Source organism: Tenrec ecaudatus, chromosome 18, assembly GCF_050624435.1.
Source record: "Tenrec ecaudatus isolate mTenEca1 chromosome 18, mTenEca1.hap1, whole genome shotgun sequence".
NCBI lineage: Eukaryota > Metazoa > Chordata > Mammalia > Afrosoricida > Tenrecidae > Tenrec > Tenrec ecaudatus.
Genome location: NC_134547.1, coordinates 49,002,430 through 49,073,877, shown reverse-complemented (window position 1 = coordinate 49,073,877; position 71,448 = coordinate 49,002,430). Strand labels below are relative to the sequence as shown.

The window sequence follows — 71,448 nt, the reverse complement described above, 5'->3', positions numbered from 1 at the left end:
AGGACACGACGAGGAGGGTGCGCCCCCCTCGCGTAGGTGACAAGTGGCCCGCGAGAAGGGGCCTGGAGAGCCAGTCTGGGGGGCGAGCGCGGAGGCTGGTCCGGGCAGGGGGTGCGCGCCGCAGCCGCGTAGGCAGAGGTGCGGGGCCGGGGGCTGCGGGGGGCCAGGGCCGCCACTCACCGAGGGGGATCTGAGCCAGACAGACGCGCGGGAGGGCAGCGAGCCGGGGCGCCGCCGCCGCCAAGGCGCGGGTGCAGGTTCTGTTGCCCCTTGGTCCCCGCCGCGGTCTCAGGTGGGGGGGCGGCGCGCCGCTGGGGGCAGGCCTGTGGGTGGGGGGCGCTGGCCAGAGACTGGGCCTAGCCTGGCCGCGGGACCAAGAAGGCAGCCCAGGCTCTGTCTCCCGATGGAGCGCCCTCAGGTTAAGCGGACAGGCGACCCTGAGGCCGGCCGTAGACCCCCTGACGAATCCTCTCCCACGCCCGCTCGCTAGCTCCTCACCTTTGTGAACCAGGGCAGGAAGGGTCCCTGCCACGCGACCTTCAGTGGGTGTGGTGTGCGTCCTGCCCGCCCCTGTAGTCCCCTGGTAGCTTGGAGGCTTCAGGTCTCGGGGGAGGGGGCCGCCTCCGCCCTTGTCTTTGTTTAGACTCCAGAGTGGAACCCCAGGCAGAAGGATACACCCCTCCTCCCTGTGTCCCTTGGGCGCCTTGGACCAGCGAAAAGAAAGCCCTGGGGGGTGGGGAAGAACTAGACGTTCAGGGATCCTGGGTGAAGGGTTTCCTTGGAAACTTGAAGTGAGCTGCTCCTGGTGAAGATTCTGGACCCTCAAGGCCTACCCAAAGTGTGGCTAGTTGCCTGCTCCTCCAAATTACCCTCCATTATTGAAGGGGGTAAAGGTGCCGGGAGGTTGCCAACTTCCTGATGCCCCCCCCACACACACACACAATCCTGGCTCTGTGCTGCTCCCATCTGCCATCCCCATCCTCACCAGGGAGCGAGAGGAAGGCTGGAAATACAATGGCCCGGGCGGGAGGGACAGAGCCCTCTCTGGAGGTCCCAGTTCTACTTTGGCTGTTAGTGGCCTGGGCTGGACCACCTCCTGAGTGTCAGCCTTTGTGGCAGAGTGAATGTGCCCTGCTGGAAGAGTGTGGGTGACACTACAAACACCCCTCCCTTCACTGCCCCCTCTAGCCAGGCTGCTAGGTTCCCAGCTACTGTGGAACGGGCTGGGGCAGTGGATCAACCCACTGACCAGCGCTGAGGCAGCTGTGCCCAGACAGGGCATGCTGTGTATAAGCTACAGGTGGCATCAAGCTTGATCTCCTTAGAGCTCAGTGGCTTACCTTGGGGAAATCCCTGCCTCTGTGTGTTTGCTCTTTTGTCAAGGCTGGGGGACAGTGATGAAGGGGTGAACCCCAAGTCCAGGAAGCTGCGGATGTGTGTGTGAATCTCCAATCGTGCGGAGCTGAGGCTGGTTCCACTGGTCTTGGCTTCGTGATGTGAGTCTGGCAAGCTACCCTTTCTCATCCTCGGGGTCAGCCTCTGTGAACTTGGAAGGACCCAGACTCAGTGGGGTTCTGTGAGCCCTAGGAAAGAAACCACGTGTTGCTGCCATTGTTGTTGGCATTGCATTGCAGATGTGCAGACTTCACTGAAAGCCAGCTTTTAAAACCATTTCCAACCTCATCATTGAGCACAACTCTTGATGTTGATAGTCTAGTTACCTCTTTCTCAAGGACTAGCCTGTTTCGAGTTCCCTGGAGGAATGCAGACCAACTAACTAACTAAAACACCAAACCCAATGGCAACGAATTGATTTTGACTCATAGCGACCCTATAGGACAGACTAGAACTGCCCCTGTGGGTTTCCCACTCTTTACGGGAGTAAAAAGCCTCATCTGTCTCCCACAGAATAGTTGGTAGTTTCGAACTGCTGACCCTGAAGTTAGCAGCCCAATTCATAGCCTAATACACCACCAGAACTCCTATGCAGGCCTTTAGAGGGTGTAAAAGTCATCCTCTAAGAGTCTGACAACATCATAGCGCCATCTGTGTGCAGAAGGCACCGGGATGGCCTTGACATCAGGGCGCCACTCTGCCAAGTTCAGACAATTCACACACCCAGAGTAGACGTCAAGGAGCCCTGGTGGCATAGCGATTACCCAAAGGGTTGCTTTGCTAACTGCCAGGTCAGCCGTTCAAAACCACTAGCCACTCCTCTGGAGAAAGACGAGGCTTTCTGCTCCTGTCCAGAGTTAGAGTCTTAGAACCCCACAGAGGCGGATCTACCCTGTCCTGTAGGGTCATTAGGAGTGGAAATGGACTTGAGTTTGGCAGTGAGTTTGGTTTTTGTTGTGAGTAGCCTTGGAGAGTGACATCGTTATGAATTTACACTATGGATCTTGGCAGGTCCCTGAAAGTGGAGACAATGGATGATGAATGCAATTCTAAGATCGCCCCCCCCCCCAATGAGCTACTGCCTCAAGCCAAAGCCCTTACAGGATAGGCAGGTACAAGGACGTACTAGCCCACTCTGGAGAACTGAGTCACGTTGGGTGGGCGAGAGACCCTACTGCTGCCCAGTTCTCTTCACCCCAGAACTCAGAGGAGGAAGCCTGATGTTTGTGGACAGACCAGATGACAGGGCTGTTTTGTTCAAATAATTACTTTTATTATTGTTGTTGAAAATCTTCACAGCAGAACACACCAATTCAGGAACATTGATTATATATTCTCCCAAGTTGGGCAGCTATTCTTAACCCTCCCCTGAATTTTCCTCCAATATTAACATACACTCACTGCTCCTAAGTATCTGACTTCAACTTCCCACCTGCTGCTATCACTGTGATCCTTTATGGGCGGTTCCTTAAAAAAGCACAGCGACTGAAGCAGGTACTCTTTTCTAATGAAGCTAAATGATTGTTTGGTTAGGGAGCCCTGGTGGTGTAGTGATTATGAATTGGGCTGCTAACTGTATGGTCAGCAGTTCGAAACCACCAGTCGCTCCTCGAGAGCCAGGCAGGGCTTTCTACTCCCATGAAGAGTCTTAGAAACTGACTAGGCACTTCTACCCTCTCCTGTAGCGGCACTGGGAGTTGGCGTCAACTCAATGGCAATGAGTTTGATTTTTGGTTTTTCTTGTTTGGTCTAAAAGAACGCTTTCTCATTTAAGGTTTAAAGATTTCCTCAAGGCAATCATTGTGGGGGTTCAGCAGCTGCAGAAAGTTTGGATTCCATGAAAATTTGAAATTGTTTCAATTTCCCCCTTCTATAAAAAGCTTTTATTAAAAATCATTTTATTAGGGGCTCTTATAACTCTTATCACAATCCATACATACATCAATTGTGTAAAGCACATTTGTACATTCATTACCCTCATCATTCTCAAACCATTTGCTCTCCTCTTAAGCCCCTGGCATCAGGTCCTCATTTTCCCCCTCCCTCCTCCCTCCCCCATGAACCCTTGATAATTTATAAATTATTATTTTGTTATGTCATGCCCTGGTTGATGTCTCCCTCAACCCACTTTTCTGTTTTCCGTCCCCCAGGGAGGAGGTCACATGTAGATCCTTGTAATCGGTTCCCCTTTCCAACCCACTCACCCTCTATGCTCCCAGTATCGCCACTCTCACCACTGGTCCTGAAGGAATCATCCGTCCTGGATTCCCTGTGTTTCCAGTTCCTATCTGTACCAGTGTACATCCTCTAGTCTAGCCAGACTTGCAAGGGAGAATGCGGATCATGATAGTGGGGGGGCTATAAAAAGCTTTTATAGAACAACAGATTTTATGACGAACAATAGCTTGGATGAACATCAGAAAAGTGGGTGAAGGGAGACAGTGTACAATGTAAGATATGAAAATAATAATTTGTAAATGATCAAGGGTTCATGAGGGAGGGAGGGAAAAATGAGGAGCTGATACCAAGGGCTCAAGTAGAAAGAAAATGCTTTGAAAAGGATGATGACAACATATGTACAAAAGTGTTTGACACAATGGATGGATGGATTCTGACAAGAGCTGTAAGAGACCCCAATAAAATGATTGAAGAAAGGGAAAACTTTGCTCAAAGGGTTCAGTAATGGTGGTGGGGCACCCTCCAGTGCTTCAGGTCTCAGGTCTCCGGCAAAGGAGGCGGCTGTTCGTGGAAGCAATCAGTCACACACTGCATTTCCTCTTCCTGCTCTGGATCTTTGGAGGGAGGGAAAGCAGCACCCTGCAGAGGGCCAACTTACTGGCTGGGACAGGGGCCCTCTAAGATGTTTGCCCTCAGTTTCCCCTCCGTCTTGTTCCTGATTACTTAATTGCCTAAAAGATGCCAGGTCAGTCACTGACTTCTCTGTCCCCATTTGTGAAGCTGGCAGAACTAAACATTAAACTCAAGACCCCCCCCCCCCTTGAGCCTTCATTTCCCCTTCTGTAAATGGGACTAATCTACTTGTCTGGAGTCCCTGGGCAGCACAAAGAGTTAAGCGATCGACTACCAACTGACAGGTTAGAGGTTCACACCCACCCATAAGTGCCTTGGAAGCATAATTCCACCATGTTTTGTAGGTTCATCCTGAGTTGGAATTGCCTCCCCAGAAACTGGTTGGATCAGTCATGGCTTTTGGTTGTAAGAAATAGGGGCCCTTGTAGCTGTGTCAAAGTCAGTGCCTGCCCCACCCATGGCAGGCCCTGGCCCAAAAGGCTGCCATAGAGACACTGTAACTCATGGGTCCTGTTCCTCTCTGCTGAGCCTCAGGGATAAATTTTGCTACAGACATTAAAAAGAAAAAGAAAAGAAATAGAGGCCCAATCATGCTTAGTAAAGTAGTGGGGCAGTGGAAAAGAGGAAGACGTTGGACAAGATGGATGGACAAGATGGATTGACATGGTGGCTGCATTGAAGAGCTCAGACACAGGAACAATGGTGAAGCTGGAGCAGGATTGGATCGTGTTTAGTTTTATGCCCATTGGGTTACTTGAAAGCACCTAACAACAACTCATTTAAGCAGAAGGGGCTTTGCTCAAGGGACGTTGGGCTCCCAGGATCTCAGGAGACCAGTTTTACTCTGGTGTCAAAGCTGCCATGAAAACAGATAGTCCTGATGGTTGCCCATGAAGGTCATTCATGCCCCTGCGTGGTCCATGGGAAAATGTGGAAAAGGCAAAGGCATTGTTAAATGTATTTTTACCACAAATACTAATAAAATCCCCACCTCCATACCCCGCCCCCCACCCCAGGCTCAGATACCGGTGCTGCAGTCAGGGCTGCCCGCATCTTCAGTAGTGGAGCCTGTGTGGTCTCAGCCTCCTCCAGCCACAGTCGGAATGTCTGACTGGAGGAGCCCAGGTGATGTCAAAGCTGCAAGGGAGGCTGGAAAAAGGTATTTCCAGTGGGAGGAGCCAGGGCGTCACTAGTGGTTTGTGATCAGCTGCTCCCCTAGGAGTTGGCAGTTCGCACCCACCCAAGGAAATACCTAATGGTCGGCATCTGTAAAGATTACAAACAAGAAAAACCCATGGATGGGAGGCTGGGGGAAATGAGCTAGCAACAATAATGGATACGATGAAGAGTAACATGTTCTAAAATTGATCTTTCGTACATTTAGACCACTGAGTTGTATGGTGTGTGAATTGCACATCAATCAAACGGTTAGAGAGAAACCCCTATGGAGCGGTTCTACTCTAAAACACAGGGGTGCGGGGGTGGGGGTGTGTGAGGTACAACAGCCACAGTGAGAGGTGGGTTCTGCCTCAAATGGAGGGTGTGTTTACCCCCTCAGATAGCCATGGGCTTGTGATGCACACGGAGCTCCTGACCCTGTCCAATACACTCGCTGCCAGGCTGCTCCTGCGTACCTTCCTCTTTGATTTTCCAGCAGGTGAAAGACAAAAGGACCTTGAAGACCATGTGGCTTGTTGCCCTTCCAGATGCAGCTCCGGTCCGTTGCCAGGAGGACAGGTGTCTGGGCTTTTCCATTGTGGTGATGAATTGAGCTGAGTCACCATCCCTCTCAGGTCCCCTTGTGACCATGACTGGAAGGAACAAGCACTAGCTGCTGAGGCCAAGGGTGCACAGGAGCCTGGGGCCACGGGAACTTGCTCTTGGGCGTGGGGTAGAGGCAGCAGAGCCCCCCATTCTCAGTCACCAGAAATAATGAGCCACATATCCTGAGAGAGGGGAGGGCTGCTCCTTTCTTTTCCTTTATAGTATCTATCTACAGCGGGTCCTCAAGTGTCCTTGCACTGACGGTGGCAATCAGCTCCAAGTCCCACAATCTGGGTATCAGGAAGATTCTGCCAGGATGTGTAACTTAGGTCACCCTAAAGTGCAATGGGGGCCTGGAGGGTTAGCAAATGGAGACAGGCAAGGAGAGATCTGAGGAGAGCATCAGTCATTCATCCACATGTCATCCATCCATCCATCCATCCTCCCGGCTATCTACCCACCCTCCCATCACCATCCATTTATCTATCCAGCTCCCCACAATCCACTCATCACCCACCCACCATCTATTCACCTACTCATTCACCCATTATCCATCCATCTACCCACCATTCATTCATCCTTCCACCAACCTACTCACCCTCCCATCACCTACTCAGCATCCATCTATCCTCCCATCTACCTACCCACCATCCATCCATCCACCCATCATTCATTTACCCATCAATCATCCATCCACCCCTGACCCATCCATCTACCTAGCCATCCACTCATTATCCATCTACCCATCTTCCATCCACTCATCATTAACCAATCCACTCACCCACCAGTCATCCACTCACCTGCTCATCTACCTATCATCCATCCATCTGTGGGATACAAAAAAAGGCGTTTTTCCCCAGGTTGTCTCTCCCAAATATATGCCAAACCCAAGAAGATGCTTGCAAGTACATGGTGGGAGGTCAGATGCTTAGAGATATTCTCCCTGAAGGCCTTCAACCATTTAGAGCAATCAGACACTATTGTTTATCCCACCCAAGTGGGGCTCACACCCTACTCATATGGATAGTGATTGTTTCCATGGAGAGCCCAGAGAATAAGTCAAACCAGCTCAAGGACAATCGAGGTTAGGCTACCATCTTGAATCTAGGATCCGCCCATCTTGTCACATGTGTACTACTAATCCCTCCTCTTCCTAGTGTGTGTACACCCCTAAATCTCCTCCCTCCCATTGCTATATTGCCTATGGTACAACCCCTTCCTATGATGTATGTGGTCACCTGTAACTGGGGGCCTTGCACGCTCCCAAGTGTATATAAGCCTTGGTTAGAAAGTGTATATAAGCCTTGGTTAGAAATAAATTGCCCTACCTCCTCGCTCCCTCTTCTCCGGCTCTCACAGCACGGATCTGGCTGTTGAGATCATGGCCTTCCAGGAGGTGAGCATGCTACCATAAAATGTGTCTGACTCCTTTATTTTATCTTCTCTCCTACCTCTCCTATATTCTATGACTTTACTATAATCTTTAAATATTATCTCCATTCAATTGTGCCTACAGAACACTGATATTGTCAGAGGCTGGCTTACCCTGATATATCCCTCCCTCCCTCCATCCATCTATCCATCAACCCATCAATCATCCATCTACTCTCCTCCCATCCATCTAGCCACCCTCCTATCACCACCCACTCACCCACACACACATCATCCCACCATCCACTCATCCATCCACAAATCATCTCTCCATCCACCCGCCCACCCACCATCCATCCATCCATGTATACCTTGCATGAAACAGACCAGTAATAAATCCCCAGAGGCACAGTCTGTTGGAGCCCCAGCCCCCAATAACAGTGTGTGGAATGAGGTGGAGAATGCAGAGTTTGTATGAGCAGATGGTGAGAGAGCTGGAGAGAGGAGGTGGGCAAGGGAGAGTGCCAGGCCTCAAGTCTGGCTGTGGAATTTCAGTCGATAGCTTATCTGCTGCCTGCCCCTGGGCCAATCTAAGCCGCTCCCTGGCCATGGCTCCTCTCTGCCCCTTCTCTCCCAGGGCCAGCCCTGTGTGCTCCAGGTAACTCTGAACACCCCTTCCACCTTCGCCCCCACCCCAGAGGATAACAGACGCCCTCAGTTCCCTTTGAAAAGGGCCCTCCTCCTCTCTCTGGAAGCATAGTCATTGGTACAGAGGAAACACTAAAAAATAACCCATAATGCCACTGTCTAAAAATAGCCAGTATTAGATTTTGTGTGTGTGTGTGGTATACCTCTCTCTCTCTCTCTCTCTCTCTCTGTACATGCACACAGCCTCAGAAACTCTAATGAGGTGGATGTGAGTGAGAATCTACTCAATAGCAGTGGGTATACACGTGAAAACCAGAGCCCATATCAGGTGGGCCTCTGTCAAGGAAGTCTTGTCCACTAAAATGTGTGATGGAACATTGGAAACTGCACCTGCCAGGGGCTGAGAGCTTCTGGGAGCTGGAAACACCAGGCCTCTGTGGTTCCGGCTCCCCCAGGTCTCACTGTGTGTGTGTCTAGCTTTCCCCGGTCCCTATGTCCCCAAGTCCATCAGTCCAACATTAGCCCATATGTCCAGTACCAATCTATAAAGTCCTCTTCAGACTCACACAACACATGCAATGATGCCGAATGCAGGAAGATCACAGGCCAGCGGGTGAGAAGCCTTGTGGATCCAGTGGCTCCTCCAACTCTAGGGCTCTAGTATAGCTTCATGTGTCTTGCCATCAGGAATACCCAACAGAGAGTCTCAATGTCCCACCTCCAAATTAGGTCCTCAAGCAGTGACCTGGTTGACAGGCTAAATTCCACCCGTTCACTCTTAATAGTCTCAAGTTGGTACCAGCTTATGTAGCTACCTCCTCTTCCTCCTTCTTCTTTCTGTTTAATGTCCCAAGACAAATCTACGTTTACTTTAAAAATACTTATGGAAACAATGTGCAGCTAGTAAGAAGCACTTGATCTTCCAGGCCAAGCCTCAGGGAGTCTGGTTTGCATTAACTTGTCCATGCTGTTCACAGTTTGAACAGATCCCTCGGCGCACGAGGGCAGAAAACAAGACCCTCAACCCACAATTCTGTTCACAATCTTTGTCTTAAAGAAAATACATGGGACCGAACACGAGTTGTTACAAGGTTAGCTTTGTTGTCTGTGCGGTGGTGTGAAGCTCTGGAGTGGGTCCCTGAGTGGGGTCCTCACCTGCTCTCACCACAGCCCCACATAGACTCTCTGTGGGAGGAAGGGACAGAGAGCAGTTCCACCTGTGCTGTGATACCCGAGGAGGGGCAGGGCCTCTGGAGAACCTCCTCGGAGTTGTCAACCAGCCCCATTGAGGTGGCCCACCATCGCCTCTGCTGCCCGCTAAAGAGAGGGGCAGAGGAACTGGTCCCATGGCTCAGCAGAGAATTCTCACAGCCCTTCCTCAGGGGACTGCCCCATGCCCTCATTTTACCAATAACAATATATTAAATTCACCAGACTTCAACCCAGTGCTCCAAGATGTGAATGCAACATACTGGCATGGAGTAGGAAACCAGTGGAGAGGTCTGAGGGGCAGGCCCCAATCCCAACTACGTGGACATCTGCCTCTCCCCCCAGAAGAATTTATTTCAGAGGACAGCACTGAAGCTACAGCTCAGGGAGAGGGACATGTGTGATCAGAGCACATGGGAGCAAATGAAGGGGGGGGGGAAGAGACAGTGGAGCACATCCTGGCCCACCAAGCCAATCCACAGAGAGGACCATATGACCGGCCTCACTATGAGACACAACATCCCTCACTGACCCATAGCCCTACAGGGGACAACACTGGAGACACAGTGTGGGAATTGTGCCCGATCTGACCCCACCACACCGAGACAAAACACTAAGGGCTTGCAACACAACAGCAAGGGGAACAGAGCAACAAAGTCCCCAGGGAACACCAAAAATGGACTTTGGGGCCACGGCATGGCACCCCATCAGACTTGACTGGAAAACACCCCTAAAGACCAACAAACAATCCTTGAATTATGTACAGGCTTCCCCCCTATTTTTGGGGGGGGTGTCATTGGTTTTTTTGTTGTTGTTTTGCTCTGTCTTGTTTTTGTGCATGTTATGATCCCCACAGGTCTGTCTAAATACAATAGACTGGATGAACAATCTGGAGGAGAAAACAAGACCAATGGTTCTGGGAGAAATGGAAGAGGGGGAGGTGGGGGGAAAGGAAGTGGTGTTAACAAACCCAAGGACAAGTGATCCAAATCGGTGGTGAGGAGGGTATAGGAGGCCTGGTAGGGTGTGACGAAGGGTAATGTAACCGAGAGGAATTACTGAAACTCAAATGAAGGCTAAACATGATAGTGGGACAAGAGGAAAGTAAAAGGAAACAGAGGAAAGAACTAGGAGGCAAAGGGCATTTATAGAGGTCTAAATAAAGACATGTACATATGTAAATATATTTATATACGAGGATGGGGAAATAGAGCTATGTGCATATATTTATAGGTTTAGTATTAGGTAGCAGATAGACATTGGGCCTCCACTCAAGTACTCCCTCAGTGCAAGAATACTTTGTTCTATTAAACTGGCATTCCATGATGCTTACCTACCCGACATGATCACTGAAGACAAATCAGGTGCATAAGCAAATGTGGTGAAGAAAGCTGATGGTGCCCAGCTATCAAAAGATATAGCATCTAATGTCTTAAAAGCTTGAAGGTAAACAAGCAGCCATCTAGTTCAGAAGCAACAAAACCCACATGGAAGAAGTACACCAGCCTGTGTGATCACGAGGTGTCGAAGGGATCAGGTATCAGGCATCAAGGAACAAAAAAATCAAATCATTGTGAATGAGGGGGAGTACAGATTGGGGATCCAAGACCCATCTGTAGGCAACTGGACATCCCTTACAGAAGGGTCATGGGGAGATGAGCCAGTCAGGGTGCAGTGTAGCAATGATGAAACATGCAACTTTCCTCTAGTTCCTAAATGCTTCCTCCCCTCTCCTTACCACTATCATGATCCCAATTCTACTTTACAAATCTGGCTAGACCAGAGGATGCACACAGGTACACATAGGAACTGGAAACACAGGGAATAAAGGGAGGATGATCCCTTCAGGACCAGTGGTGCGAGTGGCGAGACTGGGAGGGTGGGTTGGAAAGGGGGAACAGATTGCAAGGATTTGTATGTAACCTCCTCCCTGGGGATGGACAACAGAAAAGTGGGTGAAGGGAGACATCGGACGATGTAGGATATGACAAAATAATAATAATTTATAAATTATCAATGGTTCATGAGGGTGGGGGGAGCAGGGAGGGAGGGGGAAAATACTGGGACTGAGTGATTGTGGTTTGTTGTCATCGCACTGGTTCCAACTTCCGCCTCCTGGTGCCGCATGCACGACAGAATGGAACGCTGCCTGCTCCCGTACAGTTTGCTCCAGTTCGTGGGCACAGCCATGGCGCCAGTCCCTCCCATCGAGGGCGTCACAATCTTACTAAGGGCATAAGATGGAAAGAGAAGACAATCAGAATGCCACCCCCCCCCCCCGAACTGAGGAGGGAAAGGCTTGGACTTTCTGCCTCGGGAAACATTATCAGGGCCAGCTGCACAGCAGCTGTTACCCAAAGTGGGCAATACCGTGCCCTGGGGGGCGCTGGAATGGTCCAGAAACCAAACCAAACTCACTGCCCTCCAGTCAATTCTGACTCATGGTGGCCCTGCAGGGCAGGGTAGAATGGCCAGAATGGACCCTGTGGGTGACTGAGACATTACTCATTATGGGAGTAGAAAGCCTCGTCGTTCTCCTGAGGAGTGGCTGGTTTTGAACTGCTGCCCTAGGATTAGCAGCTCACTGTGGCACCAGGGCTCGTGGAACAATCCGAGGAGGCTGCCAGAGCAGAGACCTATGCTTTATTTTGGATGACAGGCTAGAGTACAGACGTTTTTCATTGCTAGGGTGGCACTGACTGATGTTTTTTGTTGTTTGAAGGGGGAGTGACTGGCTAATAAGTTTAGGATCTTAAAGGTTAGAGCTTTCCCAAACTTCCTATCCTGAACGGGACAGGAAAGAGCCCAGGAGTGCCAACCCTGAGAGCTTGCTAGACCACATGCTGGGCCCATGGAGGTGCAGGCTATTCAGGGGCACCCCTTTCTGCTGACTCTCCAGGCATCCCACTGCACCCAGCCACCATGCGAGGGGTTGGCCTTTCTGGCACATATCAGTGACGAGTCCCTGCCATAAATCCTGCCCCTGCTCTGAGTGGAGCTCTTTTGGGAAGCTTGCTGGTAAGTCATTTCGAAAGAGCTAAGAGCCCTTGCGGATCCACAGGCTTTTCTATTATGTATGATGCTGCCGCTGTCAGCTTCCTTTATCTCTAACGAACACTTAAGAGCCCACATCTGCCTGCTTCTCCATTCCCTGAAAGCCCACAGGGCAAATGCATCAAAGGCCCTGTGGGCGCTCCATGCTGGGGATGCTCATCTCCCGCTATTCAGCGAGACAGAGTGAACTTTAAGAAGGATGAGAGCAGGGTCCCGCCTCAAGGTCAGACACATCAGCAGCAGCCATGCGACTGAAGGAGACAGGTGTCCAGGTGACTCCAAGCTTTACTAACGAAGCTTTGGGTGAGGTGACCAGATGCACTGATAAAATCGAACAAGACCCTTATTCTGCAGTGGTCAAGAGGGGCTGCGGGGACAGGTCATTCTGGCCGCCCAGAAGGACACAGCGCGGTAAGCATCTGAAGAGTACTGACCCAGATGCGAGTTATGTGTCCATGAGAGACATCCGATGAATTGGGGGTGGGGGGGGTGAGCTCTTAGAAGCAGCGATTCTCGGGCGAGGTCTCATGCTGTGTGAGCTTCCTATTGTTGCTTTAACATATTACCACAAACTCGGTTGCTGAAAACCAACCAGTTTTTAAAAAATAGCATCTTACTGCGTTTCTGGCAAAAGTTTACACAGAAAACTAGGCGCCCCTTGTACGGCTTTTAGACTCCTTGTTCTGTGTCATTTGGTCCCAGTTTCCATAAAGTGTCAGCACTCTTGCTCTTTCCATTATTTGTTCCATTTCCATTGATCTAACATCCCTCCCCCTCCAGCCCTTCTCTTCTTTGCTTTTGGGTAAACCCTGGCCAGTTGGTCTCACCTACTTGGTCTCACCATGTTTCTTTTATAAGCCAATCTGCTAGTTGCTGGAGCATGACCGGCAGAAAGAGCTTCACCTCCAAGTTCAGGGGCTATCTTTGGGCAATGGTCCCAAGGGCTCATGTTGTCTCTATGGGTGCAGTAGGTCTGGCCTTTCTTCCATTCTATCCTAGACCTTACACACACACACACACACACACACACACATCTATCTATCTATCTATCTATCTATCTATCTATCTATCTATCTATCTATCTCTGGTCAAAACAGTTGTAGTACTAGCTAGGCACCTTCTAATTCCTCTGATCTCAGGTTAGAAGAGGCTGTGGCTTACTGGGCTATGCATTGGGCTGCTTACCATAAGGTCAGCAGTTTGAAACCACCAGCCGCTCTGTGAGAGCAAGACAGAACTTTCTACTCCCATAAAGAGTTACCATCAAAAAAAAAAAAAAAGTTACCATCTCGGAGATGCACATGGCAGTTGTTCTAGTCTGTCCTACAGGGTCGCCGTGAGTCAGAATTGACTCGATGGCCGTGAGTTTACTTTGATTTGGGTGGTTTGTGTGGGCTATGAGTTCTTTGGACTATCGTATTCTTTGAACCTTTGATTTCCTTCTTTCTCTTTGCTCCATGAGTAGAGAACACTTGTTGTGTCTTAGATGGTTTGCCCAAGGATTCTGTCTTGCTTAGATCCACAATGCTCATGGCAGCAGCAGTCAAGAAATCAATAACATATTATATTGGGTCGCTCTGCTGCACAAGACCTCCTGAAAGTGTCGAAGAGCAAGGATGTCACTTTGACGACCAAGGTGTGCTTGACCCAAGCGTGGTATTTTCAACCACCATATGCGTATAAACTTGGTCATCGAGTAAGGAAGACCAAAGAAGAATCAATGTAATTGAAGTGAGCTGCTGGCAAAGAACTCTGAGAGTACTCAAACTCCTAACTCACTGCCATCGAGTGGATGCCGACTTGTAAGGACTCTACAGGACAGGGTAGCAGTGCCTTTGTGAATCTCAGAGATAGCAACGCTTTATGGGAATAGAAAGCCTGTCTTTCGCCCTCAGAGTGGCTAGTGGCTTCAAACTGATATCAGCAGCCTGACACATAACCACTAAGCCACCAGGGTTCTTACTGAAAGTCCCATGGACTGCCAAAAGAACACATAGCTCTGTCTTGGAAAAGGTACAGCCAGAATGCTCCTTAGCGGCAAGGGTGGTGAGACTTCATCTCATGTACTTTGGACATGCTGTCAAGAGAGACCAATCCCTGGAGAAGGACACCATGCCTGGTAAAGTAGAAGGCCGTGAACAAGAAGAAGACACTTCATGAGATGTACTGACACAGTGGTTGCAGTAAGGGACTCTCTGTACGAAGTGTGAGGATGGCTCAGGACCTAGCCGTGTTTTGTTCTGTTGTCCACAGGGTCACTCTGAGTCAGAAGGGACTTGATGGCACCTTACAACACCTGCTGCTCCAGGTCAGACACGCATGTGTCTATTCCAAACAAAACATGTTTAAACAGGGCTCTGCCATCAGTGGGGGCTCTCGATCAGTTCTCTCTGTAGTGCACTTGTTGAAGTCTCGTTAGGGTAGGGTGCCTTCGAGAAGGAAAGTCCAATCCAACCCATGGCTTTCTTCTGAAGGGAACTGCGGGGCCAGTTAAGTCCGAAGCAGAGAGGTCAGCTCAGAAGGTTATGGGACTATTTTATTTGGATTCTTCAGAGCATTGAGTCAATCCCAGCTTGTGGTGACCAGAGCAGGTTACCAAGGTGAGCAGACTCATAATTATGATTTGTTTTTCATAAAAGAATTTACATACATACTTGCACACATGGTCAAAGGATGCAAGAAATGGACTGTGCTCAGATGTTAACTGTGCTCATAGGGTTTCTGACATAAATGTCCCTTTGTCGCCAGCTTCTGGCGTGCTTGGGTCTGGAGTAACCCTGTGCATCCCACAGTGCTTGCAAGAGCAGCTCTGAACCCGCTCGAGACCTTGCTCTACAATATCTACACAGCAAGGTCATCGAAATTTCACACATTTAGGGGAAAATTCCCTTTTGGTCTTGTTTGTATTCCTTTTATTAAAAAGTGGGGGTTTTTTTGTAAATTACATGGAGGTTTACATTTCAGATCGTCCTGTATTCAGCAGCAGTCTAACTTTCTAATCAAAGCTCCAATAGTTTACCCTTCACTTCTCCTTGATGGTCTACTATCTTCCATTCTTCTGGCCAGTACCCTCCCCACTTTGCCATCTCCAAAATCTGTTTGGTCTGAAAGGATTTTTCTTGTTTGTTTTTCCTTTCCTTTATATCAGCAGTCTCATATAACGTAATATTTTCCCTTTTGTGATTGGCTAATTTCACTCGGCATAATGTTCTCCGGGCCCATCCATGTCACGAATGGGGTATTGCATTACAATTTTTTAGGGATGCATAGTATCCCATGGTGTGCGTGCATCAGGGTTTCTTACCCATTCTTCTACTGACGGGCGTATGTCTGTTCCTGCTATGACTCCTACTTCTTTAGGAATAAATACCCTGCAGAGGGATGGCTGCATCTTATGGGATTTCTGTTCCCACCCGCTGGAGGTAGCACCATATCGCTATCCACAGCGGTTGCCCATTATATTCTTTACATTTATTTTTACAAAGCACATAAATTGTTTTCATAATTAAAGAATCTTTCTTTTTTAAGGAAAATAAAAAGGCAGTCTTTATGGCAATAGCTTTACGATTTTTTTGAGCACACACGCATATGCCCTTCGATCTAGGACTCTGCGTCATAGATTCCAGTACGTGAGCCTGAAGTGGCAAATCCAGTGACTTTCCTGTCAAGTTATGAGAATCACAAGGCAGGTGGTTAAATAAAATATAGCATCTCTGTGCTATTAAAGAACTACACCACTCATTGTATGCGACTCATCTCTTGACACAAAATGGTGCATAAGTAAGTGTGGTCAAGAAAACTGAAGGTGCCTGGCTATCAAGAGATACAGCCTTTGGGGTCTTAAAGGCTTGTAATTAAACAGGCAGCCATCTAGCAGGGAAGCCACAAAGCCCACACAGAAGAAACACAACAGCCTGTGTGATCATGAGGTGTCGATGGGAAGTTCAAAAACATGCAACCAATTTGATGTTGTGATAGTTAAGGTTTATTGTGCCAACCTGGCCGATGAACACATGTGGGATTAATTGAAGGGCGGAGGGATAAATAAATGTCTCAGTGAGCCTTGCCTTTCTAGTTCTCGGGTCTCTTGTTCTCTGAGGGTCAGACCAGTGTGTGGCTGCCTTAGCCAGTTCCCTGCTTCAGCTGGCAAGGCTCACTTCCTACAAGACATCCCTGAGGAGATGCCACATGGACCTACCCTGATGCAGCCCTGGGTGCTGGAGCAGTTGTGTGGAGACCCCTGCCAGCGCTGAGATGCTTACATGCTCACTGATTCAGCTTTCCTTCTGCATTTGGCGTTACTGTGAGTGTTTTGAGAGTTTGAGAAGGCCTTTGTAGATTGGTGTTGGACATATGGGCTAATGTCGAAGTTGCAAGGGAATGGAAAATGGCATCCATGAGAAAAAGACTAGGTCCGTTGCACCAAGGAATTTTCCCCATCAGCACAGCACATCTACTCATTCTTTCAGGAGAGTGAGCTCTCGCCCAAGAGAATTTCCTTAGGAGACCTTTACCCCAAGATCCACTCCCCAGCCCTGATCTTGCCCGTGAGGCTTCATTTTGTTCCCCCAAACTCGAGAGCATGTTTAAGAGCTATGACGTGAGTCCCTCAAGAATGCCCTGGCTGCTGTTTTGACGGGTGGATGCCATGGAAGAGGGCAGAATTCCCTGGGGAGGGATTTTGAGAGATTTGCAGGTCACCTTCAGGTGTTTCTAGACTCAGATGGAGGAGATGGCAAGAAACAAGAGTCTCCCTGTTTGATATTTTTGTTTAATAAAGGTTTCTATGATTTTGTGTACTTTTCCCCTGACCTTTGTGTATTTAGCCTGCACACACACACACACACACACACACTCCATATATTGAATCCATAAACTCATTGCCCCCATATAACCCACCACAGGGTCCCCCTGCATAAGGGCGACCTATGGAATTGAAATCCTGGCAGTGCCACTGGTTCCAAAAAGAAACAATAGGGGACTCAACGCCTATTTGGGTTCTATTTTTATTGAAACCTCATTAGCTTGTGTGTCGGAGCAATTAAAGTGTCAAGGCCTGATTTGGGGGTGGGGAGCAAGCCGCTGTGGAGGAGGAGCTGCCATGGGGAGCAGCTGCTCCCCTGCAGAGCTAGCTTTTCAAAGCCCACCTCCCACCTCCCCCCTGCCCCCTCCCCCCTCCGCCCCTTTGCTGCAGTCCCTGCTTGTTCTCAGGTGGGATTTCATAGATCATTAGGCAGCATCCGCTGCAGTGAGTCTTAAGTTAACTGAGGCTCAGGGTCATAGAATTTCCTTCGACTTTCTCTTTTGCCTGGTTTTGTAACACAAGCCTGGTTAAAGCTTCCCACGTGCTGTGAATGTTCATTCCCTTCCACCCTCAAACGGCAGGGGAAGTCGGGTATGAGGTGTACTTGGTGGAGCTGCAGAGGCAAATTTCTGCCGAGACCGTGGCAACTGGGGATTAGCTCAGCTTGCTCGTGAGAACCGGGCACAGTTCCCATGTGACGGTTGGGGTGTGCCTCCATAACACAAGGCTGTGCCCCAACACTGGGAATGGGACACCTTACACTCCGGGTGCCATGAATGCTGCCCCTGCGATGGACACACGCTGGCACTGAGGAAGAAAGGCCTGACAACCTGCTCCTGTACCGATGACAGGGTTACAGGCTGTAGCCCTCGCGAGGTGGCTGTGAGATGACCCCCAGGTGTGGTTTACAAGCCTCTAGCCTTTGTGCTCTGGGAGGGGCAGGAGGCAGGAGGCTGCGTCCCAAGAAGGCATTATTGTTAACAAATGCTGCGGACGCAGGTGGTCCGGGGACCACACTTTGAGAAACACTGCTTAGACTGTTGCATGAATGCTAATCCCTCTGGAGCCCCCTGAGATGGCCTCAGCGCCCAAGGCAGTCTAAGGCTCCCTGCACTTCCCCCCCCTCCACCGCACACACCCTTGGAATCATGCCTCCCACCCTCCCCATTGGCTCCAGACCTGTGGCTGGGATATCAGACTCGCTCCTGCATCCTTCCTCACCCCATCTCCTGTCGACTCCCACCATCTTGCCAACCAGGCCCCCTTTCATCCCCGCAACCGGGCCCCACCCCAGACTGTGTGCACCCTCTGCTGCCCCACGGGTGCTCCTCGCTCCGGCTACCCTTTCCGTCTGAAATGGGCTTTCCCAGTCTCTTGCCCTATCAATCCCACCCTCTCCCTGAAAGGGCCTCCCTCAACATGTCAGCTTAAGTCTCCTCGCGCCAACACTGTTTCCTCTTCCCACACCCTTTAATGTACTTCACACGTCTCCTTGAAGCCGGGACGCTATCATTCCTGATGAGTATCAGCCCCCAAACACTGGAACGTAGGCCTCCCGAGATGGGTAAAACTCCATTTCACACCACAAGTGCGCACCTTCTGCACCGAGACTGCAGCCCGCGGCTCCTTGCTCTAACCCACCACTGCACCTGGGAAAGTTACTGGGTTAATACCTTCAGAGAATGATGTGATTGTGCCTACTTGCTTGAGAATACACCTTAAGAAATGAAGCTCAAAACCGCGCTCCGAACAGATGCTTACTCAAAACAGACGTTGCAAGGCCTCACGGCCTCCCTAAAGCCGAGCGAGGAGGGTCTCAGGAGTGTCTCAAGGCCAGAGTATCTGATTTAATGAAGACGTGCAACTAGATCCAAAAAACAAAACCTTAGAAATAATCAGATGCACCATCACCCACTCTGTAATCATTACCTCAGCTGCAACCAATCACTGAATTTTTTACTGAAGTCCCCGGTGGTGTCTGATAGAAACACCGGAAAGGTCTCCTCTTTAGATAGCCTGGTTCCGAAGCCTCTGGCCCCGGTGATGCCCATTCTGCCAACTGGCTTGTCTCTCAGCAAAGGCACTTTGCTTCTCAGTTCAATCAGGCCCTGCCATTTCGCACCTGGACTGTCCTGCAGCCTGTCTCCCCTTCAGAATGCAAGCTGCACGACGGCAGGGAGGGATAGCTGTCCCCCGGCCAGCACTGGCACAGAGTGCAGACAGACTGACAAGGGAGGGAAGAGCGATCCATTTCAGCTCTCGGCAATATCCACATCAGCAAGCAGCTAGCCATGGAAAAGGAGGGAGGCCCTCGAGGAGACGGACTGACACAGTGGCTGCACCGATGGGCTCAATCATAAGAGCAATTCCGAGGCTGGCTCAGGACCAGTCGGTGTTTCGCTCTGCTGTACCTGGGATGGCTGTGGGCCGGAAGGGACTCTAAGCACCTGACAACAGCAGCCACTGCCCTATGCTGGGAACAGGCTGACCCAAGGGCATCCTGCGCTGATCCTCCCTCCTGCCTGGCCAATCACCACCAGCCATTGCTGTTTTGCACCAGGGCTTAGGGGTGGGAGGTAGAGGAAGGCAGGGGAGCTTGGGGACAGCCCAAGCTGCAGATTAGACACGTTTAATCAAACTGAGAGGGCTGCACTGTGTCCTGCCAATTGAGATAACCTCGATTAATCAGGCTGAGGCCCCTTGGGGCTCCATGCCACACCAAGTAACTGTTCAAAAATAGCCACCTGCAATCTCAGGAATGAGCATGCGTTGTCAATGACAGGGGCAGTGTTTCAAAACAGAAAGCAGGCCTTGTTGATAGTGCCGATGCCAGTCATGTGATATGGTCATAACTTGGGCCTTCCCCGCCCACCCCTGCCTAAAGAAGATGCTTAGAGGTAAGGATCATTGATTCTTTGTCTTATATACTTTGGACATGTTGTCAGGAGAGGCCAGTCCCTGGAGAAGGACAACATGCTTGCTAGCGTGGAGGGACAGCGAGAAAGAGGAAGGCCCTGGAGGAGATGGATTGGCACATTGGCTGTAACAGTGGGCTCTCCCATAAGAACAGCAGTGAGGATGGTAGGATGGTGCCGGGCCGGGTGGAGCTTCGTCCTGTTGTGCAGGGGGGGTCACTGGTGGTTGGAACCGACCCGATCATTCCTGACAACAACGAAGACGATGCTTCACAGGGGTGGCTCCTGTAGGAAGTTTTGGAAAGAGAGGGATAACAAGAATGGTTGTACCGCACAGTGGCCCTGGATTAAACATGTGGAAATGGCTGAAATAAAAATGGATTGTGGTGATGAAAGCAGAATTCTTTTTAATTGATTTAAATCACTGAATTGAATAGTGCCTGAGTGATATGTCAATAAAACCTTTTATAAAAATTAAAAATAAAAGAAAATGTTTCGGAGGAAGCAGGGCTGATTGGAGAGACGCCTGGTGGTACTCCAGGAAAAGGGCTGCCCATGACTCCTGGGCAGTTAAGCAGAGTTGTTAAGGGCTTGACCTTCAATCAGCCAGTCCTGGCCTCTAGCCCCCGGCCTACCTCTCGTTGGTGGTGTGGCACTGGGCAAGTTACTCAGTCATCCTGAGCCTTTCTCTTTCTTTGTAAGATGGGAGTGGGGTAATAATTTACCTCTTAGGGTCGTTGCAACAATTAAATAATGATAGCCGGGCACCAAGTTAGCTTTCAACAAATGGGAGCAATGATTACTAACAGGAAGCCCAGGTGCTGTTGTCAGGTAAGCATGAGGCTGCTAACCACAAGGTTGGTGATTCAAACCCAGAGCTGCTCCAGGGGAGACGAATGAGGCTCTCTGTTCCCGTAAAGATTTATAGGCAACATCAGGCATGACGTGAGTGGAGGTCCTGGCAGACACCAATCTGCCATCCATTCATATATTTTACTTCTAGGAGGGGGCAGGGGTGACATTCTAGGTGAGTTGTCACATGAATGCTGCTGAACAGCTCAGCCAATGTCTGCTCTCTTTCTTGGACTTGTTAGTATCCGTGGCCATCCAAGAGGCTATAAGATAAGGCCTCTCTCCTCTGGAACTGGTCCTGCAATATGCCCCCCCACCCCCAATCCCCAGGGCCTCTGCTTCTCAGAGGCATTGGGCAAAGAGTGACGTTGAGGCGGTGGGAATGCTTGAAGTGTCATTAAGCAGGTGACACATCTACTTCCACTTAACTCTGCGACATACTTCACTCTTCCCACAGGGGCTTCCGCAAAGACTCAGACACATTACCTCCACCCCCACCCCAACCCCTCATGGGGAGGGGAAGTCTTTTAATCATAATACTCAGTGAGGGTACCGTTGTTTTCCAAGTGCAATGTTTTATTGTTAGGTGTTCCGATTCATAGCGACCTTGTGTACAACAGGCCAAAACACTACCTGTGCCATCCTCACAACTGTTCTTATGTTTGAGCCCACTGTTGCAGCCACGGGCCGTCCTTTTTTGGTTGTTGTTGCCCATATACTTTACCAAGTATGAGGTCCTTCTGCAGGGACTGATCTCTCCTGACAACATGTCCAAAGTACCATATATACTCTTGTATAAGTCGAGTTTTTCAGCACAAAAAATGTGCTGAAAAACTGGGGTTCGGCTTACACATGGGTCAGTGGTACCCCAGCGAGGTGTAACATCTCACGGGTGATTGCCGTTCCTCCACTGTTCATTCAAAGCCCAGCTGGCACCGCAGGACTTTGAATGTTTATTTACTCACATCTAACCAATCAGAGCCATCCTATGACGTGGATGGCTCCAATTCGCAGAAGCACCCGTAGTGATTCACTTAAGCAGACAGCTCAACTGGTAAGGATGTGTCTGTGGCTGCGCTCCGTCTTTCCCCTCTGGTTTCTGTGTTAATTCACATCCTGAATTTCCCACCCTAGGCTTATACTTGAGTCAATCAGTTTTCCTGGTTTCCCAGGTAATAATTAGGTACCCCGGCTTATACTCGGGTTGGCTTATATTCGAGTATATACGGTATATAAGACTAAGTCTTGCCATCCTTGCCTCTAAGTAGTAAGCTTTCTGGCTATCCATCCTCCAACAGGCTTGCTTGTCCTTCTGGCATTTTCCATGGCACTTTCCATATTCTTCTCCACAACTCAGAGGCATTGGTTCTTCATCGGTCTTCTTTCTGCAATGTCCAACTTTCACATACATAAGGGGTGATTGAAATACCCTGGCTTGGATCAGGCACCCTTTCTCCTCAGTGACATCCTTGCTCTTAGGTCTTGTGCAGCGAGCCATTTGATCCCGTGACTGAGAAATGATGAAGTCAAAGAGCTGAACAGAACATTTTGAAGGACAGCTCGAGAAGACACAAGTCAAATAGCATATGGAAATGTGTAAGGACCTCGAGTTGGAAGACCAAAAAAGGAAGTATATGTCCAGCATATCTTAAATGCAAAGAACAGGATACAAAAGCTCAAACCTCAAGTTGTGAGATCGAAAGATTCTCTGGGCAAAAGATGGAACGGTGTAGGAAGCATCAAGAGGATGGAGTGGAATGAGGGTTTCCATTTTTATTGATTTCCTTGAAAAATGCCTTACAATTGGTGAGTTTTATTTTTACGGGTCAGACGCGAAAGCACAGTGTCTCGCTACTATATGGTTGACTTCTCTGTCTCCTCCTTAAACTTGAACACAATCGAGAAATTCAGTCAGAAAGATCCTTGGAGATGTTGACCAAGGTCAGAGCTGCCTCAAAACCTGAGTGATTTCCCGGGCTGCTCAGTTATTTGAAAAGAAACTCTTCAGCCAAATTTGTCCTGGAGCCTGGGATCAACAAGAGTGGACATGAAATGCTAAGTTAGTGGATGACAGTGTCCTTTGAAACCAATTTTAAAAATGTTCTGCTCTTGAACCAGAGATAGCCGAGTGCCAGGCCCTCTTTGCTCCATTTAGATAGATAAGGCTACTCTTTGTGTCCCTAAATTGTACGTGTAGGAAATGTTGGATCACTGTATGCGCTGCTCTGTTTGTATTTTCAAAAACAGTGAAGATAAAAAAGAAAAGGCTACTTTCTGGAAGCAATGGTTTGCCAGGTCTTCCTCCCAGCAAGTCTGGCGAAGGAGGCTTTTAACATGGGCTTCTTCACTAGAGAAAGCATGCGTTTTCTTTACTAAACCATACACCTTTCTCCCACGTGCCCCGTTTGCTGTCCTCAGTCTCATGTACTCCTTACCTTGTGCCGGCTGCCCTGTGTATGCCGAGGAGTACTAACTACTCCCCTAGGTTTCAAGGCCGTGACCTTCTGGAAACAGATTCCCAGGTCTGTCTTTTCAGGCCCCCCTGAGTGGGTTTGAACCCCTAACCTCTCTCTTATTAGTAAAGTGCTTCATCTTCTGCTCCATCTGGGGACTTACTCCTTAGTTCTCACTCACTGCCAACGAGTCAATGCCAACTCATGGCAACCCTATAGAACAGGGTAGAACTACTCCCACCCCCCACCCCTCTGTAGGATTCAAAGACCATAACTCTTTGCAGGAATGGAAAGCCTCATCTTTCTCCCAAGGGGCATAGTGGTTTTGAACTGCTGACCTTGTGGATCGCAGCCCAACACGTACAAAGAGAGACACACATCACATGGGCATCTGAAAAGCTGCTGTTTCAAGAGTGGCAGAGGAGCAGACAGTCATCAAGGTTTGAAGCTTTGGATTACAATTGTCCTCTTCTCCTTCACTCGCCACGAGTGGGCAATGTGTGCGCGGAGTAGCTGGCTCCATGTGCTCCTTTTATGGATTCTGAAACACTAGCAGCTCGCAGGCACTATTTTCAGAGCCGTGCTGACACTTGTTAATAATAATGTCGGTGTAGAAAGCCAGGCTCCTTTGAAACTCATTTAGACATCCTGAAAACCTGCTCGCGGGCACCAGAGGGAAGGGGCAGAAAATCAAGTGCAAGGCCGAGAGAGAGAGGAGAGATGTTTCAGGTAAAGATATAATTCCTTTCTGTGAGCTGTGACTGCTAGAGATGTCCAACTTTCGGTTGGGGACAAACACAGCCAGACAACAGAAACGTAAGTGAAGGGAGTCAGCAGTCAGTGTAAAATAAGAAAACCAAAATAATTTATAATTTATCAAGGGGGGGGAGGGAAAAAAAGAGGAGCTGATACCAAGGGCTCACATAGAAAGTAAATATTTAGAAAATGATGATGGCAAGATAGGTACAAATATGGTTGATACAATTGATGTATGGAATGTTTTAAGAGCTGTCAGAGCCCCCAATAAAATGATCTTTGAAAAAAAAATACATAGCCTAGGAAACTCATAAGAGCAGTTCTATCCTGTCCTTTAGGGTCACTTTCAGTTGGAATAGACTCGACAGCGACAGGGGCAGCAGAGTGAGGGACAGCTAGTCAGAGAGCCAAGGATGGGACCTGGAGCTGGCCAGCGCTCAAAGACCAAAGGAGCGCAGGAGGAAGCTATGGAGGAGAGCAAGCCTTGTGCCTCTTCTCCGGGAGTGGCCTAGATTGTTCCAGGTTTATCCCAGATAAACCTCAGTACAGCATATATGATTCAGGTCACAAGTTCCTGGGAAGAGCCTTTAAGGGGATCTGGTATGTGAGCCCATTTTGTGGCTCAGTTTGAAAAATCCACTTCTTTCAAGAGACCAAATACTAACTCAAAAGGCTGTTTGGGGGAAAGATGGTAACTGATAGGTTTAAAGATAAACGTGTAATTGAAGATCAGTGTTTCAAAGGCTGCCTGACAGTCTCTAACATTTCCAAAATCTGAAACAGAATAAAATTCTGTACAAACACACCCACATATTCCTGGCATGTGGTCCCTGAACAATTTTCTTTGAAGATGAGGAAAAAAAATGGCAGCAACCGGAAGACCCACTTTAAACACAAAGCTCTCTGTGAACAGAATGATGCCCGAAATGAGAGGCCACGCTGTCCTCGCTCTGAATGGTTTCTGGGGCGTTGGTGATGGATGGTGGCGAGGGCAGGTTCACCTTCCTAGGACACAGCACATTCCAACAGAGAACGTCCCTTCCTCCTTCTGAGCACCACACAAACAAAAGCGCAGTTGGGAACACGTGGATGTATCTGGGCATCATTGTCAAACACAATCGGAGGCCACATTCTGATCGCTTTGCCCGATCATCTGTAGTACTCGAGTGACAGAAATAGGATCTGTACAGAATGTATTCATGTGTGAAATAGATAAATTTATTTAGCACTACAACCAAATGATAAAAATTGATTTAAAAAATCCATTTCATTTTCATGCAGATTTAAAAGCATTTTACATCAAGACATTGGTACAATCTGTTTACATCAAGACATTGGCACAATCTGAATATTCCGATCCCTCCACCGTTTTCCACGGCGCATGGGTAGTTGGACAGGGAGCAGTGTGATGGAGAGGCCTGTCCTTCCAACAGTTCTGCCGGGCAGCCTCCAGTTTTCTTCTTGAGCTCTAGGGGATGGGTTTTGTCAACATTAAAGCAAGGACTCCCAGTGCCGACTCTGACTCGTTGCCAGAGTGAGTGGCTGGCTGCATTAACGGCCCTTCATTAAGAACCTGGATGTCTCTTCAGCGGGGTGCCTGGGACTGTGGGATTAAGAGGGTCAGAAGCCCAGGGACATCTTCCACCTAGAAGGGGCAGCTCCACTCTGCAGTCAATCCTGGAACACACTGTACTGCGCGCGTGCACGCGCGCACACACACACACCCCACGGTCTCTTGCTTTCTTAGCTTTGCCCTGTAAAGCTTCTCAAACAAGGCTCTTCCTCACCAGGAAGCCCAAAGTCCCGATTTCCAGATGTAATCATGGCTGGTAAACACCCCTAAGTAACTACTTTGCAATTCCACATGGCTTTCTGACAGCTTTTCTAGGGAGGGAATGGAATAATGAACGGAGAGAGGGTCCCAAAATGTCAAGAGAGAAAAACAAGCTCCGTTTAACCACTGCCCCACCGAGTTGGCGGGAGCGCTATGGGAGCTCTCAGCAGAGGACACGAGAGCAAGAGCATCGTCTCCCCTTGGAAAAAGCCAGGCCATTCACCCGCCGTTGCCATTTCCACCCACAAGCCACGTCTCACATACAGCGCTGCAGCGTGGAATCGGGATGGTGTTTGGAAGTCTGGCTCTGACTCCCCACTGGCAGGTGGCACGGGACGGTTACAAGTCAGGCCAGCAGCTCCAGGGTTCTGTCCTTCCTACGACTACCTGGAGGACGAGACAAAGAAGCCCAGGGGACTGTTTTGTGAACATGCCAAGATGTCCAGTCGGGGGGCTAACGAAAGTGGACCTGTGAGGCTGTCCAGGTTGCCAGGTGCAAAGGCTCCCAGTTGCGACTCACGAGAGCAAGGGGTCGAATGCTTGAATGAGCGTGGTTCCGAGGAAGGACGTGGCTTTCTCTTGGGTTATGTAGGTTGGGCCTGAGGGGTCAACAGGGTCAGAAGGTCCAGGGGCATCCTCAGTCTACAAGGAGGAACTCCATGCCCTCTGGCCTTCAGTCTTCCATGTCGGTGAATTTCCTCTTTTTGTAGTTCTGCACCAGGCTGGAGGCTGTGATCTGAGAAGACCGCCCCTTCTCCCAGCACTGGAAGTTGTTCAGTCCCTTTTGGCCTGTCTGGAATAAGTCCCTCTCCATCTCATCCAGCCTGGCCACCAGGGCGGACGTGTCCTCATTGTATGCATTCTGAGAGGAGTCCATGATGCGGCGAAAACGTCCAATAAATGTCTGAAGGGGAGGAGAGGAAGAGAAATCAGGGCCGCTCTCCCACCCCACAAAGCCAGCCTGGTTTCTACCCCTCATTGACCCTGCTGCTACACACGTAAATGATTTCCCATTGCCAAGCCTTGATTTCCTCCACTGTGAAATGGGCTCTTTAAAAAATCCATGAAGGAAGCCGTGTGCTGCACCCAGCAAATGGCTGTTACCCAGAAACACACCACCGCTCATTGGTATTAGCAACAAAGGCCAGTCTGTGGCCACAGGCAGTTTCCCCCCAGTAAAGATTTCTGGTGTGACTGGATCTGTTTATACTTTTGGGGGGTCTAAGAGCAGGATGGAGGCACAAAGGACCAAGGGGGCAGCTTGGCTGGAGGGCTAGGAGCCCCTGCTTCAGTGTCGTCAGTTGCTTCCTGGCAATGCCAAATGATATATATGCAAGGCTACGCACAAGGGAGAGAGAACTAAAAACACCAGCAGGCTGGACCTCAATGGACAAACGTATCTGGGCGACTTCCTGAGACGCAGGAACTTCCCTCCTTCCTACCTTGCTGCTGAAAAGAGTCTCAGAAGCACGAACAGCCCTGCTGTGCTTCCCAGCTTCTGGAGTCCATGTGAGGGGCCTAGGAGGTGCCATGAACATGCTCTGCTGCTAACTGAAAGGTTGCTGGTTTGAGTCCACTGAGAGGTGCCTCGAAAGAAGCGTCTGGAAATTTACTCCCCACACTCCAGCCCCTGAAAACCCGAGGAGCACAGTGGTGCTCTAGCCCATGGCGTCATCAGGAGTCAGAGAGGACCTAACTAGTGGCTGGCTGGCTATGGTCTATGCATTGGCTTCTTTTTCTGAATGGCCAGCAGCGACGTCTCTGTTTATCATCTGCTACAAACAGCATCGACACTCGCTGGTAGGCCAAGCTACCCTGAAGCCTGATGGGGAGGTCAGCATCATCCAGGAGCACATACGGCTCGAGGCAAACACTCTTATAAAGTTACCAAAGGGGAACCTTTGGGTAGTCGAAGTCTCATGAGGTAAAAAGGATGGTTTTTTTCTAATACTGATCAAAAACAACAAACTATGAAAAGTTAAAATAAAGTTATACTCTAAAAGGCAGTCTCAATGGCATCAAGCCAATTCTACTCATAGTGACCCTGCAGGACAGAGTAGAACTGTCCCTGTGGGTTTCTGGGGCTGTAAATCTTAACAGGAGCAGAAAGCCTCATCTTTCTCCCTTGGAGCATCTGGTGGTTTTGAACTGCTGCCTTTACGGTAAATACTACGTCACCAGGGCTCATGAAAAGGATGCTAATAAAGCATATTACTGTTTTGGCCATGGGAAATAACAATAATAGTTACTAGTTATTAAGTGGCCTTACATAATTTTAGTACAACTCTATAATTTGGGCACTATTATTAGCTCGTTTTTTTATTAGCTTGTTTTTATAGGTGAAGAATTGATTACTGGAAATATCGAATAGCTCAACTAAATCACGTAGCTAATATATGGCAGAGCCAGGTCTTAACCCCAAAGCTACAAAGAGTTTAGGCAGGTAAGACAAGTGGTTTGTAGCCGGCTGCTAACCAAGTGTTGGAGGTTCAAGTCCAGCCGACAGCTACATGGTAGAAAGGCCTAGTGAATTGCTTCCATAAAGACCACTCCCACGACAGTCCCATAGAACACTTCTACGTGGTCACTCATGGGGGTGTCAGGAGTTGGGGACCCAATCGATGGCAGCTAACAACAATAACGCATACAACTAACTCCGGTATTTCCCACACCGCCCCCCAGCCTTGAGATTTGGTGCTACCAAATGATTCTGACTCACAGTGAGCCTACAGGAAAGAGAGAACTGCCCCTGTGGATCCCAAGGCTGTAAATCTTTCCAACAGGAGTCCTGGTGGTGTGGTAGATTATGTGTTGGGCTGCTAACTACAAGGTCAGCAGTTTGAAACTACCAGTCCCTCCTTGGGAGAAAGATGAGACTCTCCACTCCTGTAAACATTTAGTGTCTTGGAAACCACAGGGGCGGTTCTAGTTTATCATATAGGGTCACTATGAGTTGGAATCAATTCAACGGTAGCGAGTTTGGGTTTTTCAGTTTTGAAATCTTTATGGGAGCAGAAAGCCTCGTTGTACTTCTACAAAGTAACTGGTAGATTTGAACTGCTGACCTTGAAGTTAGCAGTCCAATGTGAAACTCACCATGTCACCAGGGCTTAAGTACAGGGCTATATAGTTGTGTATCTAAGAGCCTATCACTATAATCCACTAGCACCCCTTTCCTCCTGGTCTCAACTCTTAGCAAGTTCATTAACTTATTTAATGAGGAAAAGGAGACAAGTCATATTTAATATATGCATATAGCTGGCAGACTCGGTCTAACTCAGGATGCCTGGAATAACAACAGCCAGCTCTGTTCATCACACAGTCCTCTGGGTGACAGTGACACTGCCCTCTGGCCACAGCTGGTCCCTGCGACATGTGCAGTGCCGAAACTTTGACACTAGGTACTTGCCTGCAGGAGAGACTGGGAAATCTCCGCATTCTCCGGGCTGTCAAAATACAAGAGCTGGGAGCCGAACCCGTAGAAATGTGGCCCCATCTTATGGAGGTCCACCACATTGGCATCGGCACTGAACACGGTCCTCCAAGCCTCTTGATAGACCTTGGGAAGCTCCACCGAAAGGATCCGTCGCTTGTGGTCAAAAAGTCCTTTGGCCAGCCACAGGGGGATTTCCAGCTTCGAGCCCTGTATCCAACAAGGATACAGAGAAAATGGGTGAGACGAACAGGAAGGACGCACTGCACGGGCTATGTTAAGGCAAACTGGTGGCCTCGTGGGTTACACACTGGCCTGCTAGCCACAAAGCCAGCAGCTCGAGTCCACCACTTGCTCCGAGGGTGAAAGATGAGGCTTTGGGTAACAACTGTACAATTCTTCTTGATATGATTGAATTATTGAATTGTATGACATGTGGATGAAGTGCTGATAAAATTGTTAAACAAAAACAAAACAAAACAAAGAGACGAGGCTTTCTGCTCGGACATTTATCTTATTCAGAAACCCAAAGGGACTTGCTCAGTCTAATAGGGTCTCGATAAGTCAGAATGAGTTCAATGAAAGTGAGCTTTCTTTTTTCTGAATATGGGGCAATAGTGATTGTCTTCTTTGCGGGGAGTGATCATCAAACGTAGAAGACCTGGTTGAGACGTGAAGAACACAATGGTGTGAGCTAAAGACTTATGTCATGAGAGGATGGAAAGAGAACATGGGCTTATCCCACAAAAAACACAATAGAAAACCAAAAAATATATCATTGGAGGAAGTGCTCTTTTTAAAATTTAACTCACTGTGGAAAATATACATAGCAAAACCCACTCTCATGCCATGCTTTGGAGATGTTAGTGACACTGGCTACACTGTTCACGTCATATCAATGGTCTCATTCCTTCTGTTCTAGTTGCTTCCCTTCCATTTATTAATCTCCTGGGCCCTGACTGGCTCATTTAGGTTTGAAAGCAGCTGATGACACTTTAAGGAGCCCTGGTGGTACAGCAGGTTTAGCGCTGGGCTAAGTGGAGGCTTAAAGAGCTAGCCGCTCTTCCAAAGACAGATGAGGCTGTCTGCTCCAGGACACATTTCTGTTCTGTAGGGTTGCGGAGTTGGAATGGCTCCAGGGCAGTGGGTTTGGTTTGGGTGGTTGACCAATAGGGTTGCTACACATCTAGTTGATTCTGACTTACAGCAATCCTACCGAACAGAATAGAACGGTCCCAAGTGGTGTGCATGGTCCTGATCTTGACAGGAGCAGGTCGCAGCATCTTTCTCCTGTGGAGTAGCTGTGGGTCTGAATCACTGACCTTTTGCTTTGCAGTCTGCAGTCAAGCGCTTTAACCACAGGGCCCTTAGGGTCCTGCAGTCCAGTTCCTTCTCTCATTCTTGGGCTTCCTTTGTTCTCTTGTTCCAGATGAACAGGTGTATCTTAGAGGGCAGCTCCTAAGCTTTAAGACCCCAGACCTTGCTCTCCCTACGGGAGGGAGAACATATGCTTTAAGAACTACGAGGAGGCTGCAAGGAGTGTTTGACTAAATGGAATGACAAGAGCATGGAGTTTTACCACCAGCTTTTTGAAGCTACCCAAAGTCAGCACTTCAAAACCACCAGCTTCATCTTGGGGAAAAGATGAGGTTTTTTATTCCTGTAAAGACTTTACAGTAAAAAAAAAAAGACTTTACAGTTTAAAATAATAATAAAAAATAAAGAAGGAGTCAAAAAAAAGAAGGCTCACAATTGCAAAAACTCACTGGGACAGTTCTACTCTGCCCTATAGGCTCACTGTGAGTCAGAATGGCCTTGACGGCAGTGGGTTTGTATCATGCCAATGGACTAGACTGCATCTCAGAGGTAAATTTTCTAGGTACCAATATATAGAACGTGTCCAATTGCAGAACTTTGGAAGTATAATAAACATTTGTAGTTCTTTGTCTAGTCAAGATTGACTCCCCATACACATTTACTGAATGCTTACTATGAACGAGGCACCATCCCATGTGTGTCTGTGGGTCGAGATAAAAGAAAACATGTCAGCCGCACTCAGGGTATAGCCCCACCCACTTCGCTTCTAGAGACAGGCAGTCCATACATCATGGGTCACGCGTATTACAAGCAACAACGCAGGTGTAATTTGGTGATGTTAGCAATCTCGGATGTTCACATGTAATGTTCAAAGATCGGATCTGAAAAGGGCAAGAACACTGAGAACCAACAAACAGGCATTTGACGCACAGAGACTTACAGTTGACTCTGGAGTCATTGAAATCACACCCTGTGATAAGTCGAGGACCACACGTCAACAACAAAACTCTAAACTCACTGCCCTAGATTCCAGTTCACAGCAGCCACCACACAGGATAGCATAGAACTGTCTCCAGACTACACTCTTTACGGTAGCAGACTGTTACTCTTGCTCCTGTGGAAGGGGACCCCTCGTGGCTTCTCACTTAGCAGCCAAGCACTTACCACTGGGCTACCGGGGCTCCTGTCAAGGAAGCTATCAAACCAAATGTACAGGCATCAAGTCAATGCTGACTGTTTTAGGGTATAAAAGTGTCCCCAGTCTCAAATATAATTCAAGGAGAACATTTATCAAGCCTTAAAGGGACAAAGATGACACAAAAACACAGATACATAATCCAGATGAGGGAGGCCATTAGCACAAGGTCATAATGGCATCCAAGGCATGGAACAAAGGAAACAGTTACAAATTCATGATTGGTGGCAGATCACTACAGCACAGCTATAAGTACTACTACAGAAGTGGGAACAGGGCCATGATTGGGGCGTGTGCATTATGTTAGCCAGAAGAGATTACAAGGTTTTTAACAGCACTGAGCCCTCGTGTGTGTGTATGAGTACCCAAGAACTACTGGGAGGAAGCTCTGCTGGGTGGAGAGGAGCTTTCATAGTATGCATTTTTCCTGCTAGGCGAGCATCAAGCAACTCAAAATGAGTTAGTGCACACAGTGGCATCACCTGGGAAGGTTCTCTTGGGTCACTGCTAATTTTTTCATAAAAGCTGTTTCAACCTCATTTTTTGTGATGGACTATTTAAGAGAACAGCATGCGGCTGTGACATTTTGTTTCCTGCTTGGGAAAAATGCTGCATAAACTGTTGTGATGTTGAACACACTTATAAAGACAGCGCTTTGGGAAAAAATCAAGTATACAAGTGGTTTTCTCATTTCAAAAAAGGTGAAATGTCCAATTATGACAAACCTAGTTCTGGACATCTGTCAACTTCCTGAATGGATGGAAATGTCCCCTTGTAGTACATTTGGGGTTCGTTCCACCAGCTCAGACTGTTAATCAAGCTTTCTATTTAGAGGTTCTGAAAAGATAGTGGAACAGTGTGTGACAAAAAAGGCCTGATTTGTGGCAGACTGGGGACTGTTTTTGCCACAACAAAGCACCTGCTCATGCAGCCATCTCAGTGTGCCAGTTTTTGGCAAAACATCATGCCTCTCTTGCCCCTCGCACTTGACTCACCTGATCTCGCTCCAAGAGATTTCTTTGTTTCTGAGAATGCAGACAGGCATGAAAGGTCAGAGATTTTTAGAAAAGGTGAAGGAAAAAACGAGGGAGGTGCCGTCAGCCATCCAAACAGATGATTTTGAAAAATGTTTCCAAGAATGGAATCACAGATTTGACAAATGTATTAAGTGTAATGGAGAGGAATTTGAAGGTGATAAAGTTGTTTTTAATTAAATACATTGCTTTGAGGGGAAAAGTTATTTTAAAAAAATCTATCATTGCTGATACCATGCGGGAGACATGCTCTTATAGAACCAAGAGCAGTCTTATATCAAGTCGAACGTGAATATGCACCAGATCCTGAAGTATTTAGCTCGAGTTAATAATATATTTAGCAAGCATGCGTGTCAGGGTGGGGATGGAGGGAGACACATGGTTGAGTTTGGACAGTTTTTAAAATAAATTCAATGCTGCAAGGAGCTGGACGAATCAGATACACTTAGATTCCCCAGGTGGCAATCATCGGGCCCACGGCCCACTGCGCCCGAATACAGAATACACGCGGGGAGAATTAGAGCGCTCGGCCTGGCCTCGCCCCGAAACTACAAGTCCCAGAAGGCAGCGCGGCGCGCGTCCGTCAACGCGGCATTCTCACGGGCCCCCGGGGCCCGCCGGGAACTGTAGTCTTTCCGGGCCGGAGTCCGCGCCAAAAGGCTTACCTGAGGGATCGCGTTGTCAGTCTCGGCGCCTCCGCTCTGCTCTGGGAAGAAAACTCCGAGACGAGGTATGGCTGTTTCCGTGCGCACCGGTATCTTTTCCTGGGACATCAGGATGTCGTCCAGGGAAAGAAAGTTCTCCTCAGCGCCCAGCGCACCCGACTCCACCGGGAAATAAGCCTCGGACATAGTGTCGGCCTGGAAATTCCCGTTTCCACTTGCGTGACTTGCGGGTCTTCGGGAGTGCGGAGTGTAAGAGGAGGGAGAAGTTAGTCTAGATTGTCAGAGTTATCTTGGTTGTCGCGGCCGCCGGACTGGATTGAAACTGCTGTTTCCCGCCTTTCGGGGCAGGGCAGACAGGAGCAGTCGATCCAGGCTTGTCTGCGTCCTGGAGCTGACTGCTCAGGCAAAAGCAATCGACAATGCCTGGGAAGTGGCTTGGTGTAGGCCGGAGCTGGTAATGCGGGAGCTGCTCAGGGGAGCTAGGGGGACAGTTAGTGGGTCATTTTTCTCCAGTCCTAGTGTACCCCCAGATTAAAAGGAGATTTACTGCCGATTCCGATTCATAGCCACCGCAGACCCAGAGAGAGCAAATAGAAGCTGTTGGAAGCCCAGGGAAGGTCCAAATGTATTTTTCACTTCTGTTTGTGCGGTCCTTTAAAATGTGAGTGAATGTAAAACACTTTGCGGGGAGGAAGGGGCTTTAAAAAGTGTTTGCTGTCTGCTCCAAGTCTGATGAAGCCTGACCCACTTACTGCAGTTTTCCCTCAGTGTACCTGTTAATCTCAGAATGTCAAAGTATTCAAAACACAACAACAAACCCCTAGTATTAGCCCCAGATAATTACAGTGGACTCGATCAGGAACTACTTGTATCATATTGGTGAGCACAGGATGAAGTGGGACAGAGGGCTGGGTCGCAGGCTCACAGCAGTACTGTGTCTGCTTTGGGCAGCCCCTGATCACCTAATAAGTTTCCTGGCAAACTTCTTTTACTTTAGCAAACAAATTTATTCTTTCACCGTTTAGGAGAGCAGAAGTCCCAACTCAGAGCACTGCCTTCAGGGGAAAGCTTCCTCTTTGGCCACCCTGGCTCTGGGGGGAGATGCTTGACATCAATCTTACCCTGGGTCTAGGAGTTTTTCAGCTGAGGGACCCTGAGTCCAAAGGACACCCTGCACTGCAGAATCTAATTACTTGGTGATAGTAGGTCCCTTCCTCAATTGCTTAATCCCTTTATATCTCATAAGGAGACTGACTCAACATTTAACCTGATCCTATAGATTTCCTCCTATCTCGTTAACAAAACTCCCTCGAATTCAGCCTCATTAACGTCCTGCAGATGAGGATTTAAAAACAAGCAGGGTAATATCAGCTTCCAAAATGGAGGACAGTTATATAATACTGAGACTCATGGCCCAGCCAAGTGGGTAGATATTTTGGAGAGGCACAACTCACAGCAGGAGGAAAGGGGCATTCCTCTTGCCCATGCAAACTGGCCCCCTGTCTAGGGCACCATCCTTGCAAGGGGTAACCCTGAGCTACTGATAGGTGGATATACAAGAGGAGTGAGCCCTGGAGGGACACCTGAGTCTTCACTTCTGCTCCTGGCTTGCCCTTCCAGCTGCCTCCACTACTCTCTGCACATATTTCTGGCCTGATTGCTTTTCTTTCCTGCCCAGTGATTGCCAGTGCTGCACAACCCCTGGGAGCATGTCAGCTTCACTTTCCCATGACTGGCAACACAGTGAACTGGGCAGCAACTGTCACTGACTAGTCTAGTGGGCGGGTCTTTCCAGTCTCAGAGCATCTTCCAAAAGATTACTACTTCTTTACAGAGGGACAAGTGGCAGCCTAATAATGGGGAAGAGTCCTTGGCTCAGCTGGAAGAATCTACTCCGAGGTATCTTGGAAGGAAGGCCAGGAGATTTACTTCTGAAAACTCAGCCATTGCCAACCCTGGGAAGCCCAGCTCTATATAGACACCCGTGGGGTTGCCGTGAGCCAGAGCTGACTGGGCACAACAGTGGAGAAGCCTAGCCAATAGCACCTTCACCAAGTGGCCCTGGCATATACCATCCTAATCAAGCACACATATGTAAGCATCACTGGTTGTGCTTCTCTAGAGAGCCCAGCTGAGGACATTAGTGTATTGTTTGGCTATTTTATTTTTAAATTTTGCTTCATATTTGTCTCTCACTGTATCAGTCTCCTTCCACCCTTTTCAGAGCAGTTGGTGGTGGTAGCCGGGCACCATCTAGTTCTTCTGGTCTCAGGGTTGTAGAGGCAAATGCTTGCACGATCCATTAGTGCATTGGACGAATTGTGCCCATGGGCCTTCAATTTTCTTCCCTCTGGATGGCGAAAGACCAATATTTGTACTCTAGATTCCTACTCATCAGCTTTTCAGAACCCAGTGGTTATTCACCAAAGTTGGATGTGGAACACTGTCTGTGGGATATGCTATGCCAGTGGACCTCAGTGACCCTGGTCCTGAACCCCTACACTCAGTAACCCATTCCCTCAAGACTCCTGGGTTTATCTAAGATATTTTCATAACTTTGCCCCTGTCTGTTTCACTGCATTCACGAGTATATTTACAGCAAAGGTAAGTGTGTACAAATATCTTCTGTCAAACCTGTATGTATTATGAGTATAGTCCCACGGCTCCTTCTACACCTGTCCAGCCTGTGTGTCTACCCATACATGTACTCATAAATCATCATTTTTGCAGGAATATGAACCTAACAGTATCTATCTCCATTGCTTTTAAGTCTTCCAACGGCTTCTCCTGCCTCCACTGTATTTTAGCTGATTTCTCTATTATAGCGGTTCTCAACCTGGGGGTCGCGACCTCTTTGGGGGTCGAACGACCCTTTCACAGGGGTTGCCTAAGACCATATTTCTGATGGATGGATATGGTCTTAGGAACTGAGACATTGCTCCTCTATCCATCTCCAGGCAGGTCCACCACATGCAGATACACTCACATATGGGGTCACCACCACCTGAGGAACTGTATTAAAGGGTCCCGACATTAAGAAGGTTGAGAACCACTGCTCTATTATATATTACCCTCCCCTTCACCTAAGCTAATCGAGATCTACCCCCAAGCCAATAATTCACCCTCCCTTCTCCTAACCATCAAAGAACGTTTCTTTTAGTATGAAAGCATTTGTCTTCTTGCAATGGTCCCATTTCTCTCAGCACAATGCCCCCGGGTTCATCCGTGTTATGAGGTGTTACAGAGATCCATCATGATTCTTCACCATTGCACAATCGTTGTTCTAGCAATTCCTGGGTTCTTTACATCTCTTTGCTGCATCGTGCTGTGATGAACATGGGTGTGCAAATACCTATTGATGTCCCGGTTCCATTTCTCTAGGATATGTACCAAATAGAGAGATGACGGGCGACAGATGGTATTTCTACTCACGGCTTTTCAAGGATGGCCCATACCATTTTCCACAGTGGTCGCACCATTCTACCTGTCCCACCAGCAGGGGACGAGGTGATAGGCTCTTCATACCTTCACCAGAGTTTGTGATTTTCTGTTTGTTTTGTTTTTTAATGTTGGCAAACAAACATTTTTTGGTGACATGTCACTTAAATCCCTAGAAGAGGAAGCTTGATGAGCCCAGCTCATGTTGCTGAGGTAGGTCCCGCTGATCATCGATGGCAAGCCACCCTCTAGAAGGGCTGCCTGTGTCTAGTACCGGCACTGGCCTATTGGAGGGAAGGGGATGCAGATGGGGAAGGGATCACGGTCATGTGACACAAGACTTGGTGATTCCTCCTCAGCTAGAGGTGTGGGGAGTTACAGACAGTTGAGATACACTATTGCCAGTTCCCATCCAGTCAATTTCAACTCAGGGCAGCCCGTATATGTCAGTGTAGAACTAGACTCCATGGGGTGTTTCACTGGTAGTGCAATGGGCTGAACACTTGGCTGATAACTAAAGGTTGATGGTTCAAGCCCACCAGCCACTCCATGGGAGAAAGATGAGGCGAGCTGTTCCATAAAGCCCTGGAAACCCTATGAAGTGGTTCCACTCTGTCCTGCAGGGGTTCTTAGGAGTCCAAATCAACTTGACTCTAGTGGGCTTAATTGTTTGGAAGTAGATTGCCTGTCCTTTTGTTTTTTGAAGGCTCAGGGTCTTTAATCATACCTTTGACAGTTCAGGATCCAACAGCACTGACCCCTCTTGCCCCCAGAGCGAGGACAGAGGAGACCTGGTTAGAGCATCATTTAATTCAGATGTCAACGTGCAGGAATGGGACCCAGCCATGGCAGACAGCTCCTCCAACCTTGAGTCCACACATCCTCCTAGACGGGGTTGCCCTGGGCAGCCCAGCACTGGCTCCCGCCCTGCCCAGCTGCCCACGGTCACAGGCCACTGCTACTGGAAGTCCTCGTAGAGGGTCTGCAGTTACCGCACTACTGGGGCTAACAGGCCCATGTGAGGAAGGTGTCGGCCTGGACACGGCCAGCAACAGGCCTGTCACCTCCATGGTGGCCAGCGCTCCCTACCCCCATCACAGCCCAGCGCCACCCACAGCAGGTACACCACTAGGCCTGAGGCCAGCATCCAGGCTGATTCCTGTACACACATGCAATCAGGTGACCCCCTAGGCAGACCCCACACAGCCTGTTGGGCTCAGGATCCTCTCTCCGATGGCTCAGCTCCCATGGTGAACTTGAGCTCAGATACCCATCACCACAGAAATGCGTTTGGGTAACCCCAGGTAAGAATATTGTCTTCCAAACACGCGCTCAAACCAAGGGCCTGGTTTAGAGGTGAAAAGTTAATTTTTAAAAATATCTGCAGTGTTTTGAAACCCAAGGCACCACCGAGGGCAGACCTACGGACGGTGATTGTCTAGGCAGGAAGCAAGGCCGATGGCGAGCCTGGTTCACAGAAGGGGCAGTCCTGGCTAGGCCACATCTTCCAGGTAGTCGGCCATGTCGCTGAGCTGGGAGACAGTGAGGTCCTGCGTGAGGTCGTCGTGCTTGTCACTGATGTCCCCCGTTGTCCACGTCCACCAGCAGGTCTTCCTCGGTCCCTTCCCCAATGCTCATCTAACTCTTCTCCGCGCGGTGGCTACTGCTGTTAAAATCATCCTTATCTCTCGTCCCTCGGCCAAGCGAGCCCATCCTGCCGCTGACCAGCTTCAGGTCTTTCAAACCCACCCGTGCCCGTTTACTTTCTGCATCTCTTAATGAGGGGCTCCCCACCAGGGAGCTGAGCCCACCCTTCACGGGCAGTGCGTCCGAGAGTGAGGCCAGGCTGCCCGCCTGCTTGGTGGGTTCCCGTCTCCAGCCGGACGTTTTTTCTGGCCTCCTGATGGGGTCATCGAAGAAGGAGTCCCCTTCCTCAGGGCAGGGCCCGGTCCTGTGGGCGCTGTCTGCGGGCAAGCTGCTCAGGGGAGGGAGTGTGAGGTGGCCGCTCCGGCTCCTGGGCTCCATGGAGCAGATGCTGTTGTCTCTGGGTGGCCTCGCTGGACTTCTTTTCACCAGACTTACACCCCCTTCTCTTTGCTTGACCTTGTCCTCTATTCCTCGGTATCTTACTGCGAGCTCATTTGCCCTCGGGTGATTTTGGTGGGGAGCGTACATCAGACAGGTCCAGTGCACCCTCCCCACTGGGTGGCCCTTTCTTCTGCTGCTGGCAGCACCTGACCACGTTCAGTAACAGTAGGCCGCCCATGGTGCCTTCCGCCTCGATGATGCCCAAATCGTGGGCCAAAGTCTCCCGGCCTTCAAGCCCCTGGAACATGCTGGCTTCAGGTTGGAAAACAGCCAGGTCAAGTCCAGGTTGAAAAACTGAAGAAATTCTGCCACCAGTCTGGCCACCAGCACACTGTCTTTCGTGTTTAAAAACTTCTTCAGGCTGTCTAGTTTTTCCTGCTCCTCCTGGGCTAGAAACACAGCTGCTCAGACACAGCTGGGTGGACAAAACCTCCAGCCTCTTGGTTAGCATCTGTAGAAGTTACATAATCTCATGACAACTTGAGTATATTAAGAGTGGAGGGGCAGTCTAGCCTGTCCATCGGGTCACAGCCTGGTGCCTCCTTGTGGGCCTGACCTTCTTGTGAGGATTCTGGGAAGTTCCTCTCTCCCAGAAGTGAGACACACTCTCTTTGCTTTCACCTCCCCTTGACAAGCCGCATGGAGTCACACTGTTGGCACCCGGAGCCCTGGAGATGTCTCCACTGCCGTTGGATCCACAGGATGTTTCACTCACCGGCCTGTGATCTTCCTGCATTCGGCATCATTGCATGCGCTGCGTGATTCTGAGGAGGAAGACGATATGGATTGGGCTGGGATATTTTATTGATGCACACTTACTTCTTGATATAGAGTTCTCTCTTAGACATATATGAGCGTCTCTGGTTTTGTTTCTCTAGTCAATACAGCACGCGTGTGTGTTAATCACTCAGATACATCACCCAGGCATTTTAAAGAGACCCATTACATATTTTATTTTGAAGTCTGTTTTCTGGGGCTACTAGAGTAGTATAGCAAGGCACAGAGGACTCAGGAGAAGGGAGAGGGAGTGGGGGAATTAGGGCCCAACTGTCCAGTGTGGGCACTATCTTAAGAAGTTTGGACTACTCTATAGAAAATGGAGAAGGGCATCAGGCTTGGTGCAGCGGAGGGGCAGAGAAAAGGAGGCAGTCCCTCAGCGCAGGGGGTTGTCCCAGTGGCTGCAACAGTGGACTCGGGCCTGGGAACAATTCCGAGGATGGCGCAGGACCGGGCAGTGTTTCGTTCTGTGGTGCATAGGGTCCCTGTGGGTTGGAATCAACTTGACATAGAAAATGGGGACAAAACGGTAAGGTCTTTAGTTGGTAGAAACGAGAGAACTTTGGTGCTGGGATGAAGAGTCCGAGATGAGCTGAGGTGAAGCCAGTTTGGGGGTTGTTGATGGGGCTGGTACTCCGCCATGACTTAAATATAGAAAGTGAATGACAGAGAGGGGTCGGAGATGACTCACCTTTGGAACCCGGCTGCTTTGAGGCAAAAGTGGAGTTCTGTGTGTGACACATGGACTACAGGAGCAGCTGGATGGCCGCTCTGGAGCTCGGGGAAGAGAGCAGCCTGGAAGGTATGGGGTTAGGAGGCACCTCTTTCAAGGGAGTGACATAAAGCCTTCTTTCCTATTTAAAATGTTCAGCCTGCTAGGGCATCCAGTTAGACAGGAAATATTATTCATAGACACAATTCAGAATTTCTCCAATAAAACGGATGTATGGAGCTATATTTAGATGGACAGATATGCAAGTTATTTTTTCCTAATTGAGGGAAGAGTACATTATTTACTGACAAGGACAGTAAGCTTTTTTTTTTTTAATATTGAAACAGTTCAGAGAGATGCTGAATGATTTATTTAACCAATGCCAAAGAAAGGCATTCTTTTTATGCGGAGGCAAGAATTTTGGCTCTGAACACAAATACCACGGTTATTTCAATACTCAAGCAACAGGCCAGCGTTTGAAGATAAAATCAGATGACTTTGTGTTTCTGGATGTCTTGGCTCATCTTGACGCTCTCATTTCATGTACTGAGGAGTGTTGCTTGAGCTAATCCACCCTCGTCTTGAATCAGGACCTGCTGGTGGTGTCACGGGTAGCATCTGGGGCTGCCAACAAGGCCAGCGATTGGAACCACCAGCTGCTCCTTGATAGAGACAGGAGGCTAATTCTGCTCAGCCTCAGACATCCACAGCGGCAGCCCTACTCTGTCTTGTAGGGTCAATATGAGTCAGAATTGACTCGCTGGTGGTGAGTTCTTCTAAAGTTAATCAACGAGTAAGCCAGCAAGCATGAAACTAATAGCTTGAGCTTATGGTACTAAACTTATGATACTAAAATTTCAGCTTGCTATTAATTCATTTAGTGCATTAATTCAGCCATTAATTCATTTAGTGCATTAATTCATTTGACAAAAGTAACACTTGGCTTGTCAAGTATAAATCTATTTTATTAAAAAAATTTTGTGAAGCATGTACTGTAAAATAAAAAAATTGGTTGGTATCACAAAGACTTTCTAAAGCAAACCAAAAAACAAACTCACTGCCATCGAGTCAGTTCTGACTCATAGGCCCCTTGAGGGCAGGATAGACTGGCCCTGTGGATTTCTGAGACTGTAACTCTTTACAAGAGAGAAAGCCTCATCTTTCTCCCACAGAGCTGCTGGTGGTTTTGAACTGCTAACCTTGAGGTTAGTAGCTCAATGTTGCATGTATGAACATATAACCTTTCCCTCTGGATAGTATTATTGAATTAGATTCTTTTAACACTGGAGGCTTACAGAGCATATTATCATTGGTTTTACATTCTGCAGTTCATACACATTGTTTCATCTCATCCATTGTAATCCCCTTAATGTGCCACCACTTACCCTGCTTCCTCCCTGGGCTTCCTCTTTCCTTCCTGATTCCTCCTACTTTCAGAGCCCTTCGGAATCTTGTCCTTGGGTCAATGCTCTTCTTTTGATCTCTGAAATTTTAAAAGCCATTTTATTGGCATATAATTCACATACCATACAATTCAGTGATTTAGATATATTTTAAAAGAGTTGTTCATTCACCATCATGATAAATTTTAGCATCCTTGCCTTTTAAAAATGTTTATTTTATTGGGGGTTTACAGCTGTTATCACAATCCATACATATATCCATTGTGTCAAACACATCTCTACATATGTTGTCATCATCTTTTTCAAAACATTTTCTTTCTGCTTGAGCCCTTGGTATCAGCTCCTCACTCTTTTCCCTTCCTCCCCCATGTTCCCTTGATAAGTTATAAATTATTCTTGTTTTTTTCCCATGTCTTACCCTGACTCCTGTCTCCTTTCACCCACTTTTCTGCTGTCCATCCCTGTGGGAGGGGGGCCATTCATCGATTATTGTGATCGGTTCCCCCTTACTCCCTCCCGTTGCTTTACCCTCCAGTATCACTGCTCCCCTTACTGGCATCCTCATCTTAAAGGGTTGATTAATCTAATGCCAATGTACCTTATTGTTCTACGGTAAGTGTTCTTATTCCGCTGATAGCCATGTCTATTGTTTGGCTGAAAATTGAGCCGGGGTAGATCTGTTTTTAGCTCAAATTGCTAAGAGCTATAAGTACTTCCTTCTCTAAGAAAGCTGACACTCCTTAGACCCAGTCAAGCATTCTAGGCATCAGAATTACACTGAACAGGATTTTAGTATATTTGCAATATGTAGAATATATTGAGTATATTTATGAAATTATCCTAGGGACTAATAGAGACCCCAAATTTAGGTACAATTTGTCAAACACCAACTCACTGCCATCCAGTCATAGTGGCCCTATAAGATGGCCCATGTAGGTTTCTGAGACGGTCTGTACTGGAGTAGAAAGCCTCCTTTTTCTCTTGAGAAGCGGCTGGTGGTTTTGAACTGCTGATCTTGTAGTTAGTAGGCCAAAATATAGTCCCCCAGAAAGACACATTTGATAAGTCTTCAACAGGACAAAAGATCTAGATGAAGGAGACTGTTAGCACGAAGCCATAAGGGTGTCCATTGGTTCATGGAAACGCGTCCACTGAACTAAGACACGGAGAAGAAAGGAACATAGCAACGGAATCATGATGGGCAGCAGGTCAGTTCGTCGTAGTTGTAGGCGGGACTACAGAAGCAGAGAAGACCGTGATTAGAATATGCACACTGTGTTGTTGCTGTTGTTAGGTGCCATCGCGTCAGTTCTGATCCATAGCGACCCTTCGTACAACAAAACGAACATCACCTGGTCCTGCTCCCTCCTCACAATTGTTCTTCTGTGTGAGCCCGTCATTGCAGCCCCGGGGTCAGTCCATCTGTCGAGGGCCTTCTTTCTCACGGCCCCTCCAGTTTGCCAAGCAGGACGTCCTTCCCCAGGGACTGGTCTCTCCTGATCACATGTCCAAGGCACGTGAGACGAAGTCTCACCACCCTTGCCTCCAAGGATCATCGGGCTGTACTTTTAAGACAGATCTATTTGTTCTTTTGGCAGCCGATGGTACTTCCAATATTCTTTGCCGTAGTTCAAATGCACTGGCCTTTCTTTGTTCTTCCTTATTTAGCATCCAACTTTCACATGCGTAGGAGGCCGTTGAAAGACCACGGCTTGGGCCAAGTGCACTTTAGTTCTCAAAAGAACATCCTTGCTTTTCAATACTCTAAAGAGGTCTTGTGCTGCAGATTTACCTAATGCAATGCTCCGTTTGATTTCTTGACTGCTACTTCCATGAGCATTGGTTATGGATCCAAGCAAGATGGAATCCTGGACAGCAAGGTCAATCTTTTCTGTTTCTCATGAGGTTACTACTGATCCAGTTGTGAGGATTTTGGGATTCTTTTCTTTTTGTTTTTTAAACATTTTATTAGGGGCTCATACAACTCTTATCACAATCCATACATATACATACATCAATTGTATAAAGCACATCCATACATTCCCTGCCCCAATCATTCTCAAAGCATTTGCTCTCCACTTAAGCCCTTTGCATCAGGTCCTTTTTTCCCCCCTCCCTCCCCGCTCCCCCCTCCCTCATGTACCCTTGGCAAGGGATTCTTTACATTGAGTTGTAATTCATACTGAAGGATATAGTCCTTGATCTTCATCAGCAAGTGCTTCAAGTCCTCACTTTCAGCAAGCAAGGTTGTGTCATCTGCCTATCGCTGGTTGTTAGTAAGCCTTCCTCCAAGTCTGATACCATATTCTTCTTCATATAAGTCAGATTCCCTGATGATTTGCTGAGCATACAGATTGCATAAGTATGGTGAGAGGATACAACCCTGTCCCTCACCGTTCCCAATCTTGCACCATGCAGTATTCCCTGGTTCTGTTCGCACAGCTGCCTCTTGATCCATGTACAAGTTCCAAATGGGCACAATGAAGTGTTCTGGGATCCCCTTTCTTCTCCAGACTATCTGTAGTGTGTTGTGATCCACATAGTCGAATGCCTTGGCACAGTCAATAAAACACAAGCAACATCTTTCTGATATTCTCTGCTTTCAGCCCAGATGCCCTGACGTCGGTCGTTCTATCTCTCTTTTTATTTATTTATTTATTTACATTTTATTAGGGGCTCATACAACTCTTATCACAATCCATACATATACATATACATACATCAATTATATAAAGCAGGTAGTTCTATCTCTTATTCTACATTGTCTTCTGAATCCGGCCGAACCTCCTGGCAGCTCCCTGTCGATGTTGGGGGATAACTTTTATATCGGATAACATAAACTGTTGTAGAAAGTAAACTTTTATTTGCACGTGAGATCAACGAAAGTGTTCTGTAATTTGCGCATATTCCAGCAGGTTAGAAAAGTTCACAAGATTGGTTTACGGCCCTCCAACCAAGCAGGCAGGGTTTGCCTTTTGTCTGTGAGATCCTAGTACCCCAGTTTATATCCAGGGCTGACGTAGGCATGACTCCGAGGGTCAGGCTGCCCATCCCTGGGCTGGCTAGGGGAGAGCGAGTAATGTACTCTAAAACATACTCTGCCCAAGGGCTGCGTTAAACATCTTTCAGGTAATCCATGTCTGGAAGCTCTGCTGAAACCTGTTCACTTTGGGTGACCCTGCTGGCATTTGAAATCCCAGTGACGGAGCTTCCAGCGTCACACAAGCCATGACAGTACGACAAACTGACAGACGAGCGGGGGGCCAACTCTATGTAAAGTGCTAATCTTGCCTGCCTGTTGAGACTCAGCTAGACTTAGCTTTGACGGCATGTCAGTCTGTTTCCCCTCTCCTTCTCTTTACTGCATACAGGGAATAACATTTGTTCTTTCTCATGATGCTACCTTTGTGATGAATTTCCCCCCTGGGACATGGCAAAGCTGTCCACATCCCTGGCCAGTGGTCAGAAAGAACTCAATGGAGGCTGAATCTATGTAGAGATTCTCAAAGCATGGACTTATGGTTCTCACTGTGATCTGTAGACGCCCACACGCCAGAGCTCAGAATGTAAGCTCGAACACAAGGCACACAATTTCAGTAAAGCTATCTTGGGTCTCTGAGCATGGAGTAATTTTTCCCAATGCAACCATTTCAAACTTGCAGAATCTTAAAAAAGATGGGGGCACACACAAGCCTTTAAATAAGCCAGAGCAGGACAGCAGAAATCTGTTCTCATGAATACCACTGTGTTCTGAATTTCTTCCACTGAGTGGTAAATGAATGGGACACAGATCACACTGGAGTGGCTGGTAGGAATAGGACAGCAAAAGAGAATTTCATTGGACTTTTCCAGTTTTTCTGACCCCTCTTTTTCTGTCCTGGCTCTACCGTCACACTTATGTTTCCAGAACATGACCATCTCTTGCCATTATGCTTCAAAACACCATTGGGCGTTTTGCCAGAGCTTCCTGTCTGGTTGCCTTGCTTCTGCCGCTGCCTCCTGTCTCTAGTCTTTCTCGGTCGCTAAGAGGGATCCTTTTAAAGTGTAACATCTATTTCTGTGCTTACAATTCTCCAATGGCCCCCAGCTTATTCAGGAAAAAATAAAGTCAATGCCCTACTCTCACCTATAAGGCCATCCATGATCTGATCTGGCCCCTGTGACTTCTCTGACGTCTCCTTCTACCCTGGACCCCACTCCCCTAGGTCCCTGAGCGTCTGTCATTCATGTAAGTTTATCGGTTGGGTTCCATGAATTGGAATGTTCTGGAATATTTTTTGGAAGAACTGCACGGAGCTTTCCCTCTGTGTTAGACATACAGATGCAATGGTTAAGTGAATGGAGTGGGCAAGCGTTACCACGGACTTGCTCCCTGGGTGGTGCAGATGGCTGAGCTCTTGACCTGGGAAGTTGGCAGTTTGAACCCACCCACAAGTGCCCCACAAGAAAGTTCTGATGATCTACTTCCGAAAGGTCACAGCCTTGAAAATTCTACGAAGCAATTCTCTTCTTCAGCGCAGGGGGTCACCGTAAGTTGGATTCAACTGACAACGGCAGGTGATTCATGCTCCAAGGGAACATTTCCAGCAGCCACTTACACTCAATTGCTGTGTTACTTCCCAAATCTGACAGACGTGAGTAGAGTCCAGCTCTGGTTTTGTTGATGTCACAAGAAGCTACTTGCCTCGCAGCAGCATAGTTTCTGCGTCTGTGAGATGGAGATAATCCAATACTAGTAGAACCAATGCAAGGGCACTTTGCTCAGGACCTGGCCCAACGGTAGAGCTCAGTAAATGTTGCTTCTTAATGATTATTCGTCGATGTGCACACTGCTGAGTCCTCAGATACCTCACACAACAGCTGGCACATAGCAAGCACTAATGAATATTAACAACTGCTAGTGTTAATAGCTATCATCATCATCACTGGTCTAGGCTTTGGCTTACCTACACTTGGCCCCCACCTACCATGCATATGACTAAACATACTTGAAGCTAATAAAACGTTATTCTCCAAAGAAGTACACCAGCCTATCCCGACACGATCGCTGAAGACAAAGCGGGTACATAAGCAAATGTGTTGAAGAAAGCTGATGGTGCTGGCTATCATCTGGGGTCTTAAAGGCTTGAAGATAAACAAGCGGCCATCTAACTGAGAAACAACAAAGCCCACATGGAAGAAGCACACCATCAGCACACCACCATGTGAGATCACAGGTGTTGAAGGGATCAGATATCAGGCATCAAAAACCAAAAAACCCCACAGCATTGTGAATGAGAGGGAGGGCAGAGTGGGGACACAGGGCCCATCTGTTGGCAATTGGACATTCCCTTGCCGAAGGGCCGTGGGAAGGAGACCAGCCAGTCAGGGTGTAGTGTAGCAACGATGAAACGTACAATTTCCCTTTAGTTCTTGAATGCTTTCAACCCCCCTACTATCATGATCCCAATTCTACCTTACAAATCTGGCTGGACCCGAGGATGTACACAGGTACAGGTAGGAACTGGAAACACGGAATCCAGGACAGGTGAATCCCTCAGGACCAGTTGTGAGAGTGGTGATACCAGGATGGTGGAGGGAAGGTGAGGGAAAAAGGGGGAACAGATTACAAGGATCTACATATAACCTCCTCCCTGGGGGACGGACTGTGGAGAAGTGGGTAAAGGGAGATATTGGACGGTGTCAGATATGACAACATAATAACAATTTATAAATTATCAAGGGTTCATGGGGAGGGGGAGCAGGGAGGGAGGGAGGGGGAAAATGAGCTGATACCAAGGGCTCAAGTAGAAAGTAAATGTTTTGAGAATGATGAGGGAAGCAAATGTGTAAAAGTGCTTGACACAATGGATGGATGTTTGTAGGGATTGTGATAAGAGTTGTACGAGCCCCCAATAAAATGATTTTTAAAAAAACAAAAAAATTATTCTCCAGTTGAACTTTTTCTTTGCAAAATCCAAGTAGAATTTCTGAAATCAAGAGTTCAAATGATTAAAGTTTTTTTTCCATATTTTTGAAATTATAGTGCTATGTTTGAAATCTTATTATGTAAGGTGAATGGGTTTAAATCACTGGGGTTCATTTTTACATAATCTAACTGTTCTTTCCCTTGAGCTGTTTCTTGAGGAGCGCTGCAAAACGCCTTCCATGAGATCAAAATACATTGATGGGCACGATGCGACCTCCTGTGTGGGTAGTGCCGTGTTTAGATCCTTCCCACAGTCTTCAAGTACGAGCAGAAACTGTAAACCCCACTGAGATATTCAGAGAGATTGTGTGTGTGTGCGTGCACACCCTCATCACCCGCACAGCTTGGCAAAGGAGCAGCTATCCGATCATTCTAATAAAAATACTTGTTCAATCTAACTTTTCTTACTCTGTGTTCCCAATACAATATAAATACCCTTTCCCTCATGTGACATCGTGTGCATCATGTGCCAATAAAATGATTTTAAAAATAGACCCTTTTCCTTGCCTAATTCCTTCCCATTTTGATCATGGATTATTTAATTTATTCCATATCTGATATTTACACTTTGAGAGTGAGTCTAAAGGTGCAGGGACAGCAAATTCACGAGTTGAGGAGAAAACGGGGATCACTGCTGTCATGCACTCACCCAGATGTTCACATGCTTATTAGATGCCCTGGAACTGCAGCCATGACTACAAAGGTGAGCATGACATGGTCCAGATGTCCTGTGGCTGGTGATGTGGTAGGCCGGGCTCACTAAAGAAACAAATTCTGAGCTGTTCATATATGTACAGGAAAAAGATTTATATCAAAGTGTAATTGTGTATTCAGAAAACATCCCAGACCAGTCCAGATCAAGTCCATAAGTCTGATATTAGCCCATAAATTCCTCTTCAGACTCAGGCAGCGCATGCAAAGATGCTGAATGCAGGAAGATCACAGGCCAGTAGGTGGAAAGTCTTGTGGACCCAACGCCGGTGGAAGCATCTCCAGGACTCTGGCTGCCATCAGTGTGGCTCCATGTGGTTTGTCCACAGGAAGGTGACACAGAGAAAAAGTGTGGCCCACCTCCAGGGAGAAAGAGAGGAAGTTCCCAGAATCATCAGGAGAAGGCCACGCCCAGCAGGAGGCATAATCAGGCTGTGACCTGATTAACAGGCTAAACTCCACCTCTTCACTTTATTGATCAAGCTGACATGAAGTGACGTAAGTACCACAGGTGGAGGAACCAGTAGTAGCATGAGATGATAGAAGCCAAGATAGAGCTATGATACCCCAGATGTTGTGGAACCCAGAGGCATAATTTCATCGATTCTGGCCTGGACAAGAAGAGAGGAGTTTGTGAAGGCTTTACAGAGAGAAGGGCTTTGCAGAAGAATTGGGCTTGGGGTCTCAGCATCCCTCAGTGGTGACCAGGCTTGGCTGCTAAACAAAATGTTGTGGGTTTGAGTCCAGCCAGTTCTGTGCTGACACACAACGAGATCTCCGGGAGTCCTAACGGATGGGAAGGCAACTCCTTTTGCTTTTGTTTTAACTAGCAGGTGGTTCGTATTTAATAAGTGGTGGACGGATGGTGTGGTAGGTAGAAGGATGACTATCCAAGGATATCTAAGTCCTAACCCCTAGAACATGTGTTGATGTCATGTTTGAGGGCAAGAGAGAACTGAGAGGTGACAGATGAATTAAGATGGTTTATCAACTGACCTTGAGGTTGGGAGCTTCTCTTGGATTATTCAAGTGGGCCCAATATAGTCACAAGAGTCCTAAGTGAAAGAGGGAGGCAGTCAAGGGCACTAGAAAAAGATTTGAAGATAAAAAAAACAACAACAAGATTTGAAGATGGTACATTGCTGACTTTGAAGCTGGAAGATGGCCCAGGAACCATGGAATGCAGGTGACCTTTAGAAGCTGGAAAGGGCAAGGACACAGCTCCTCCTGCAGAGCCTCCAGAAGGAACACAACTTTAAAAAAGAATCATTTTTATTGGGGCTTATACAATTCTTATAATCCATCCATACATTGTGTCAAGCACATTTGTACATTTGTTGCCATCATCATTCTCAAAACATTTGCTTTCTACTTGAGCCCTTGATATCAGCTCCTCATTTTCCCCCCTCCCTGCCCATTCCCCTCTCCCTCATGAACCCTTGAAAATTTATTTTGTCATAGCTTACACTGTCTGGCATCTCTCTCCGCCCACTTTTCTTTTGTCCATCCCCCTGGGAGGAGGTTATATGTAGATCCTTGTAATCGGTTCCCCCTTTCTAATCCATCTTCCCTCCATCCTCCTGGTATCACCACTCTCACCACTGGTCCTGCAGGGATCATCTGTCCTGGATTCCCTGTGTTTCCAGTTCCTATCTGTACCAGTGTACATCCTCTGGTCTACACAGATTTGTAAGATAGAATTGGGATCATGAGGAGAGGAAGCATTTAAGAACTAGAGGAAAGTTGTATGTTTCATCGTTGCTACACTGCACCCTGACTGGCTCATCTCCTCCCCGTGACCCTTCTGTAAGGGGGTGTCCAGTTGCCTACAGATGGGCTTTCGGTCTCCACTCGGCACTCACCCTCATTCACAATGATTTTTTGAGGAACACAACTTTTACGTTGGACGTTTGAGGCCTGTTTCAGACTTGTCCTCTCTACAACTGTAAGATAATATATCTCCATTCTTTTAAGCTGTGGATGCTTTATTAGAATCTGTGATGCTCTATTAGAGCAGCAATAGAAATGAATACAAAAGACAAGGACATGACCAGAAAAATGTAATATATAACAACATTCCAGTTTTATTATAATGAATGATTTCAGGCATTAACCCACCTCCCCCGCCAAACATCACTGTCCAATCACCTGTAAATCCAGGCCTTCACAACACAGAAGTGGTGAGCAATTGAAATGCAAATCTGATGAACAGATTGTATCAATATCAGTGGCTTGGTTGTCCTATTATATTGTAGTTTTGCAATATGTTAACCATTGAGGGAAACTAGGTACAGGTGTATTCGTGCTTAGATCCTGAGCATTCTGTTTGCGGAAGGCTATGACTGACAGTCAAAGCCCCAAATCCATTTGTAGAGTCCCCATGTGCCTCCACTGAATTCCTTCTGATCCCTAACCAAGGATATAGATCATCTTGCCTCAGGCAGAATGCATTAGAAAGTGAATTCCATCCACCCCTTTCCAGCCAGCCCATGGCGGGAGGGAAGGTGTCTCTTAGGGGTTTGCCTGGCTATGTCCTTGGTGCAGATCACTGGGGAGAGGACTGGGGGGTTGCATAGCCAAGAGACATGCCTATCAGTAGTGCCCTGACTGCTTGGGTTGGAAGGCCCTGGACCAATCTTGTAAGATCTAGCTGACAAAAAAAAACCCAACAAAAACAAAAGATCTAGCTGACATGTCTGTGTCCCAATCATGGCCCTGTTCCTGCTTCTGGAGACCCACCCATAACAGTGGTGTAGTGACCTGGTAGCAGTCATGAACTTCTGACGTTTCCTTTGTTCCGTGGCCGAATCCTCAGATGCCATTACGATCTCGTGCTAATGGCCTCTATCATCTGCATGATGCGTGTCTCATCTGTGTCTTTGTCCCTTTTAAGACTTAATAAGTTAGTTGTATGCGCCCCCAATAAAATGATTTTTTTTTAAAGACTAAATGTTCCCCTTAAATTATATTTGAGATTGGGGTGTCTCTTTTGTACCCTAAACCGAGGGTAAATGGGTCTGCCTATTCCTTTTGGCAAGTGCCTATGACTAGACAATATCTCAAAAAAATTAAATACAAAAGCATAGTGTAGAGCAATGTGTGGCATGCCACCATTTTTGTAAAAATGGCTATACATATTTATAGGCATGCTTGAATTTGCGTAGAATAATAATATTGAACAGATCTTAATAAAATTGGTAATGGTGGTCACATCTGGGGAAAAGAACTAGGAGATTAAAACTCGGGTGAGAAGGATACTTGCTGTTTATTGTATGTTTCAGTTCAGTTTGGACTTGGAAACCTATACATGTGTTATGATTACATTAGGAACTCTAAGAAATATAACTGTAAAGTAAATGTGCGATGAAGAAATATATAAAATCCCAAATCCAAAAGAATAAACCTATTGCGGGATTTAATTGATTCTGTCTCTTAATGACACTCTGGGCCACAGTAGGACATAGCAAGGCTGTGAAGCAGATCGCCACATATTTCTCCTAGGGCAGCAGTTCTCAGCCTGTGGGTCTCGAATTCTTTGGGGGTCGAATGACCCTTTCACAGGGGTCACCCGATTCATCATAGTAGTAAAATTAGAGTTATGAAGTAGCAACGGAAATAATTTGATGGTTGGGGGGGTCACCACAACATGAGGAACTGTATGAAAGGGTCACGGCATTAGGAAGGTTGAGAACCACTGTAGGGCGTAGCTGGCATGTGCCAACCGCAAACCTTTCAGTTAGTCTGAGGCCCTGAACTTGCCCTGAAGGATCCTGATGTTGTCAGAAAACCTTTCCTTAGCAGCCGAGTGCTTAACCACTGTAGCACCAGATCAGCCTCTCTCTCTGTCTCTCTCGTCCCCTACCTCTCTTGCCTTCTCCCTCTCTTAGTGAAAGCAAGGATGAGCATTGACAAGCCACCCGATTCTGTGCTGTAAAGATGTTATCCTGTGCTGGCCGGCAGCTCCCACCCCTGCCACACTGCGGCAGAGAACTATGCGCCAGAGGATTTTCACCGGCTGGTTTTTCAGAAAGGTCATCAGGCCTTCCCCCCAGGTGCCTCTGGATGGACTCAAACCTCCAACCTTGCAGTTGGCTGTAGAGCACGTTGACCATGTCTGTGCCTTCCTTTCGGGCAATTCAAGCTTTCAGGAGGAGCAGTGGGGATGGGTCTTCAGCAAGCATCAGGAACAGGCCCCGCTTTCGCAGACTGCCTGCACCTCCTAATCTTGCAGGTTTGGGAGGAGGCAGGGCCAGTGCACCCCCCTCCCTGAGCACAGCATCCCGCTCCTGGCAGTGTGGATGGTTCCAGCCATCACAGCTCAGCCCCAGGGGGAGGCTTTCATCCCGCACAAATCATTACACATCATTTAAAATTTCAAATCAATCATCAGCCCCGGCGGCGTAGGTGTTCTTATGTAGGAACATGTGGCGCTGGAGGATGTACTGAAGGTAAAGAGAGCCCACGCTCCCAGCTTCCTTCAGGAATGCCTCTTTGGCAACTCCGATCCTTTCAAGTTCCTCGTGCCTGTTGGGACTTTAGAAACAGAGCCAGTGGCCAGTTTGCTTCCTTGGCTTGCTGTTCAGTAGGTAGGAGACCCGCAGAGACCTCATGTAAAAGGCTGCCGACACCTGGGTCCTCCCTGTGTTCAGTTCCAAATTGGGCTGTTGTGTTCAGTTCCAAGAGGGTTCTCATGGGCTGATTCAGGGGATTAAGATCACCAGGCCACCTTTCCTTGTCCATCTGAGTGGGCGGGCTCCATGGAAACCTATGCCTCGTCATAGCAACATGTGGCTGCTTCCCATGAGGAGCGCTGGCCAGGAATCGAACCCTGGGCTCCAGCATGGAAGGCAAGGGTTCTACCAGGAACCCATCACTGTTCACAACCGTGAGTGGAACTTTGTGTTATTTCTGGGGGAGCCCTGTAAATCAGCAGTTTGAAACCACCAGCCGCTTCACTGCAGAGAGACGAGGCATGCTAGTCCCTTTAACAGGTCCAGTCTTGAAAACCCATGGGGCAGTTCTACCCTGTCCTATAAGGCCGCTATGAGTCGGCATCAACTCGGGTTTGCTTTTTTGGTTTATTATTACGATTCAGTTATTTCAACTTCCTTATCATTACCACCTAAGGAGCTCTGGTGATGCATTGGTTAAGTGCTTGGTCAAATACCAAAAGGTGCGTGGTTCAAGCCCACTGGTCACCCTGCAGGAGGAAGATACACCTGTCTGCTTCCATAAACATTCCAGTTGTGCAAAACCTATGGAACAAGTTCTAGTCTGCCCCACAGGGTTTCTAGGCATTGGACTCTACTTAATGTAGACAGTAACGGGTTTGGTTTTCTATCATACCCAGCTAATATTTGTTGACAAAATTTATTTTTAAGAGGCAAAGGGTTTTATTTAATAAAAATAGAAAAATCAACTGCGATGTCTATTAAGTTGACCGAGTCCTGTGTTCTAGACTATTGCTGTTGGTTCTTTACAGTAGCTGCCGGTGTCAGGGTGGAACTGCCCCGTGGGGCTTTCTTGATAGTCATCTCTATGCAGATCACCAGATCTTCCACGGAGTAACTGGGGAGGTTTGAACTGCCAACCTTTCCGTTCGCAGCGGAGCCACTTTAACTATTGAGCCCGCAGGGCTCCTTGCAACCCATACTACCAGGAGACAAAAGACACCATCACACATTTGACACTGGCATGGTATTTAAATTTTTAAAAAGCATTCGATTCTATGATGCACAGATCAAGTACTTCATCATCATCATCATCAATCCTCTCACTGCTTTCCTCTCATACCACCAAAGATTCAAAACTTTTCAGACATGGATAAGAGCCCCAATCTGTCAGCACTTCTCCAGGAACCCAATGGGAAGAGAATGCCCACCTCCCCCCCTGCCTCGGATTCCTGTTCCTACCGCACAAGCCATGACGTCACCGACCGTGAGAAAGAGAAGCCTGTGGGTAAGACTGACAGCGGTACCAACAACGGGTTTCATGCCAGAAACAGCAGCCAGGTTTTTTCCCCTTGCAAAAGATGCAGTGTGAAAAAGAAAGAAAGAAAAGTGATATCTTTGTCAGCAGGTTTATGAAGAATGTACCAAAAAAAAAAAAAAAAGAGAGAGAGAGAGACCAGAACTAGATCTCCCATTCCCTGCAAATGCATGTGTTTGTACACGTTTCTTGTTGATGGGCAGCCCTCTCAGCCTAGTAGGAGTTACAGTGTTGACGCACATTGGTAGTAAGAGGCAGGCCAGCTCAGCAGAGCGAATGTGCTGGCTAGTACCATCTTTGGTGTCCCATTTGGCCATGGGTTCGGTCGTGGATAACAGAACACTGCATGGGGGGCCTCGGGGAGTGTCCTGTCCTCAGATTGTGCTAGGAGGCCTTCCGTGGGACCTTCAGGACATGCTCTGTGCTGGCAGAACCCCACTGCCTGCTGGTGCTCCAGCTGGGCCCATGTTTTGGGTGACCACTTGTCCAGGTTTGCAGATGTGAGGGGCTTTCCTTAGACATGAGACTTGCAGTGCTAAAACTGGATCACATCGGGCAAACTGGGACAGTTGGTCACCGTCGCCTTTCCCTCCCCTCTCCAACTCTAGTAGTACATTGACATTAGGGTGGCTGCTCACTTACACTGTGGTCCCACCATGCAGGGGATACCCCAGGCTCAGCCTCTTCATTTTTGGAAGATGGGACCCCATATTTCTTCCAGCCGTGGCTATAGCTGACTGGACCGAGAAGATCCCCCCTGACCCAAGCAGAGGCTAACTGATGGGGTTGGCTTGAAAAGAAGACGGGGACTAAGCCAATGGCTCTCTAAAATACTTTCACCAGTTGACAGAGTATAGTGTCTTCTGTGGACGCAGGAGTGGAGAAGCAGACACGGGGAACAGAGAAGGGGCAGAGGAGAAGGTTCATCCCTAAGCAAGAGGATTGGCCTCCTCTGGCTCCACGAGAGTTGCAGCCTCACAAGACTCCCCCTCTTTCACTTGAGCACAAACTGCACTCCAGCAAAGAGCGTGCAAGTCCCAGGGACAGCCAGAAGAACAAACAGATCTGTCTCGGAAGAAGTACAGCCAGAATGCTCCTCAGAAGCAGGGATGGCAGGACTTCAGCTCATACACTTTGCACATGTTCTCAGGGAAGACCAGTCCCTGGAGAAGGACGCCATGCCTGGTCAAGCAGCGAGGCAGGGAAAAGAGGAAGACTTTCCAGGAGGGGGGTTGACCTGATGGCTCCAATAATGGGTTCAACCACAACAACAATTGTGAGGATGGCGCCAGTCCTGACGGTCTTTCAGTCGCTTGTATATAGGGTCACTAGGAATCCGAGCTGCCTCGGTGACACCACCACCAACTAACCAAAAGGTTGGTAGTTCAAATGCAGCAGTGGCTTCACAGAAGAGAGGCTTCCGTACAGATTATAGGCAAGAGACGCCAGGGAGCTCAGGTCACCAAGAGTCGGTATCAACTCAGTGGGGATCGGTTTGGTTTGGCTCAGTTGAGCAAGTTCCACAGAGTTTCTTTTTCCACCCGCTTATAGCCACTCTCCCTCATTGAAAAGCTTCCTGGAATCCCTTGATGCAATTGGATTTGATTTGTTGCGGGCTCCGATAAAAGACCACCACAATTAGAACGACGTGAAGTCTTTATTGTTTATCAGGTAGCCCGGACTGCAGTGCGGGCTGTTCAAAAGGAACTGCCCGCCAGGCTGCAGTGCCGTCTTCCCTGGCCAAGCCTCGTTTCTGTTATTCATGGAGAGTCGAATACAGGAAGCAGAAGAAAAGCAAGTTATAATACATATATCACTAAGTGCTATGGACAGAAGTCAAACAAAGGGCTATTTAGGTAAAGTTTCAAGGCCTTGTTTTCTGAATTCCTGAACTCCCTCTCCAGCTTGTCCTCTCAGCAGGAGAGGGAAACGACTGAGAGAAAGTCCAGGGTCTCCTGAAGAGGAGCGAGGGGGGGTTTAAGCAAGAATTGCTCTCAGGGCAACTTACAAGCCTGCGTTCCACTGTGATGCTAAAACAGCACCTCAGACCAAGCAGAGGCGGTCAGAGGGGGTTGGGGAAGACGCCCACAAGGAAAAGTGTTCTCCTGACACTTTTGCTCAAACGTGGTGAGATGAGCTTCTCTCTTTTAGATCTGCACCATTATAGCCAACGCAAACCCAAGAAAAATCACATAGCCTAGGGCAGTGGTTCTCAGCTGGCATGGTTTTGTTCCCCAGGAGATATTTGGCAATGTCTGGGCACATTCTTGGTTGTTAGGAGAATGATATGGTAGATGAGCGCTGCTGGCATCCATGGGTGTGAGGCTAGGGATGGTGGGTAAGTTCCATGGTCCTCAGGCCAGTCCACACAACAAGGAGACTCGGTCTGAGTTTGAAAAAGCCTTGCACTAGAGCAAAGCTTCTTAAACGGTGGGTGCGGCCCCTTGGAGTCCTAGAACTGAATGTGGAGGTCATGAAACATTGGTAATACTGAAAGATTTCTGAACACACCATGACCCCCAAAGAATTCAACACCAACATGTAATGCGTCCCAAGTGTTTCTGGCAGCGTTTGCCCCTGTTACCAATTTCTCGGTGGGGTGGGGGCAGGGTAGGGGTGGGAAGAGGAGGGCAAGCTGGAAGGAAATTCAGGAATGGGATCATAAAACAAGGAGCCTGAAACTTTACCTAAATATACTTTTGTTTTACTCTGTTGATACAACTTACACAGCAAATTCGGTTCCCATTTTAACAATTTCTCCACAAGCTGTGTAGTGACATTCATTCCATTTCTCCCAATGTCTCAACCTTCTCTTCATTTGCTTTCTAGTGGTCCCATTTCCAGCATTCTAGTCTCCCCTTTGTCCTCGTGTGATAGTTAAGGTTTATTGTGCCAACCTGGCCAATGAACACATGAGGGATTAATTGAAGGGCAGAGAGATCAATGTCTTGGCAAGCCTCACCTGTGTGGTCTCTTGCTCTCTGATGGTCAGACCAGTAGTGGCTACCTTATCAGTTCCCTGCTTCAGCTGGCAAGGCTCACTTCCTGCAAGACATCCCTGAGGAGAAGCCACATGGACCTACCCTGATGCAGCCCTGGGTGCTGGAACAGCCGAAGGAGACCCTGCCAGCACTGAGATGCTCACATGCTCCCTGACTCGGCTTTCCTCCTGCATTCGGCGTTATTGCATGTGTTTTACGAGTTTGAGGAGGACTTTGTAGATTGGTGTCGGACATATGGGCTAATGTTGGACTTATGGGCTTGGACTGGACGGGGTTGGGATGCTTAAGGTACAATTATTCATTATCTAAAACTCTCTCATAAGATAGGAGTGTTTATCAATTTTGTTTCTCTAGCCTACTTAGACGAACACACCTGGTCTCTGCTTTAAGGAGTCATTGTTGCTTCATGGTCTCATGGACTTGGAATGGGGCACTGCATTCACAGGCAATAACCTTTATTTGGGGGCTAATCCTGCCTCGCTGACATCGTGGGGACTCACTCCCAAATGAGACCGTAACCACCGGCCGAGAGGCACCTCACAGACTGGAGGATGGTGACAGCAGGACACAGAATGGGGGCTGGATACAGCACTCGTAACTGTCAAACTACTGAAAATCATGGGCTGTTCAAGGTTAGCTCCATATACCTAATGTGCATCAAATCCAAGCTGTCCAGTTGGCCCGGATGGGCCACAGCACCTTATTTGTATAGTCCCACCCAGTCATCGTGTGGGAGTCGCAAAGACGATAGCCAGGAGGGCCATATTGACACTCACTGCATCACACGACCTCGGAGAGTTTCAGCTCTAGGTTTAAAGAGTAGTTCGGGGTAGTACTCTCAGAGGGCCCTCTGGTCTCAGCTGGCCTGCTAAGTCTTGGTTGTTTTGGTTGTTTTTTTTTAGGAATGTGAGCTCTGTTCTATGTTTTCCTCCCAACGGAGTCACTGAGGTTCTGATCAGAATGGCTGATCGCAATAGGCAGGCACCATCAGGTTCGAGTCTTGCCATTTCTCTTGATGAAAGATCCCTGTCTCTTGCTCTCACCCGATGTACTGCACCAACAGGCTCCGTTTCTTCTTCTCCTTTTGCAAGCGCTCTCATAGCCCCTCGCCTGCAAACTCCACTTAGTCGGGCTCCCTTGCCTTTGCTCTTTGCCATACAGGGCCATCTCTCTTTCTTCAAAAACAACTAATCTTTTGAGCAAGAGGGACAAAAATCTATGTAATTGACCCAACATATGTCTGCATTTTCTTCCTATAGAAGCGTACCAATGAAGAAGGTCGCACGTTTTCTTATCTCCTGAATAACTTATATAATCTTAGGCTCATTTTAAAATCAGTTTCAGGTTTCTAACAATCTCCCCAAAGGGGAACGTAACTTTCATAGCTACTTTGTTAATTCTATCCCTCGGGTCGACTGCCCCACACGGTGACACTGTAGGGCAAAGTAGAACTGCCCCGTTGGGTTTCCATGGCTGAATCGTTCAGTTAGCTCACTACCCCATCTCTCTCCTGCGGAGCATCTGGGAGATTGGAACCCCTGACCTTTCAGACAGCAGCCAAGCACCTACCCCCTGTGCCACCGGGGTTCTTGCCAACGGTATGCCACTATGCAATCTGTTCAATCACTCTTGACAGGGCTTTGGCTCAGCTTGGAAATGCATGCTTCCCCGTGGTTCTGTGTCAGCTTCGCTGAGTCACAGCCCCAAACCTCTAACAGCTAAGTGACATCTGCTCTAACGGGACCTGAGTCACCCACGGAAGCATCATTAGCTTGACGCACAGGGTGATTTTTAAATATCTAAGCGGACTCTCCTAACGTTGATATATCTCATCTCTATATTTAGCAGAGATGTGACAATTACCCCCAACGACCCTGAGGGACCTTTTCCTGCTTGTTGATTGTTGAGTGAAAGTATAGTTTGTGCTCGCTCTCCACTCTTCTCTGCCCCCGATACCTGGCCTCCCTGCCTTCTGCTGCTTCTAAGGTACTGGGCTTACCCAGGATCTCCTGGCTGTTGGGTCCCCTGGACCCTTCTTAGATTGTAGCTCTCTGCTTGTCTGTGGCATTTGACACTTTGTGCTACCCTATTCTGCTCTGTATTTTCTTTCCCCTTGCATTCTCCCTGGGTGCTTCTCCTGGTTTTCAGCACAGGATTTTAGTCTCTCTTGCTGCCTGATTTTTTTCTCTCCCTGTCTTTACCCAGGGCTACCATTCAGCAGTCTGTCATATTGTGGTGGCTTACCTGTTACCTGTTACTGTGATGATGTAAGCATACATCACTGGCATGTGAAATACCAGCAGGATCACCACCCAGGATGGACAGGTTTCAGCAGAACTTCCAGACTAAGACAGACTAGGGAGCAAGGCCTGGTGCCTACTTCTGAAAGCCAGTCAATGGCACCTTTATGGGATGACGGCAGAACCTCGTGTGCCTTGCTTGCTGTGGACACAGGCCGCATCACTGGAGGAGGGCAGCATGCTCGGGGAGGGGAGGGAGATGGACCGACCCAGTGGCTGCAGCTCTGGATTTAACCCTTCTGAAGGTCACGAGGATGGCGCTGGGCAGGGTGGTATTTGGTTCTGTTGCACGTAAGGTTGCTAGGACTTTGGGTATCTGATTATGTCACACCCGGGTTTTCTATTCTCACCTCGCTCCCTTTCCAGGCTGTACAGGAGCGCACCCTGGGTGATCGCATCCAGCCCACAGCTGCCAATATGACCCCAGTCCAGCCACCGAGTGAACGCCTCCACGTGGGCAGCACGGGGCAGTGGACAGTGTGAGAACTCCAGCGCGTCACCTCTCACCTTCCACTGTGCTCTGGGTTAAACCCAGGGCACTGAATGGTTTGCACACATCCCCAGTTACTAGACTGGGTCTTTGTTCTTCCAGACAGAAGACCCTGCCTTAGGCTCCTTGTTGCTATCTGGGCTACTTTTGATAAAGGCACCGAGGGTCCCAGAGGTGAAGAGACAACCCCCCACCTCCCCCACGTGGTGGAGCTGGCCAGTGATTGCAGTCTCATCGACTCCAAAGCTGGTGCGGGATCTGACATCGCATCCTAACGTCTTAATGCCTTAACTGAGAGGGTGATGGATTTGAGCAAACTTGCACCGTTCAGGCTATGCAATGCAGACTCGTACTCAACAGAGTCTTAATAAATCACAGATTTCTCCTTGCCAAAGCCTGTAACTCCTCATTAATCTTCATAATGACTTCACCAGATGGCATCCCAAGCCCTATGTGTGGGACCGCTTCGGTTTCCACGTGGTGACAGGGATAACAGCAGGCAACAAGGGAAGAAAACACAAGATTTTCTTTATAGTGGCTGAAGAGTGGATTAATCAGTCTCTGCTTTGTCTGCCCTGAGCCTCTTTTGCCTATTTTTCAGGAACACACTTTGCCGCCCACCTACTCTAGCCATGGGGTTTGGATGAAAGCTGATTATGCCACACTCCTAGCTTGAGTTGACCACATCAAGGATGGTGTGTTAGTCTGGGAAGGCTAGAGAAACAAATCCATAGAAACTCATCTGTGTATAAGAGAGAGTTTTATATAAAGGATGATTGTACATTAAGAAAGCATCCCATCCCAGTCCAGTCCAAGCCTATATGTCTGATAGCAATCTATAAAGTCATCTTCAGACTCACGAAACACTTGCGATGACACCGAATGCAGGAAGATCATAGGCCAGTGGGTAGAAAGTTTGGATCCAGTGGCAGTGTCAGCATGTCAGCACTGACAGGGGTCTCTACATGGCTTCTCTGGCTTCAGAGGTCTGGTTGCATCAGGGTAGGTCCGTGTGGCTTCTCCAGCTCAGGGCACTTAGTGTAGTTCCATGTGTCTTGTCAGCTGAGTGTCTCCAAGGGAGTGGGGGGGGGGAGAGGGGGGAGAGAGAGAGAGAGGGAGAGGTGTCTCCCACCTCCAAGGAGGAAACACAGGACTTCCCAGAATTCTCAGTAGAAGGCTACGCCCACACAGAGGCCTCATTGGCTATAACCCAGTTGACAGGCTAGACTCCACCCCTTCACTCTTAATCCTCTTAAATGGACACCAGATTATGTAACTGCCACAGATGGGTACCGCATCTTTTCACCTCTCCCACTCCATCCGGTCCACCTCTGAGTGGCACGGACATGTCCAAAGCCAGGCTACTCAGAGCCCCTTTCTGGGCTCATCAGTCTGGACTTAAGAGGATATGTAAATGTGCAGAGAATGCTCCTTCTCTGTGATCCAAATGAAGTCAGTTCTAGACTTTTCTTCCCCAAAGCATTTTATTACGATCCATTCCAAACATTATACCATTCCATAGTTCAATTACACCAAGTAGTAATGTACAACTGCTACCAAAGTTAATTTCAAAACCGTTTCTCCCTTCTTGATATCAGCCCCCCTATACTCCTCTCCCACCTGTCCCTGCCCCCCTGTACTCCTCTCCCACCTGTCCCTGCCCCCCGTACTCTTCTCCCACCTGCCCCTACCCCCCTGTACTCCTCTCCCACCTGTCCCTGCCCCCCTGTACTCCTCTCCCACCTGTCCCTGCCCCCCTGTACTCTCCCACCTGTCCCTGCCCCCCTGTCTCCCCAGGAGCCCTTTTTCTAGTTGTTTCTGTAGAGTCACCTATCCTGGGTATCATATACTGAAAAACATAGAAAAACACATGGCAAAGATTCAAGAAGGCTACCAGCGGTGATGAAATACAACAGAGAGAAACCCCAGTGTGGAAAAAAAATCCACAGAAGATATTAAAATCCAGATCAGGGCCAAAGTGTATCAGAAGGGAGATCCAGTCGGATTGATCAGTTAACCCACTATCATTGTCTCTCCAATACTCTCTGTCTGATAACCAGGCTGTTCCCATCCCTTCATTATGGTTAGAGGGGGGTCACCAGAGGCTTATTCCTTGTGTAGATCCTGCAAATTTACTCTGGGCTTCCATGGTCCCCGCTAGCCTTCTGCACACCAGAAACTCACAATTTAAACTCTGATACTACTCCCTCCTTTGTGTTTGGGTCATATAATTGACAATCCTTGGACCTCAGGCGTTAGTGTGCTTCTTCTATGTGAGCCTAGTTGACATAGTTCTAGACAGTTTTGTAGTCATCACTGATGGACATTAAAGTGATGTTTTTCCAACCACTTAAAAAATCATGTTTGGTGTTGTTGAAAATATACACAGCCACACACATGCCAAAGCAGTCATTTCTCTATGCAGAGTTCCATGACCTTGCGCACGTTCTTCAAGTTGTGCAGTTTTCCTCAGCTTGCTTCTCGAAGCTGTCCCTCCACCATTAACAAAAACCCAACTGCCCCAGAAGCTCCTAGCTAATCTTTCCAATTGATGTCAATTTGATCGCAAATGCATAGTTCTTTAAAAGACCATAATGTTCATTGTTTACTAATTAAGCTACACTAATGTTTGGTGGGTAAAAAAAGGCTCAGGGGATATTTTTTATGATCTTGGGGCAATAGTTTTAGGGGTTTGTCCAGTCTGGGGCCAATGAGGCTGGGTTGAAAAAAATCATGATTTCAATCAAAGGAACTTGACGGTTACCAGGCTGCCCACAGTTTATACACGAAATACATTACAGACCAATTTCCTACCCAATGTAAGATGATCTGGTGGCCTCGTGGGTCTTGCTGGGCTGCCGACCACTAGATCAGCAGTTCTACTCCACCGGTCACTCCATGGGTGAACGATGTCTGCTTCCATCGAGATTTACAGCCTTGGATTTACCCACAGGGCAGTTTGACCCTATCCCATAGGGTCACTATAAGTTGCAATTGACTCAGTGGCAGTGAGTGTCGGGTGATCAGCCCATATTTCTTCTTTGGGATTTCCTGAGCCATGATAGACAGCACCTTAATCAATCTTCATCATAACTTATCACATGATCTCTCAGCCCTGGGTGTGGAGATTCTGTCCAGTTTCAAATTGGTGGCAGCTTTACTCCAGAAGCAGAAGCTGTGCACCAGAGGGTCTTCACTGGGGTCATTTTGCCCATGTGACATGTAGCGATTCATGGAGACATTGTTGGTTGCCACACCTGGGCTTGGGGAGGAGCAGGGCCACTGGCATCTGATGGTAGAGACCAGGGATGCTGTTGTTAACGTGACCAAACCTCACCAGAATGTGAACATCAGGCCGGTGTGGAGCATGATTTATAAAAGTCACTTTTATTGGGAGTGGGTTGAAGCAGTTGGCATCTCCCTTGCTCTTACCTTTCAGGGAGAATTCAGGCTTTCAGTTCCAAGGAGCCTTGTGCAGCAGTGGTTGGAGCCCACCGACATTCGAGTTACTCTAGAGTTTTCTCCCACTGTCGTTGACTTCATGCCGATTCATAATAATCCTGTGTAAGGTTTCCGAGACTGGAAAATTTCACGGAAGCAGGCAGCATCACCTCTCTGCCTTAGGTAGCTTTGAACTCCTGACCTTGTGGTTAGCCACCCAGTGCTTAGCCCACAGAGCCAGCAAAGCTCTTTTGTAAGCAAACAGAAGGGTCATTTTGATTTCAGAAATGGTTTGAAGAAGCCAAGTACAACGGACTTATAAAAGAAAGGAAGGGAGAAATATAGGAGATTGATACTGACTCATCTCCCTGATTGATTGGACTCTGACTGCCTCCTTTCCTGAGAAGCCCTGTCCTGGCTGCCAACAATCTGGTCCTTTGCCTGCAGCCTCGAGGCCCTCTGAGATGTAATTGAGGAGGTAAGGGTTTGTCTTTGATTCTCTTCCAGCTGGATAAGACAACTTTACATTGCTCTGAATCATTCCTGGCAGGCTTCTTATGGTTAATGTTTGGTTTCATGGGAAAGAAAAGTAAGATATCTGTTAGTTCGCTTCTTCAAGCACAATGAATCACCCCCACAGTGCTCAGGATAGTTCTCCATAGTGAGGAATCAGCTGGCCAAATTGTCCATAGTGTCTGAGCTGAGGATTCCTGATCAACAGCTGTGAGGCCTCCTCTTCCACCTGATCACACCTTTCCAAAGGAGGAAGGAGAACAGCCAGGTTCGTGTTGCTGTTGTTGTTGTTGTGTGCCACTGAGGGGATTTTTAACTCCTAGTGCGTGTGACAGAGCAGCACTGCCCCGTGGGGTTTTCTTGGTTGTGATTTTTTATAGAAGTAGATTTTCAAATCTTTCTCCTGTAGAGTGGCAGGTGGGTTCTAGCAGCTGAAGGCTTCACTGTTGCCCCACAAAGGCGCCTTGGAATTAAAAACCTGAATTTTCCCTGATAGGAGAGCTAACTGCTTCAATCCACTACCAATAACAATAATTTTTGAAAAATTATGCTTAACAACTATCCTAGATTGGGTTCTCTAAAGAAGCAAAACCAACGAAGCGTGTGCATGTACACGTACCGTGCGATTTAGCTCAAGGAAATGGCTCACTTGGATGGCGTGGCTGTCACGGTCCAAGTCAGATGTTGGACTGGAGGCTTCTCCCGATGTATGTAGCTGCCAGTCAGATAGTAAGGTGCTGGCTACAGAGGTGAATGAACCAGAAGGTCAGATGGCAGGCTGCTGCTGACTCCCAGGATAGGCTAGCAATATGGCGGGCCAATGGCTTAGGTCCAAAGAGCCAGAGACTGAACCTTGAGGCAGAGCATGAACATCTATTGGAAGCTGCCACTCACGGGGGAAACTCCTTTTCAGTGGCTGCTCACAGCATATGTCACTATGGAAGTGATTCCATTTTTTCAGCTCTCGTTATGAAGAAGGACAACAACCTAACTGCCAAACCACCAAGCATCATGGCCCAGCTAAGACCACCCAACATTCCTCGCCATCACAGCTACCCTGTTCAGTGATTCTACAACTAGACCTAATCCCATGCGGTGTTATATGACTTCTAGGAACTCTTGCTACTTGTCTACTCCCACCCTACCCCTTCCCTTTGGCATTTTATAGTGAAAACTTCAAATTCTTCCAGAACTCAAGTTTTTGAAGAGTCAACTTCCAGGACTCCTTTAGTTATTTTGGCGGCATCCTTACAAATTCCTGGCCCTCAAATGGCTTGGAAATGTATGCAATCCCCGAATTTACTTCTTTGTAGCCCCTCATCAGACCCACCATGTAGTACTTAATCTGAAGTTGCATGTATAATGTGTATATCTGGATATATCACCAAGCCTGTTGCCATTAAGCCGATTCCAACTCATGGTGATGCTGTGTGTTACAAAGTGGAAGGGCCCACATAGAGTTTTCATGGCTGCAAACTTAATAGAAGCCAAGGGCCAGACCGATTAGCCGAGGTGCCACTGGATGGATTTGAACCATCAACCTTTAGGTTAGTAGTTCAGTGTGGAGCCTAGATGTTTTTCTTTCCACTTGGCAGCCCTTTAACACAGTGGTGCTCAACCTTCTTAATGCCACAACCCTTTAATACAGCTCCTCATGTTGTAGTGACCCCAAGCATAAAATTAGTTTCATTGCTACTGCATAACTACAATTTTGCTGCTGTTATGACTCGTCATGTACATATCTAATATGCAGGATGTATTTTCATTGTTACAAATTGAACATAATTAAAGCATAGTGATGAATCACAAATACAACATGTAAATCTATATTGTGAAATATTTATTTCTAATGACAAATAAATGAAATTTTGTCTTAAAGCATGGTGTAGCATGGGTAACAGTCTTCATGCTGGGTACTTGTATGTGAGTGTATCTGCATGTGGGTACATCTGCTGGAGATGGATAGAGGAGCGGTGTCTCAGTTCCTGACACCGTCGGAAATATGTATTTTCCGATGGCCTTAGGTGACCCCCGGACAGGATCATTCAACCCCCCAGAGGGGTCACGACCCACAGGTTGAGAACCACTGCTTTAACAAGCAATCCTCAACATCCCAAGCATGTCCTTGACTTCTTGAGAAAAGAGGAAGTGAAACTAGGCACTTCAGGCATTAGAAGTAGTCAAGAACAGCCCCCAAGTTTATGAGTAGGAAGTGATTTGATGAATTCCCGAGTGTAAGTAAGATACTTTATGAATGTCAGTAATGTCCGTGTCTCACCCTAAAGCGCCACCACGAGTCAAAATGGACTTGATGGCAGTGAGTTTGGCTTTTTGGTTTGGATCATGCTGGCGAGTAGCTTCTACCAGGCTAAGAAGATGGGTGCGCCAACAGTGAACGCACTCTGCTTCTACTCAAAAGGTTGGCACCTCAAGTCACCTCCGAAGGCACCGCCGAAGAAAGGCTTGGTGATGTGCTTTCGAAAGAGCAGCCCTTGATACCCCTGCGGCACCCACTTCGATTCTGACACGGACACGGTCTCCATGAGTCACAATCAACTCGGTGGCAACTGTTTTTTCATTGTTGTTGTTTTTACTAAGTTGTTTTACCAAGACACAAGTGAGTGTCTTGTCAGTAAAGGTTCTTGTTAGTGTGCGTTTCAGAAAACTCAATCCCAAGTGGACAAAGGGGACACAATGCACTGACGTTAGTGGGCAGGCCCAGGGGGGCTGGATTTAGGGTGTCAATGCTCTCAGGCCCTCGTCACCATGTTGCCCCTCTTCTCGGGCATCCGTTTTGTTCTCAGGCTCCCATGGAGGCAAGGAGGCCTTAGCTCCATCACCCAGGTTCAAGTCTGACAAGAAAACACAAGAACGGGCACCCATCCAGCTCCTCGAAGCCCCATTCAAAGCCACGCACACAGCCCCTTACATGCCTTCCTGTGGCCAGTGGCAGCTATACCAGGGAAACACCGAAAAACAAACTCACGGTCATCGAGTGGATTCCAATTCACAGCGACCTGCGTGAGAGAGTTGAATTGCCCCTGTGGGTTCCTGAGACTATAAATGTTCCTGCCGTGATGCGCTCGTGGTTTCGAACTGCTGACTTTATGGTCAGCAGCCCATTGCATAACCCACTATATCACCAGGTCCCTTTCACCAGGGAGAGATCTGCCTATTTGCTTCTGCGGCACCCTGGTGGTGCTGTCAAGTAAGCAAGGCCAGCAGTTCAAGCCCATCAGCTGCTCTGTGGGGGGGGGGGGGGAATGAGGCTCTCTTCTCCCATAAAGATGTACAGCCTCTGAAACCCAATCTGGGGTCTCTATGAGTCAGAATCAAGGGCCGTGGGGTTATAGCCCATAAAGGCTAAACCCCAAACCAAGCCTACTGCCACGGTCTCCATTCCAGCTCCTCGTGGCCCGCCAGGGTCAGGCTAGAGTTGCTCCCTTGGCCTTCAGAGGCTGCAAATCTTCACAAAAACAGAATGCTTCATCCTTATAAAAATCAGCATAGGAAACTCTTCACGGTAGTTCTACTCTGTCATGTAAGGTTAAAACAGTGTTAAAATAATAATAATCATAAACAAACAACCGATAATGAAACAAGGGAAGAGAAGCATTGAGAACATTTCGCGGTTTTTACGACGATTTTCTGGGACCACGCTAGCAGCATTCTCTTCTGAGAGGTGCGGGGTGTGGGGTGGGGTGATGGAACCAGAGGCCCAGGTGGTGTGTCTGGGGCCCTCTAGTTCCTCACTTCATCCGGAGGACACCACTGCCCCTTGTGTTGGGTTTGTGGAGTTTCTGTGGGGTTTTTTTGTGTGTTTTGCGTAGTATTTGCTGTTTCTACTTCAGCTAGGCAAGCGGACCTGCCCTCCAGGAGCCTAACCCATTGTCATAGAGACTCATGATGACCCCAGGTGTGTCAGAGCAGAACTCTAATTTTTCAGAAGTCGATCACCAGGCCTTTCTTCTGAAGCACTGTGGGGTGGGACTGACCCTCCAACCTCTGAGTTAGCAGCCAAGTGTGTTAACCCTTTGTACCATTCAGGGGCTTCACCCTGCTTCTAGACGAGTCTGCATATCTCCCGCTATAAGCCAGACCTTCCTCACTCTCTCACTGCCGTCGGGTGGATCCTGACTCAGCGACTTTACAGGACAGGGTAGAGCTGCCCTTGTGAGTTTCGGAGACTGTCACTCTTTACAGGAGTGGAAGGCCTCGTCTTGCTCCCACAGAGCGATTGATGGTTTCAAACTGCGGATGTTAGTGATTGCAGCCCAACACACAAGCACAGTGCCACTGGGGCTCCCCACAGACCTTTGGAGAATCGTTTTTATTACCAGGGTGTGGGCTGGAAGAGTTCAGAGAGTGTAATCAAGATGTAAGTAATGTGTGCAGGACTTCTGTGGAATTCTCAGTGTCTCAGTAAGCCTCAGAAAACATGACAGCCTGTACCAAGGTCTGTGCACGCTGCCTTTGGGTGTAACCTGAGCTGTCCTGCAGTAGCAGGCTCTGTAGAGAACGTCAACACCAGAGCTGGCGGGACGTGATGAGCCTCTGAGCGATCAGTGGCTGTTTGTCCTCTCGCCCTTTCCCAGTTAAAACCTTTCTGAAAGGTGTTGGGTGGATGGAGCCTTTGTGATTTGTTCACTGGTGCTCAGAAAAGTTCTCCTCTCTGGTCCTAATTTTAGAGCCAGCAGATGCCACTGCCTTGTTCTAACACGTTGGGAATTTTCCACTCCCCGTGCTTACTTGTGTTCTTGTATGTCTCATCAGTCACTCTGCAAAAAACTTCAAACTTGGTCTGAGCCTCTTTTAAAGGATGTGCATGTTATGTATTCTGGAATTTCATCTTCCATCATTTCTGTCATTTCGTGATTATGTTTAACCAATTTAAAGCCTCTTTTCTTGAGATATAAAGTACCACCTCTTGTTTTACCTGAATGTAAATATGTGTTGTTTTGGTGGTGCTGTGGGCTAGGAATTAGGCTGCTAACCTCAAGGCTGATGGTTCAAAACCACTCGCTGCTCTAACAGGAGGGAATTGAGGTTGTCTACTACCGTACAGATTTACACTCTCAGAAACCCAGTATAGGATCGCTATGACAACTCATTGTCAGTGGATTTGGTTTATCTATATAAACCTTTTTATATTGGCTCCCAATAGGATAGATGTAGACATTTATCACACAGTGTTTTATCACACATGGCATTCATTGCTTTTACATCTTCCTAAGAGAAGAGTTGCTGTTTGCTCGCTTGATTGTTTCTTATTTGTTCATGTACATATTCCTTCCTGAGCATTTCATGAGTATTATGAATTGTGTACATTGCTCGGTACACAACAGAAGGAAACACTGCACCACTGCCCCTTCCCCGCAGTTGTTTTATTTGAGCCGCTATTGCAACCAGTGTGTTAATCCCACTCCTTGATGGTCTTCCTCTTCTTGGTGGACCTGCTTTACCAAGAATGATGTCCTTTTCCAGGGACTGGTCTCTCTTCATAACAGATTCCAAGTACACCAGACAAAATCTCTCCATCCTTGCTTCTAAGGAGCCTTCTGACTGCACTGCTTCCAAGACAGATTTGTTTGTTCTTCTGGCAGTCCATAGTACTGTCAATATTTGTCAACACCATATTCAAATGCATCAATTCTTCTTTAGCCTTCCTTATTCGGTGTCCAACTTTCAGGTGCATATGAGGCAATTGAAAGGATCATGGCTTGGGTCAGATGCATGTTAGTCTTCAAAGTGACATCCTTGTTCTTCAACCCTTTAAAGAGGTCTTTTGCAGCAGATTTGCCCACTGCAATGTGTCATTTGATTTCACTACAGCCTCCATGCACATTAATTGTGGATCCAAGCAAGATCACTGACAACTTCAATTTTTCTTTTTGTTGTTGTTTATTATGATTTCATCTATTGGTCTAGTTGTGAGGGTTTTGGTTTTGTTTGCATTGAGTTGCAATCTAGACTGGAAGTTGCTATCTTTGCTCTTCATCAGCAAGTGCTTCAAGTCTGTGTTAGGCAGGGTTCTCTAGAGAAACTAGGACACTTATGATTATATATATATATATATATATATATATATATATATATATATATGATCATAACACACACATATATAGGAATATAAAAACTAATTAGTCCACACAGCAGTACAGAGGTCTCAGTTCAATTCACTTCCATGGAACAGTTAATATACTGGAAGTCCTTCAATTCACAAGGGCTGCTGGGTCCAAGGTCAAGGAAGCAGACAGCTGAGTCTTCCCTCGAGCAATGCAAACAGCATCTGCCCATAGGCAGCAAACAGCAGGGTGGATCACCAACAGTCAGTAACTCAGAAACTTAGCAAAGAAGGCCTGGATGGGATATTGAACTTAAGCAATGCAAGACGACAGGATCCACCAGCCTCAAGCCCAAGCGATGTATGCACCAACAGCATAGTGAAGCAGATCTCCAAGGAGCCTCAAGCTCTAGCAACATGATCCATGAGTTGACTTGGGTCCACAGGTAGTGTAGCTCACAGGTTGAGGCAGAGAACTAACTAAAGCAGCAGCACACCCCAGCACGCTCCCAGAGAGCAAGAGAGAGGGGAATGGGCCTTGCAGAGCCATTTTTGTCTTTTCCCTCCAACCAAAATGTGACCTGGTTAATCCCACATGTTCCTATTGGCCAGGTTGTAACCATGAACCTACCTATCACAAAGGCCTACTGACGTTCAGCAAGCTCTGTTGTGTCATCTGTACCTCCAATCCTGATGCTTTATTCTTCTTCAGATAATGCAGCTTCTCAATTTGCTCTACATGCAGATTGAACAAAGACAGTGAAAGGATACCGTCCTGGCACACACCTCTCCTGGTTTGAAACCACTCAGCATTCCCTTGAGCAATTTGAACAACTTCCCCTTGGTCCGTGTTCAAGTTCCATATCAGCACAGTTCTGGAATTCCCACTTTTATCAATGTTATCTGTAAGTTTGTGACGGTCCACACAGTGAAATGCCTTTACACAGTCAATAAACACAAGTCATTATTTGATATTATCTGCTGTGAGCCAAGATCCATCGGACATCAACGATGATTTTTTTCACACTCTCTTCTGAATCCAG

The 71,448-nt window shown here is 47.9% G+C and overlaps 1 protein-coding gene, 2 non-coding genes and 1 pseudogene across 3 annotated transcripts; 2 read left to right on the top strand and 2 right to left on the bottom strand.

The window, feature by feature from the left end:
• Positions 1–4,629: 4,629 nt before the first annotated feature.
• LOC142432917 (small nucleolar RNA SNORA5) lies at positions 4,630–4,764 on the top strand. Its single transcript, XR_012781006.1, has one exon. It is a non-coding gene; the product is annotated as a small nucleolar RNA SNORA5 (small nucleolar RNA).
• Positions 4,765–14,993: 10,229 nt separating this feature from the next.
• On the top strand, positions 14,994–15,127 carry LOC142432941 (small nucleolar RNA SNORA9). The gene has a single exon (XR_012781019.1). It is a non-coding gene; the product is annotated as a small nucleolar RNA SNORA9 (small nucleolar RNA).
• Positions 15,128–25,243: 10,116 nt separating this feature from the next.
• On the bottom strand, positions 25,244–33,848 carry GINS3 (GINS complex subunit 3). The gene is made up of 3 exons (XM_075537377.1): positions 33,511–33,848; positions 29,276–29,509; positions 25,244–26,770 (listed from the first exon to the last, which is right to left on the bottom strand). The coding sequence occupies exons 1-3, from the start codon at positions 33,694–33,696 to the stop codon at positions 26,540–26,542; spliced, it is 651 nt and encodes a 216-aa protein (XP_075393492.1). The 5' UTR covers positions 33,697–33,848; the 3' UTR covers positions 25,244–26,539.
• Positions 33,849–38,441: 4,593 nt separating this feature from the next.
• LOC142431734 (centrosomal protein 43 pseudogene) lies at positions 38,442–39,779 on the bottom strand (annotated as a pseudogene).
• Positions 39,780–71,448: the final 31,669 nt, after the last annotated feature.

Excerpts from the sequence above, each read along its gene's own strand:
- GINS3 (XM_075537377.1), bottom strand. The coding sequence starts at position 33,696 with ATGTCCGAGGCTTATTTCCCGGTGGAGTCGGGTGCGCTGGGCGCTGAG. Across the intron at positions 29,510-33,510 it reads CTGACAACGCGATCCCTCAG|GGCTCGAAGCTGGAAATCCC; the intron begins GTAAGCCTTTTG and ends TGTTGGATACAG. Across the intron at positions 26,771-29,275 it reads TTTCCCAGTCTCTCCTGCAG|ACATTTATTGGACGTTTTCG; the intron begins GCAAGTACCTAG and ends CCTCCCCTTCAG.